The sequence below is a fragment of the Lycium ferocissimum genome, chromosome 2, assembly GCF_029784015.1.
Source record: "Lycium ferocissimum isolate CSIRO_LF1 chromosome 2, AGI_CSIRO_Lferr_CH_V1, whole genome shotgun sequence".
In the NCBI taxonomy this organism is placed as follows: domain Eukaryota; kingdom Viridiplantae; phylum Streptophyta; class Magnoliopsida; order Solanales; family Solanaceae; genus Lycium; species Lycium ferocissimum.
The window spans coordinates 37,046,943-37,119,031 of record NC_081343.1 but is presented as its reverse complement, the minus strand read 5'-3'; the positions used below and the strand labels follow the sequence as shown (position 1 = coordinate 37,119,031).

The window sequence follows — 72,089 nt, the reverse complement described above, 5'->3', positions numbered from 1 at the left end:
GAAAAGGTCGTCACGATGGAAAATTTTTAGCCGATTCAATGTCTACTATTATGAGATTTTTTAACATTTATAGAAAAACACTTTGTATTGCTTTAGATAATGCTTCTAATAATACAAAGGCAGTTGGTCTTTAAAAAGAAATAAACCCTCCTCTAAAAAATATTTTTCATGTAAGATGTAGTTGTCACATTTTAAATTTAATTGTTAAAGATGGTCTTGAGCATTTTGATGATTCTGTTCAAAAAGTTAGAAATGCTGTTGCGTTTCTTTTTTGTAATGCTAATAGGGGAAGAATTAGAGATTTTAAGAATGCTTGTGTGGAAAATAACCTTAGACCTAGGAAAATTCAAATAGAAATTGAGACTAGGTGGAACTACACTTACATTATGCTACAACAAGCATATGAGTATAGGATTCCCATACAACAAGTTCACAACAAATATAATACCGATAGTCGGATTGGTTAAATTTTATGCATCAAAGATGTTAAAGAATGTATTGAACTCTTAGAAAATTTTAATAATGCAACTCTTGCTTTTTCTAGACAATTTTATCCCACGGTAACCGGAATTTTAGCCTACTTAGCGGAAATAGCTAGAGTTTTACAAGAGTATAAACATAAACCCGATTATCAAGTGGCTATTTTTGAAATGATAATCAAATTTAAGAAGTATTTTTTTCCCATCCCAACTTTATTTATATTGGGTTCCCTTTTAAATCCTTGTTTAAAACTGTCTTATACTAAAAATTTGGTTAGTCAAATTTATACATTTTTAGAAATTGAAGCGGGAACTCAACCATCTTGTGTTCATATTTTTACTTTTATTAAGTTAGGAATATACCTAAAATATACTAAGAATATACTTATAAGTATATTAAGTTATATAGTATACTTAAACATATATAAGTATATATAGTATATACTATATATAAGTATATATATATATAAGTAAGTATATATAGTATATATATTAAGTTATATATATTTATATATATATTAAGTATATATAGTATATATATATATAGTATATATATTATATATATATATAAGTATATATATATATATATATATGTATATATATATATATATATATATATATTAAGTTATACATATATTTAGTATATATATTAAGTATATATAGTTATACACATATTTAGTATATATATTAAGTATATATAGTATATATAGTATATATAGTATATATGTATATATATTAAGTTATATATATATTTATATATATATTAAGTTATATATATATATAGTATATATATTAAGTTATACATATATATATATATATATATATATATATATATATATTAAGTTATACATATATATATAGTATATGTAAGTTATATATATATATATATAACTTAATATATATATAGTATATATATTAAGTTATACATATATTTAGTATATATATTAAGTATATATAGTATATATAGTATATATGTATATATAGTATATATATTAAGTTATATATATATATATATATATGTATATATATATATATATATTGTTATATACATATTTAGTATATATATTAAGTTATATATATATTTAGTATATATATTAATATATATAGTTATATACATATTTAGTATATATATTAAGTATATATAGTATATATAGTATATATAGTATATATGTATATATATTAAGTTATACATATATTTAGTATATATATTAAGTTATACATATATATAGTATATATATTAAGTTATACATATATATATATATATATAGTATATAAGTATATATATATTAAGTTATATATATATATAAGTATATGTAAGTTATATATATATATGTATAACTTAATATATATACTATATATATATTAAGTTATACATATATTTAGTATATATATTAAGTATATATAGTATATATATATATATGTATATATATATATATATTAAGTTATACCTATATATAAGTATATATAGTATATAGTACATATATATAGTATATATATTAAGTTATCCACATATTTAGTATATATATTATATATATAGTATATATGTATATATATTAAGTTATACATATATTTAGTATATATATTAAGTTATACATATATATAGTATATATATTAAGTTATACATATATATAAGTATATGTATATATAAGTATATATACTATATATATTAAGTTATACATATATATAAGTATATGTAAGTTATACATATATATGTATACGAAAAACACTATTTTGTATTGACTTTGTCGTTAGGTCAGTTAGTCAAGAAATATTTAAACTTTAATTATAAAGTTGTATAACATATGTAAATATACCTACAATATACAAATAAATACTATAATATATATATATAATACAAAAAACAAAAAAAAAACATATTTTAAACACTCCAACCGGACCGCCCCGGTTTGGAGTTTAAAAAATCGGTAAACCGAACGTTGAAGAACCGGAACTGGTTTGTTCCGGTTTTTTAACCTAACCTGGCCGTTCCTTAATCGTTCCATAACCGGTTCCGGTTGGAACCGGTTGACACCCTTAACCTATAGTAGTAAAAAATAGGGCCCCAAAATAAGATCTTTGCTCTATGAGCCTCACCCTAAAGCCGGCACTGCTGTTATGCTCTGTAACAGTAATCTAGGACTACTGGAAGCCCAAGAGGCCCCATAGCATGCAATTGCCTAACTGCTTTATTTTGTTATGTTTATGTATATAAATCATCTTTCGAACTCAAAAAAGACTCGAATGATTGGGGGTGCCATAGTTTATGATTGCCCATAGGGTGTTCACAAAAAATCGAATCAAATAAAATAAATAAAAAATAATTAAGTCGAGTTTTCAAATGTTGAAATCGAATCGCAATTTAAAGCACAAGTGCACCACTGTCATTCTGCAATTCCCATTCCACGAAAACAATCACTATTAAATTCGACTATAATCGGACACTGTACACTTTGTTGAATGCAAATCAGTAGTCTTGATAAAAATTCAGAACCTATTGTATTGTATGTGGAAACCAATGTTATGTACAATACAAATAAAAAGAATTGGACTAGACTAATCTAATCACTGAAGGGTAAACAATAAAAATAAGAAACCAGACCCCTAAAAGACACCGTCAAAAATCTGGAAAATCTGCTTCTGGCTCTGGCTTTTCTCTGTTCCACCTATTGTAATTAATTTGGCATCAACTTAAAATCACCTAACAGTAACCCAGCCATCACAAGACCATTCAAATTCAGGTCTAAATTCACTCACTAGCTCCCGTAGCCTATCCGTCGGCAAATTGCCCCCTGACCCACTGCTCCAATTCAGCTTTTCTTGATTTTCCGGCAAGGGTAAACAAGTAATTGAACATGTTACTGATAATTGACCACATTCATCGGATACCCAATCTGGGAAATCAAATGGGCATTTAGGAGATGTTGATGGAATTTCAGTGAATGTAACAGTGTCATCATGATCAGCCACAAAGGGATGTTTTAAAAGCATCTCAGCCGTCCATCTATTTCTTGGATCTTTCACAAAACACTTCCTTAAAAAATCTTTTCCCTCTTCTGATAATGTCTCAGGTATTTCAGGCAACTGATTTTTAACACCAATTGCCATTAACAGTTCAGTAACATCCGAGAATTTGTACACTGGAACTCCAGTAACCATCTCAGCCACAACACATCCAAGTGCCCATATATCTGCCAGAGTACCCTGATCGCCACGTGTGACCATCTCCGGTGACATGTACAATGGTGTACCCCTCAATTCACATCGCAAATTATCGTCTTTCTTGGTTCCAACTCTCTTTGCCAAGCCAAAATCAGCAATTTTCACTTTACCATCTTCACTTAAAAGAATATTTTGAAGCTTAATATCACAATGAACGTACCCAATTTCATGTACATATTGTAGACCTTTGAGTATACCCTTTGTGTATCCACTAACTTCAAATTCCAACAACTTATGATTTTTTGAATTCTTGATTTTTTCCGCTAAGGAACCTCCAGAAGCATATTCTAGTAACACATTGTACAATTTTTCGCCGTTTTCGAATGAATAGCTGTCACCATAGCATTGTACAATTTCTGGACAACCATTGAGTTCATCCAAGATTTTCTTCTCGTCAATGAGAGTAGCAGAGTGAGAAACACCACATGATTTTACTACCATGGATGGAAGAAATTGAGTATTCTGTTTTATGGGTATTGCAAGATTGACTTTTCCAAAACTTCCATGACCAACAACTTCACCACGAACCCAATCCATGGAGAATCTCTAAGAAATTTCGTAGTAGCAATTCTTAGGGATTTTTTTCTTTTTAGTAAAGAGAGAGAGAACAGAGGAGTAGACAGCAAGTCACAATTTTACAACGAACTCAGTTTAATACACGCTATCTATATAGGGGTTTTTGGGATAGTTTTCCTGTTTTTGTTTGGTTTTTGGTTTTTATTTTAGGCAAATTAATGTTCACATGAGTCGTGAGGAATATGTGGCTGTTGAGTGTGGGAGTGGGTTATACGAGTTTTAGTTAGGAGTAGTAATATGGAAGAAATAAAATATGATTAAAAAAAGGAGCACGTGTTTTTGCTGAGACAGAAACAGTGTAACAGAAAGAGTGTACCTAAGTTTATAGAAACGTGGTTGTTAAGGTTGGAAAACATTAAATAAAACAAAAAACGTGAAATAAGAAAGATCTTTTTACTAACTTGGAGGACCACACGGAGAACTTCTTAAATGACGCTACTATAGTAGTGTCACCATTTGTTTACTCTATTTCTTTTTTACCATATTTGAATTTTTTTACTTTTTCTTCAAGAAAGGGCAATGCACTTATCATATTTGATATTTCCTTTTTCTTGTAGAAAACTATAAATATCTAATATTTGGCTTATCTTTTCCTTGGAGGAAAAGGTATTAAATTCCCATAAATTGAAGTGTGTTCGTTCTTCTTTGGTAGCATATCTTCGATGTACCTTTCAAAAGTAAAGTTTGAAGAATAATTTGTACTTTAAATACAGTTTTAGCTTAGATATACGCGATAATATGAATTTGTATAAAAAATTAGCATATTATAGCTACTAGCTAGCAGGTTTTATCCCAAATTTTTTTAGGTAATTAGTTCTACTTATTAATAAGAGAAGTTACTTGTATTAGTCTTTCTATATAATCCGATACGTAAAAAGTTATTTTAAATTTCTTTATATAAAAAATTAAACTGGTATGAGTTTCATGTGGCAAGGTTAATTAGTCCAAATGTCGCAGCATTTGTTGCTCCTTCAATTTGGTACCTTGCAACAAAGTGGATCCGCAACTTTCTTCCCCTTTACTTTTACTCTCAAATCCATTTCACTGCAAATTGGGTTGGATTAATTCAAGTTAATTTATTTTTACTCACCATGTAAAGTAATTTTTTCACAATCAATATAATTCCAGTAGAAAATTACTATTCTTTTATTCGCCTTATCTATCAATGTCGCAATGATCGGTTACTCATAATTAATCTCGAAATAATTTCATTATATAAATCCTATAATTTAACGAATCAATGAAATGATTCAAGAAGTACCTCAATCAACTCTTCTACTCTTTCCCAATCGATATTCATATTTTTAAGCAATCCAGAGTCGACTCCTATTTATATTGGCTGTTTACTTCTTTATATAAACTATAGTCTTTTGTATTTTTCCTCTTAATTGCTGCTGGTCATTATGCAACCACCGGCTGCATTTACAAGTGATTACCATATAAGTGATACGGATATCACAATCTAAAAAAAAAAGGAAAGAAAAGAAAGAAGAGAAAAGATCGGGTAAATTTCACATATGATCACTTAACTATCACTTTTTTTCACAAAAGTCACTTAACCATAATTTCTAACACAAAAGTCACTTACCATCGTTTCTAACACAAAAGTCACTTACCATCGTTTCTAACACAAAAGTCACTTAACTTTGGGTATACTAACACAAAAGTCACCAAACCACTTTCCGGTGTCCCTAAACCACTTTCTGGGGCCCCTATAAACCACTTTATAGTGAAAAACTCATTTTTTACTCTATTTTTTTAAAACAAAATTGGATAAATAAAAAATTAACTAAAAGCTCAACCCGACGCGACCCGAACCCAAAACCCATATAAGGAAAATAAATATTAAAGGAACGGAAGTCCACACTTCCCCCAAGAATACGATATTATTTTCTACTCTTTAAAAAAAAAAAAAAATTTACTCCCTCCGTCCCAAAAAGATTGTCCTCTTTTGACTTAAAAGCATGTTTAAGAAATAAAGGAAGACTTTTGAAATGTGTGGTCCAAAACAAACCTTAAATTTTTGTGTACGTAAATCATCTCATAAAAAATCAAATTGTTTCTAAATATATAAAGAGGACAATCTTTTTACGTTGGGAAAGAAAAGGAGGACAATCTTTTTGGGACAGAGGGAGTAATTAAAAAGGTTTAACCCGACCCGATCCAAAACTCATATGAAGAAAGCATAAATTTAATCCAATTTTGGACTTGGAACGAAATTTTGGAGCTTTGAGCAGGTTAAAGATGCTTGTAGGAATTATGATATTAAGAGCAGGTTTCAACTTCGCTTTTCTACTAATGACCAGGATAGAGTGATTTGCAAATGCAAGCATGTTAGGTGTCCTTTTAGTAGGCGTTTGGACATGCGATTTCATCTCATGAGATGAAATCAGCGTTTGGACATGCGATTCCATCTCTGATTTCATCTCACGAGATGAAATCCCAAATCATCCAAAAAGGCATGATTTGGGATTTGAAATTATGATTTCAATAAATATAAATATAAAATTTGACCCATACGTTTATATTTTGTAAAAAAAAGACCCATAAGTTGGTAGATATATTTACCAATCATGTTTACCAACCATAAGTTGGTAGATATATTGTTCGTACCATTTGAGAGGATTATATTAAAGAGTAGTTACATTACTATTCATGTTAAATTTTCCTTTTTAGTGAACTAAAGTTTGATCAATTGATGTTGTATTTTTTAGAAATGCCTTCTAGTAGCGTATTAATTTTACTATGAACTATGATTTACACATTTGGTAAGATTGTATAAGAATTGGAAAAAATTTGATGATTTTCACAACTTGTGGAGTTTTTATGTTTATTAAAAAATTTGCAACTTAAGAAATCCAAATTGCATGTCCAAATGGCTCCTTAAAGTGTATGCTACTGCAGTGAGTAAGATTGACCCAACTATTCATATCAAGACTTGTTTTTTAGAGCATATATGTGGAAACGTTATATACTTTCTTCATATGGGTTTTGGATCGGGTCGGGTTGAATCTTTTTTATTAATTTTTTATTTATTAGTTTTTTTTTTTTTATTTAAAAAAAGAGTAAAAATAGTATCGTATTCTGGGGGGAAGTGTGGACTTCCATTCCTTTAATATTTATTTTACTTATATGGGTTTTGGGTTTGGTCAGGTCGGTTCAGCCTTTTAGTTAATTTTTTATTTATCCAATTTTGTTTTAAAAAAATAGAGTAATAAATGAGTTTTTCACTGAAAAGTGGTTTAGGGGCACTGGAAAGTGGTTTAGTGACTTTTAGTATACCCAAAGTTAAGTGACTTTTGTGTTAGAAACGATAGCTAAGTGACTTTTGTGTTAGAAACGATAGTTAAGTGACTTTTGTGGGGGAAAAAAATGATAGTTAAGTGACCATATGTGAAATGAAAAGATCTCATGGTCTTAAACTACTAAAATGTGCCAACAAAATCCTAAAATATATCGTTTAAAAAATTATTTAAATAATGCGATTTAGTCCATTATCTGTAGTTGTATTAAACAATTGATACCTGTCCAGTGAGGGACGTATTTGGATTTGATTCACACCTAAAGCTTATTATAAGAGTAGCTTCATTTAGAATTTAGATTAATAGACACTACGTCACTATCGGAGTTATGATCATCTAACTTTTAGCTTAAAAAACAGTCAAGAACTTTAAGAAGATTCTGTACGAATAAAATAGTCTTTTGACAATAAAACAAAGGCAAAGAAGACACAAATGCTGCAAAACTTATCTTTTCAAGCTCTTTTCTACTGGAATATGCTTAACGTACAATAGTTTCACAACGATTAATGATAAATCCATTATTTAATGGAGGTTATGATAGAGCTAGTCGTAATATATGGGCTAAGATTGAATCTATTGCAATCCTGAAAAGAATAAAGATTTCCATGAATCATGCAATGGGAAAAATTGTCAATATTATTTCCTTTCCCATAAGCTAATTGTTACTGTAATAGATATAATGTGCCGATATTTTGGCAAACGACTTGCATTTGCACTGTCCTTAAGAAAAGTTAATTGAGTGTTTATTTTTTTAAATTGTCTTTATTAACTATATTTTGAAAATTTAAATTTGATTAGTGGTACTCTAATAAGTTTGGAAAATAATTACTTTATAATAAGGGTAAAAAAAGAAAAATTAAAAAATTAAATCTCTATTTATTTGCTAAAATAAACAAGTAAAAATAATAGCCCTTCTGTCCCATAATAAGTGTCACCTTAGTCAAAAAAAAAAAAATCTCTCATAATAAGTGGATACCAATGCCTATATTGACTAGTTTTTTTCCATCTTTGCCCTTGGACAGAAAATGGCAAATGATGATGGTTAGATATATTCCCAATGTCAAAAGATGAACTACTTGTGCATACTCTAATCATCAAGAAGAAAAAATATTTTTTTTCACATAAAGGTAATTTGGTAAACTTTACACTTCATTATTGGTTTCTTAATATGCGTGTTTTTGGCTAAGGTAACACTTATGGGACGGAGGGAGTATCATATACTGAACAAGTAACAGAAAATGGAAAAATACTATTTTTATTATCATATACACAGATATTTGCATTTTTAATTATGAATTATTTTTATGCCAACACCATGTAGAAGGAAAGCAATAAAAGGAAGAACATGTGAAATAGTGTGAGTCAAAAGTAATTGGATGACGTTATGGATCTTCAATGAAAATAAAAGCAAGGAATCCACACAACTGGAGAAGAGAGGATGCATTAATCAAAGAGCTTTGATTTGGTGGGGGTGGGTTTGGTATTGAATACTGTAGTATTAGGATTTATTAACTCACTTTTGGAGTATGGACACATGATGATTCCCCAGCTACGTATCATGTGGAAATTTATCACTCCCTACAAATTAAGGACCCTATGCTATTGCTAGGTGCTCACATGGGAATCCAGCCTCTCCTTAGAGACTATAAATTCTTTTCTTTTATTTCCAATGTAATGGAAAATGTATTATCTAATGATGTTGATGTGAAAAATGTCACACATTGATACTCTTTTCGTGTCCTTCAAGTAATTGTCTTTATTTGTGTTAAAATTAATGGTTCTCAAATACTTGTTATTTAAAAAAATCAGTTTGTTTCTTTCACTTTTACTTTTAATATCAGTTGTTCTACAACACACTAAGAGGTACAGAGACAAAGTGTACTAATTTATTAAAAATAGATTAATGTGGTGAAAAGTTAACGAATTAATAAGAGTAAATTAGTCAAATTACTCTTCTTAATAGTAATATTATTTTAAAAGGCGTATAATTTTTTTTCCAGACAACTAAATGAAAACAGAAAAATACTAACTTATGTCTAGTGTAGCACAGAAACGAGTAAGTATATCCTTTTGCCAATAATGGTTATTTTCTGAACCATTTGGACTCATCATAACTATTCTGTAAAATATTACTTAGTTACTCATCATAACTAACTATATATATATATATATATATATATATATATATATATATATCAAACAATTCTGCTATCAAATCTTAGCTAAAGAAAAGGAAATCACTATTTAATACTATACTTTTTTAAAATTTTATTGGGTTGTGAACCCTAATCTATAATGATTTTTAATATCATTTTATTAGTTGTTAGATCATACATTTGGGTGTGAGCATTTATGGTTCAAGCACTATTATACTGTACGGAGGATGCAGGTTGATGCTTTCACCAGAACTCCCTCTTCCTGTTAATTCTTTTAATTTACGAGTAGAAAAAGATTTTCTAGATTTTTGGTTTACCTTGTTGTTTTTATGGTAGGAGAGAAAAGAAATTATTAACGGGCCGTTTGATATGAACCAGTATGAAGTATGAGCACTTTAATATATGTATAAAATTCTGTATTAAAATAATATATATTACTTGATTTTTATTTTCAATTTGTATAAAATTAAATATTTCCTACCCCATGTTTGCTTGCTTTTTTCCTTGACTAAATAATACTTGTACAAATTATGCAGAAATTTATGTATTATTTTATATGGGATAGAAGATGAAATAAGAATAAGAATAAGAATAAGAAAATTTATTAGACATTAATCAAAAATACTAAACAACCAAAGTAAACCTCATAATAATATGAAAATTTGTGTTTATTTAAAGACTAAACAAATACTTGAACTATTATATTGTATTATTAATATGTAGCATATATATTAAACTAAGCATTTTACACGAAATAATCTCTATATACTTAATTTGCATTTTTTTGACATAAGTTATCTCTAAACCAAGCAACCGCCAAGTGTCTTGATACACAATAGGTCATTTCAATTGGTTTCAAATGCAGGGATCAGATTTAAATCAGTCATATGCATTAAAGACTTTGTTTTAGTAAAAGATAATATTGTTTATTTGTAAAGTAGTGTGTATTTTACATTTTGTCTATTATTTCAAGTTCTAACTTAAACTAGAGAATTTAAAATTTAAAAAATTGGTTAAGAAGTATTAGGTGAAATACCGTAACTCATAAATTTTATTTAAAAAAATCAAGTGGAATTTTTGTCTAAACAAAATTATAGCTTACGGATACTCAACAACAGACCTAACTTAGAAGTTACAGGTTCAAAAGAACCTAATAATTTTGTCCAGATTATGTATATGTATTAAATTCAGTACATACCTATAGATTTGAGTTATTTGACAATAAACCTGCTTATTTGGGTACATTAACTTGAGATCATTATAGAATAATAGGAACCAATCAGCTTCAAATAATGAATTAACTATTCTCTTTTTTAATTTAGATTTTACATACTCGTTTTTCACCTTCAACCAAATATTGTCCCAAAGGAGTGTGCTTATTTTTTTTTCTCTTTTTCTTCTTCTTTTCCTTCATTTCAGACATGCTTCCATGGAAATTAAATAGGATGGGCAGGAAAATGAGACTGGGGCCAATGACCGGGGCCAACAACCATGCAAGTGAGATACATGCTACTTGTGACAGACCAAAAAATCAGGTATAAATATATCATATGGCCAATGCAATGCACCTGGGGCAATCACATGTGGACATGTTCCTCCACAAATTTTGCATGAGGTGCAACAGATAGGGGTTGCTTGCAGGTATGGGATTGCTCAACTTGCATTGGATCCTTTTCTAATTTGCATTTGTGAGGATTCTCATGATCCATCACTTTCTCTTTTTGAGTTTTAATTTGGTCGAGGCAGACGTTTTATTCCATCACAAAATCATATGACAGTGGTTATTGTTCTTTCTATCCGAATTGATGTGATGGTGTTTGATTGGATACGTAATTTATAATAAAGGAAGACTTTTTAAACATGTGGTCTAAAATAAGTCATAGATATTTGAGCGGCAATAAATCATCTCATTAAAGGTAAATGAGTATTTTGAAATTAACTGTTATTACTAAATATAGAAATCATGTGATTCCTTTTGGGACTAACTAAAAATGAAAGAATGTCATATAAATTGCGACATGAAAGTAATAAGGACTTTAAAATATAACTATACTATTCTATATTTATATTAGTATTTTGAAAAGACATATATCTTGGAGTAATAGTTAAAACTAATTTGATAAAAATATTATAAAACTACCTAATCTGATAAATGCATTTGATTTTTTTTTTTTTTGAGTTATGAAAATTACATATAATTAATTATAGAGATACACCATCTAACCCATTTTACATGAAGTGTTTGATTAGACACGTTATTTAAGAACTAAAGAAAGTCTTTTAAAATTTGCATTGATCTCCAAAACAGGTCATAATATTTGTCAAGCGTAATATGATAAGTAGAAGTAGAATTATTGTTTAAAATATATGTTATTTTTAGATAGAGTAAACAAAAGTATGTCACGTCACACGTGAGATGAATTACAACAAGTATACCGAAAGACCACCAGAGAATAACGATGATGGAAAATCCACCAAGAAGAGGGAACAAGAAGAGCGAAGAAGAGGAGATTTTGAGAGAGTAGATATTATCAGAAGTGGCAATAAGAGAACTCAAGTAGTCCCTGTCGAGCTGTGAGGAATAAAAATCCACGTGCTAAGCTGCGAGCATGCGGTAATACATTGTTGAATGACGCTGATATTAAATCAGGTAAAGGACACATTGGTAAAAAGAAAGGAAAGGGAAGCTTGAGTTGAGCAGGGGCGGCTCGACTATAAAGCAATTAAAGCAATTGCTTGGGGCTCCAATCTTTTGGGGGGCCCACTTTTTTCTTAAAGGTGTATTATAAATACATTTTTAATTTTATTTTTGTGTAATGTTACATTTGAAAGAGTTAAGAGTCAAAAATACACCTCAAGTGTAACTTTTTTTGGAGTTTCCTACCTAAACTATCATCAACTAGTTAACTAAACACACCTCAACTATCAATTGTTCACTTTTCCTACTCCTCACACACACACATGTGCTTAAGGTTTATTTTTTACCTGTTCTATGTGGAAAAATGGAGTGAAATAGTTGAAGGGTCAATGAAGGTAATGGAATATAGTCTTCACTTAGAGAAGGGGGTGTGGATACGGAGATGAGGAAGGTGGTGAAAAGATAGAGGAATGAACTACTACCTCATAGCATCCCTTGAATGGAGGGTTAGAGAGAGAGTGAAAGTCCAATATGTGTGTTGATAATGAGAAGCAATAGCCAAATAGTAAGAGTGAAATGAATGTTTTTATTTATTTATTGGAAAAAAAATGGGCTGACCTCTGACCAGTCATGGGGTACGTGGCAATTCTCATTACCATCGTATTCCTTTTTCCAACTACCTCTAAGTGATTGGGTCTATGTTGAATTCACGTATTAAGAATTATCTAGAATGTCACTCGTCAGCAATCCAATTTCTCTATTGCTCTTCTTTCTTTTCTTTTATTTTTGTTTTTGTTAACATCTTCAGGATATAAGCGGGAATGTGTGGAGATTAGGGTTAACGGGAATTGATAGAAATGCCCTCGAAATTCTTTTTTCCCTTTTTGGTTAGCTTGATACTCATTTCACCTCTTCGCACACACACATGTGCTTAAGGTTTATTTTGTTACATGTTCTATGTGATAAAAATGGAGTGAAATTGTGAAAGGGTCAATGAAGGTGGTGGAATATAATTTTCACTTAGAGAAGGGGGTGTGGATAAGGAGCTAAGGAAGGTTGTGAAAAGAGAGAGAAATGAACTACTACCTTAGAGCACCCCTTGAATGGAGGGGTAGAGAGAGAGAGAGTGAAAGTTCAATATGTGTGTTGATAATGGGAGGGAATAGCCAAATAGTAAGCGTGAAATGGTTTTTTTAATTTATTTATTTGAGACAAAATGGGCTGATCTCTGACCAGTAAACAGGGTACGTGGCAATTTCTATTATCATCGTATTCCTTTTTTCAAGCGCTTGGGTCAACGTTGAATTCACGAATTAAGAATTATCTAGAATGTCACTCATTAGCAATCAGATTTTTCAAATCCTCTTTTTAATTTTCTTTATTTTTGTTTTGTTAACTTCTTCGGGATATAAGCGGGAATGTGAGGAGCTTGGGGTTAATGAAAATTGACAGAAATGCCCTCAAAATTCTTTTTTTCCATTTTGGTTATTCTGATACTCATTTCACCCCCTCACACACACATGTGCTTAAGATTTATTTTTTTACCTGTTCTATGTGGAAAAATAGAGTGAAATTGTTGAAGGGTCAATGAAGGTGGTGGAATATAGTTTTCACTTAGAGAAGGGGGTGTGGATTCGAAGCTGAGGATGGTGGTGAAAAGAAAGAGAAATGAACTACTACCTCAGAGCACCCTTTGAATGGAGGGGTTAGAGAGAGAGTGAAAGTCCAATATGTGTGTTGATAATGAGAAGCACGATAATGGGAAGGAATCGCCAAATAGTAAGAGTGAAATGACTGCTTTTATTTATTGATTGGAGAAAAAAATGGGTTGACCTCTGACCAGTCATAGGGTACGTGGCAATTCCCATTATCATCGTATTCCTTTTGCCAACTACCTCTAAGCGCATGGGTCTACGTTGAATTCACACATTGAGAATTATCTAGAATGTCACTCGTCACCAATCCAAATTCTCCATACCTCTTTTTTTTTTTTTGTTTTTTTTTTGTTTTTGTTAACATCTTCAGGATATAAGTGGGAATGTGAGGAGCTTGGGGTTAACGGGAATTGACAGAAATGCCCTCGGAATTCGTTTTTCCCTTTTTGGTTAGCCCGATACTCATTTCACCTCCTCACGCACACACATGTGCTTAAGGTTTATTTTGTTACCTGTTCTATGTGGAAAAATGGAGTGAAATTGTGGAAGGGTCAATAAAGGTGGTGGAATATAGTTTTCACTTAGAGAAGAGGGTGTGGATACGGGCAGGTGGTGAAAAGAGAGAGAAATGAACTACTACCTCAGACCACTCCTAGAATCGAGGGTTAGAGAGAGAGAGAGAGTGAATATGTGTGTTGATTATGAGAAGTACGATAAAGGGAAGGAATAGCCAAATAGTAAGAGTGAAATGGTTGTTTTTATTTATTTATTGGAGAAAAAAATGGGCTGACCTCTATCCAGTCACGGGGTATGTGGCAATTCCCATTATCATTGTATTCCTTTTGCCAACTACCTCTAAGCGTTTGGGTCTACGTTGAATTCACGCATTCAGAATTATCTAGGACGCCACTCGTCAGCAATCCAATTTCTCTATTCCTTTTTTTTTTTTTTTTTTTTTTTTTAACATCTTCAGGATATAAGTGAGAATGTGAGAAGCTTGGGGTTAACAGGAATTGACAGAAATGTCCAAAGAATTTTGTTTTCCTATTTTGGTGTAACGACCCGCTAGGTCATTATGGAGGCTTTGACCATTTTACCCTTGTTAGTGCCTTCCCGAGAATAGAAATGAGCTTAATGAGAACTCAAAGTGTGTCTAAAAACTGAAACATGATTTGTTTGTTGTTGCGCATTGTTTGAAACTTGTTGTATGTAGGTCGTTATGGGGGTTTTGACCATTTTACCCTTGTTAGTGCCTTCCCGAGAATAGAAATGAGATTAATGAGAACTCAAAGAGTTAGAAGTCTAAAAACTGAAACATGATTTGTTTGTTGTTGCGCTTGAAAGTTGTTGTATGTTCATTTGGGGGGTGACTTGGTAAATTTGACCTCCGCTGGAAATTTCGAGGCCACGGGTGAGTCCGTAGAGTGCTTTTATGTATATGTGCATGTTTGGTTTGCGTCTTCAGGGCCTCGGATTGGTGTTGGGATTTTGGGTGAAAAATCAGAGATCACTGGTCGATTTGGACCACTGCCGCGGTGGTATTACCGTTGTAGCATGTCCGCCATAGCGGGGCGAGGGTCATCGCCACGAAAATGGGGGAAATAAATGAGGTTTGCCATAGCGGTACCATTCCCGCTATAACGGGACCGCCGCAGCGAGCATCGACCGCTACAGCGGTCAACGAGAGGCAAAACTATGCTTTATATTCCATATTTCGAACCCATTCCCCACATAACACCAAAAACATTTCCGAAGAAATAGTGAGGCGGTTTTTTTAAGGCTAGGGCACCACTCTTCATTAAGGTAAGTCTCAACCTTTATCTTCATTCATTCCATAATAGTCTTAAGTTCCTACATCATCTAAGGTTCTTTAATGGTGAATTGAAAGGTTAGAACCCTAGAATTTATGAAACCCTTGAATAATGAATGGGTTGTTGATTTTATTCTTGTTTAATCATCTAGTAGTATAGATTATCACTTCCTAGGATGAGAATTTGATTATTAATTGTGGAAATTGTTGATTGAAACTTAGGGTCCCAGTAAAAATGGAAGCTTTAGCCTAAAAAATTGATTAAAAGGGGTTGAATTGGATAGAGAACATATGAAATGATATAACATGATTATTGGGATTGATTTTAGGATGAATTCATTCCTAATGATAGTTCACCCATTGAAAAAGGGTAGAAGTAGTGGGGTTTTCTTCCCTGAGTTGTTGTTGTTGAGTAGATGATTCCTTACTCACTTAGCGTTATGATTTCTAGACTTTGAACGTTCTGAAGCTTTGCGAAAGGAGAAAGCTATTGCAGAATAATTCCATTGTTCCAGTTCGGCTTTGAGGTAGGTTACGGTTTAGTTGAGTTAGACTTTGGTTAGTTGATTTTATATGTAACAAAGTTGATAGGAGAAAGTATGATTTGGTTGGTATGAATTCTGATTATGTGGGCTTGTTGTCATTTCTTCATATACCGAAATTTGAGATGGAATTGTTGTGTTTTGAAAAGGAAGGAGTCAATATATACTCTTCTTGTTGATTGAGATGGTTGCATATTCATGCTGTGTTGAGTGAATTTATCTGAGTCTTGTGATGACTTGTGGCATGTGTCTTGTATTCATTAACATTGATATTATTGACTGATCATGCTCTTTATTGGCTGTTGGACTGGAAATACGTTGAGATTCATATTGTGATCAAATACAGAGATATAAATATATAAAGGCACATTTGACAAGGGGTGAGGATGTGGCCTAGTTATAGGCTCATGGACCCCACGGGTCCCCTGCAGGTCATGACCATTTGGGGAAACAATATCATTTACCATGTTTCTACATGGTTGCGATACTATCATTGTTGCATTGCATTTCATTGGACTTATATTATTCCTGTTGATGGTTATGGCTAGACTTATCTTATTCTTGTGTTGGCTGATTTCTATTAATGACATTATTTGGTTATGTGTTGTTGTGCCGATCTGCCTATCTTGTTGATTTTATGAAGTATGCATGATACTAATCTTAGTCGGCCTACGATATCTATCGATACATAGTGTTTGTATTAATACTACCTTGCTGCACTTTTTATTTGAGTGCAGATTGTATTCCAGAGATATCTTCCAGACCTCATATCTAGTGTGAGGCCAGTTCCCGATCAGATCCGAGGGTGAGCTGCTATCTATGCCATGCCTCCTGAAGATCTTTCCTTATTTGGATGTCTACTTTCATTCCAGACATTTATGATTATTTTAGAAATTTCTTTCATTCATTAGACCGCTTTATGTTTTAGAGTCCGTGTATGATGACTTTTGGATCTTTAAGGTTGTAATAGTTAAGACTTCCGCCGTTATTTTATTTATGGAAATGATTCAGACTTATTCATGAATTATTTCGGGTCATTGATTTATAATTTGTTCAAATGATTAAGAAAAAGGGCTAAGCGGATGGCTCGCCCACTAGGGGATTTGGGTGGGTGCCACTCATGGCTACTTGGGTCGTGACAAAGTTGGCATCAGACCACTAGGCCCGTCGATCTCGTTGTACACGGACATGTCTAGTAGAGTCTTGCAAATCGGTATGAAGACATATGTACTTATCTTCAAGAGGCTATGGGACATTAGGAAAATTCAAATTATTTCTTTCTTTCGTGCTACTTGATTCCAATTGGTATCTAGATGATTCAAATTGGTATCTGACTTTTCTTTCTATTCTCTCACAGATGATGAGGACTCATGCGACGATGAAATAAATGAGGTTCCCGCGCGCCGACCGGGGGCCGCGGCAGCGGTAGAGAGGGCAGGCCGCGCCGGGACGCGATTAGTGGTGGAGGCCGGGCCAAGGGCCATGGCGTAAGCGAGCGAGCGAGAGGGCGGGGGAGCAGCAGCACCAGCCAGGGGAGGGGCTCCTGTGGTTGGTCAAGCTGGTGCTGAGTTCTTTGAGCCCTAGGAAATTTTAGATAAGGCAGCAGAGTTTGCAGCAACACCAGCTCAGCCAGATATTATAGCTCCTCTAGTGTTGTCAAACGTCATGGTTCAACTGTTGAACCTGCTGAATGGATTGACAGAGGCAGGTGTGTTACCAACCGTTCCAGATGCTCAGGGTGTGAGAGTGGGTGATCCGGCTCCGGGCGGAGTTCGTGCTCTGGGGTTACAGCATGATGCAGCTGTGGCTCCTCGTTTGGATGAGGCTTCAGGACTGGAGGTATTTCCTAGGCCAGTGGGAGGTCCGGTGATGACCAGGGATGGGCATGATTTGTTTTGGAGGTTCACTAAGATGAAGCCTCTAGAGTTTTATGGAATTAAGGTCGAGGATGCTTATGAGTTCATCTTGGGACTGTCACGAAAGGCTCCATAAGATGGGAGCAGTGGAGAATATGGTGTTGAGTTTGTGACCTTCTCGCTCTTGGGTGATGACAAGTTATGGTGGAGGGCTTTTGTGAAGTGCAGGCCAGCGAGATTGCCTTCGTTGACATGGATTCAGTTCTATCAGGTGTTCTTTGACAAGTATGTTCCTCATACCTTGAGAGATCGGAGGCGTGATGAGTTTAGGAATATTGAAAGGGTAATCCGTCGGTGGCTGCTTATGAGGGTCGGTTCTATTCGTTGTCTCACTATGCCCTCCATTTTGTGCCTACTGAGGAAGAGAGAGTTAGGAGATTTGTGAAAGGGCTGAACACTGCTCTTCGGTTGTCAGCTCTTCAGCTTGCGGCCTCAGGTGCTTCCTTTCAGGAAGTGGTAGATCATGGTGGGACCGTCAAAGGTGTTAGGCAGGATGGTTATAATAAGTACGCTGAGAAGAAGGCCCGAAAGGGTGTTTCAGTGGCTCTTTCTCTAAGGGCTAGAGTTCCCAGGTCTATTCGGGACGCCCTGTTTAGTCAGCCATATAGGCTTCAGTTGGAGGCCCGTCGGGGGCCGATCGATGCTATTCCGATCAACCGGGGGTTCGCGGAGCCGAGCTCAGATTTTGGTCGTTATTCGGCTTGATGCGGTTGTATGTTCGGTCACAGGCATGCAGGCGGATTCTTTGAGTGTGGTGAGACGGGGCATTTCAAGAGAAATTACCCCAGACTTAGGTAAGGTGGCCAGGGTGCTCAGTTTTAAGCTCCTAGAGCTCCAGCATCAGGTAGAGGGGGAGGATCTTATGGTGGAAACCGTGCTTAGGCCCAGGCATGGCGGTCACGCCTTCTAGTAGAGGTGGCACCTAGCGACGAGGGCGGTTTCGATCAAATAGAGGTGGACATCGGCCGGGAGGGGGGGGGAAGGGGGGGGGTCGGGCGAGGGCGGGTTGATCGCGGTGGTTCGCGAGCTGCGCGAGAACAGTGTTATGCTTTTCCTGGTAGGTCGGAGGAGGGACATCCTAGTCTGTCACCAGATGGCTTCTGTATTATTTGACTCGAGTTCTATATTTTCTTATTTATTTACATATTTCTCTATGGGTCTTGATATGATCTGTGATTTGCTTGATGCCCCTATACATGTATCTACTCCAGTTGGAGACCCTGTGGTTGTAGTAGAGTTTATCGATCTTGTACTGTCATACTTATGGGGTATGGCACCTTGATTGACTTAGTGATTCTAAACATGGTAGATTTTGATGTCATCTTGGGTATGAGTTAGTTATATCCTTATCATGCAATTCTAGACTATCATGCCAAGACAGCTACCTTAGCTATACCTAGAGTGCCTAGACTTGAGTGAAAGGGTAACCGTAGTCCCTCTCCAAAGAAAATTATGTGTGTTGATAATGAGAAGCACGATAATGGGAAGGAATAGCCAAATAGTAAGTGTGAAAAGGCTGTTTCTATTTATTTATTAGAGAAAAAAGGGATGACCTATTACCATTCATGGGGTATGTGGCAATTCCCATTATCTTCGTATTCCTTTTGCCAACTACCTTTAAGCGCTTGGGTCTACGTTAAATTCAGGCATTTAGAATTATATAGAATGTCACTTGTCCGCAATCGAATTTCTCTATTCCTCTTCTTTCTTTTCTCTTACTTTTGTTTTGGTTAACATCTTCAAGATATAAGTAGAAATGGGAGGAGCTTAATGAGAATTGATTGAAATTCCCTCAGAATTCTTTTTTCCCTTTTTTGGTTAGCCTGATACTCATTTCACCTGTTCAGGCATACACATGTGCTTAAGGTTTATTTTGTTACCTGTTCTATATGGGAAAATGGAGTGAAATTGTGGAAGGGTCAATAAAGGTGGTGGAATATAGTTTTCACATAGAGAAGAGGGTGTGGATACCGGCAGGTGGTCAAAAGAGAGAGAAATGAACTACTACCTCAGACCACTCCTAGAATCGAGGGTTAGAGAGAGAGTGAAAGTCCAATATGTGTGTTGATTATAGAAGCATGATAATTTGAAGGAATAGCCAAATAGTAAGAGTGAAATGGTTGTTTTTATTTATTTATTGGAGGAAAAATGGGCTGACCTTTGTTCAGTCACGGAGTACGTGGCAATTCCCATTATCATCGCATTCCTTTTGCCAGCCACCTCTAATCACTTAGGTCTACGTTGAATTCACACATTAAGAATTATCTAGAACGTCACTCGTCAGCGATTCAATTTCTTTCCCTCTTCTTTCTTATATTTTATTTTTGTTTTGTTAACATCTTCAGGATATAAGCGGGAATGTGAGGAGCTTGGGGTTAATGAAAATTGACAGAAATGCCCAAGGAATTCTTTTTTCTTATTTTGGTTAGCCTGATACTCATTTCACCTCCTGTCACACAAACACACATTTGCTAATGGTTTCTTTTGTTGCCTGTTCTATGTGGGAAAAAGTACTGAAATTATGGAAGGGTCAATGAAGGTGGTGGAATATAGTTTTCACATAGAGAAGGGGGTGTGGATAAGGGACTGAGGAAGGTTGTGGAAAGAGAGAGAAATGAACTACTACCTCAGAGCACCCGTTGAATGGAAGGTTAGAGGGAGAGTGAAAGTTCAATATGTGTGTTGATAATGGGACGGAATAACCAAATAGTAAGAGAGAAATGGTTGTTTTTATTTATTTATTGGAGAAAAAAATGGGCTGACCTCTGACCAGTCACGGGGTACGTGGTAATTCCCATTATCATCATATTCTTTTTGCCAACCACCTCAAAGCTCTTGGGTCTACGTTGAATTCACAAATTAAGAATTATCTAGAACGTCACTCGTCAGCAATCCAATTTTTCTATTTCTCTTCATTCTTTTCTTTTATTTTTGTTTTGTTAACATCTTCAGTATATAAGCGGGAATGTGAGGAGCTTGGGGTTAACGGGAATTGACATAAATGCCCACGGAATTCTTTTTTACCTTTTTGGTTAGCCTAATACTCATTTCACCTCCTCACACACACACACACATGTGCTTAAGGTTTATTTTGCTACCTATTCTATGTGGAAAAATGGAGTGAAATTGTGGAAGGGTCAATATAGATTTCACTTAGAGAAGGGAGTGTGGATACGGAGCTGAGGAAGGTGGTGAGAAATGAACTACTACCTCGTCGCACCCCTTTAATTGAGGGTTAGAAAGAGAGAGAGAGAGAGAGAGAGAGAGAGATTCTGATATGTGTGTTAATAATAAGAAGCACGATAATGCAAAGGAATAGCCAAATAGTAAGAGTGAAAAGGTTGTTTCTATTTATTTATTGGAGAAAAAATGGGCTGACCTCTGACCAGTCATGGGGTACATGGAAATTCCCATTATCATCGTATTTCCTTATGCTAACTACCTCTAAGCGCTTGGGTCTACATTGAATTCACGCATTATGAATTATCTAGGACATCACTCGGCAACAATCCTGTTACATCCCGTCTTTTTGCAAAAATCGAAAAAATTCGAGATAGTGGTGAGTTGTGAGAAAGAAGGCTATGTTTGAAATTTTCTTAGTACGAGTATGTCGGTTATGGAAATTTGGACGTGAAAACACCGGATAAGGCTTAAGGGCAAAATTGGAATTTTGGAAATTTGTTTCGGAAATTACAAATTAAGATTCATGACTTATTGGGCTTGAAATAAATAAGGAATTAAGGCCCAAAATAAGGGGGGGGGGTGACCGGCCACACCAAGGCCCAACCCCAAACTTAATTAATTTTGCATGTGATTAATGTTATATAATGGAGCCAAGGTTCAAGAAACTTCAAGAGAAACAAAGGAAAAATCAAGAACAAGAGAGAGAAGGGGAGCCGTCGGGTTTGGAGAAAAAAAAAAGAGAAGAAAAATCTAAAGCCTTCAATCTTGTTTCCAAAAATTGTTCTCTTGTGGTTTCATACCAAGTGCAAGGTTCTCTACAACTTGGTGCAATTAGTTTGGCAAGGAAGAGCTTAAGTTGGCAAGGGGAGATTCTTTGGAAAAGGTAAGAATTCTTGTGTTTATGTTGGAAAAATTATGTATGTGTTGTAGCATATGTAGAGTGCATGAGAATTATGGAAGTGTTGTATGCATGTGTTAGCCGTGTGGTGTGTGTTTGTGTGTTGGCCGTAGGAAGTGATGGTATGAAGAAGAGAAAATTGTGGAAACTTGTAAGTGTATTGATCATGTTGTTATGGTTTTATGAAACAAATGAGAAGTATGAAGAAATGGTGTGTTGTGAATTGTAGAGTGTAAAGCCGTGTGTATGTGTGTATATATAGCCGTGCATGTGCATGGTTGTGTGTTGAATTTTATGTTGTGTTCTAGTTGTAATTATGATGGAATTCATGTTGGAAATGAAGTTGAATGAATTCGACGGAAGTTGGAGAAATTAAGGGTAGGCCGTGACCTATGGAAAAAGAATTGAAATGAAAATAAATTGTTTTGTTTGATATGTTAGTTGTGTCGTTATGATGTTTATGATCTCGATAAAGGTTTAATGGTTTGAGTTGGTATTGATTTGAAAGTATGAAGTTGAAATGAGAATTATGGAATTATGTTGGAAAGTAAGCAAATTGTGTTGATAATTGTTGTTGTTGATGTTGTTGTTGGCTTGTTGTTGAATTAATTTGGTAAGAGTTGATTCTCGGGGTGTCATATTTATAAGGGAGGTGCTGCGGAATTTCGGTAGCCAAATACGCAACCAAAGTTGAAATGTTAGCCTTCGTGAATAGTAATGGTAAGAGTGACCATTTGCAGATTTCTGACGAGATTGGAAGTGAAGCCAAGCGAGCTTAAGGCGTAATCGAGGTATGTAAAGCCTTGCCCTTTCCTTCTTTGGCATGTTCTGAGTATAATAGGCTTGAAAACGAGCCTCAATCACATTTCTGCTTCTCACACTTCGAGATTGAAAATCGCGCAAAACCATTCGAAGAAGATTGAATCGTTACTTTACCTTTTGTCGCCAAAGTTGCCTATATGGCCTAACTTCTCCATAAACGGAGTCGAAACATTCTAAAAATGATTTTGGACGACTCCCCTAAGGTTTATTATCTATAATTTACGCCTTTATTATGGTTGGGTCCGAGTGGGCCCACGATACCCCGATACTCCGGATGGTTCAAAACGGTGTTTTTGTCTTGCTTTTCATACTAACTCTTGATTATGTTTCGTCTTGCTAACTAATAAGCATTACGACCGTCTCTACGGTCCGACTCATTATCCCGACCTCTCGGTTCCATTCCGGATATTCCGTTCCGATACGATCCGCCTTATTCCGATTTGATTGCTCTCCGAGCTATCTCGTATTTATTCCCCGTACGTATGTCGGTCCGTATGTGTACGGTTTCTCATTTGTACGGTCTCGCGGATGTCTCAATGCTTCCTTCACCGCTGCCGCCGGCCAGGTTCGTGATTCGTGCACCTCACCGCATTGTTCACCGCGTCCCCTGGTTGTACGGGGCGGGATACGTACGTATCCGATCTCGATCCGACAAGATACGATTATGTGATATTATGGGGATGGCGTCCGGACAGGCATTTGATCGATTACTCCTCGTTCGTCCACCGCGTCCCGTACTACGAGGGGTCGGTTGTTGCCGTCCCTTAATAAAGGGCCGGATCGTATTTCGATTATGATGCGATATTTGATATGTACGTACGCGTATGTTATTACGACTCGCATGCGCTGATTACGTACGCTCACGATTACGTATGTCCGATTTCGCTGGGACTCTCGATTCTCGTTCGCTCGCGCTCGTACGTCCGACCTCGTATTCGATTCAAGCATACGTTTGAGATGGGTTACCGTACGAGAGGTACCGTCCGTACGCTGCGTAAGTCCGATTCTCGCGGCGATTCTCAGCCACTTTCGGCAAGTACGACCTCGCTACGAATGGGTCTCACCGCTCTATTTACGTATTTTTGTGTTACGATTTTACATATACGATTCTCGGGTATTTTAATTATGTATCTTGTGTTTCCGCTTACATACTCGACATTTTCGCATCGACCCCCTTCTCGAGGGGCCGTGTTACATACCCGCGTACGAACGCGCGCAAAGACGGTCGCGCGGTTTAGGTTATCGGTCTCTCGTTTGGAGCTCCTTTGATTCGGAGCTCGATACTTTTTGGCATATATATCTTTTGTTGTACGTTTTGTTACGTATATATATGATCATTTGGGGTATGGCGGGGCCTGTCCCGTCTTACGGTCCCCATTTCGTATGTTAGAGGTACGCGGACATGTTTGTGGGTTTGTGGGTTGTCACTTGTCCCAGGTGAGTACGTGCGAGTTTGCGACTTTGTCCGATATAACGATACCCGCTTCTTACGAGGTTTCGGTATGTATATATGTATATGTATGCTCGAGCGTGCACACTCTTATATACGTAATGGATTTATGTATGTTTAATCGGAATTAGCAATTTGGTACATCTTTGGATACGTCAGGTAGGTACGTATGGGTGTCCAAGTAGGACACCAGTCACGGCCCACGGGGTTGGGTCGTGACAAATCCAATTTCTGTATTCCTTTTCTTTATTATTTTTTTGTTAACATATTCAAGATATAAGCGGGAATGTAAGGAGCTTAATAGGTACTCACAGAAATGCCCTCGGAATTCGTTTTTCCTTTTTGAGATTTAGATACTCATTTCATTTCACCTCTCACGCACACATGTGCTTAAGGTTTATTTTGTTACACCGTTCTATGTGGGAAAATGGAGTGAAATTATGGAAGGGTCAATAAAGGTGGTGGAATATAGTTTTCACTTTGAGAAGGGGGTGTGGATACGAAGGCGTGGTGAAAAGAGAGAGAAATGAACTACTACCTAAGAGTACCCCTTGAATGGAGGGTTAGAGAGAGAGTGAAAGTCCAACATATGTGTTGATAATGAGAAGCACGATAATTGGGAAGGAATAGCCAAATATATAGTACGAGTGAAATGGTTATTTTTATTTATTTATTAGAGACAAAAATGGGCTGACCTCTGACCAGTCACAGGGTATGTGGCAATTCCCATTATAATCGTATTCCTTTTGACAACTACCTCTAAGAGGTTGGGTCTACGTTAAATTCACGCATTAAGAATTATCTAGAACGTCACTCCTCATTCAATCCAATTTCTCTTTTCCTCTTCTTTCTTTTATTTTATTTTTGTTTTGTTAACATCTTCAGGATATAAGTGGGAATGTGAGGAGTAAGGGGTTAATGGGAATTGACAGAAATGTCATCGGAATTCTTTTTACCTTTTTGGTTAGCCTGATACTCATTTCACCTCCTCACAGGCACACATGTGCCTAAGGTTTATTTTAATACCTGTTCTATGTGGAAAAATGGAGTGAAATTATGAAAGGGTCAATGAAGGTGGTGGAATATAGTTTTCACTTAGAGAAAAGGGTATGGATACGGACCTGAGGCAAGTGGTGAAAAGAGAGAAAAATGAACTACTACCTTCGACCACCCCTTGAATTGAGGGTTAGATAGAGAGTGAAAGTGCAATATGTGTGTTGATTATGACAAGCACAACAATGGGAAGGAATAGCCAAATAGTAAAAGCGAAATGGTTGTTTTTATTTATTTATTGGAGAAAAAAATGGGCTGACTTCTGACCAGTCACGGGGTACGTGGCAATTCCCATTATCATCGTATTCCTTTTGCTAACTACCTACAACCGCTTGCGTCTACGTTGAATTCCCGCTTTAGAACGTCACTCGTCTGCAATCCAATTTCTCTATTCCTCTTCTTTCTTTTCTTTTGTTTTTGTTAACATCTTCAGGATACAAGCGGGAATGTGAGGGGCTTATGTTAACAGGAATTGATAGAAATGCCCTCGAAATTCTTAGTTCTCTTTTTTATTAGCCTGATACTCATTTCACCTCCTCACACACACACATGTGCTTAAGGTTTATTTTGTCACCTGTTCTATGTGGAAAAATGGAGTGAAATTTTGGAAGGGTCAATGAAGATGTTGTAATATAGTTTTCACTTAGCGAAGGGGGTGTGGATACAGAGCCAAGGAATTCCGAGGGCGTTTCTACCCACACATCCCATTAACGCCCGTACATCCTACATATGGAAAAGCCTCGCGCAAGGATCTTAATTAGTTAGCCAAGGGACCAAAGCAAACCGAAACGGGCAAATATATCAATGCTTGGCATGACATTTGGCTTCCTAACAACAAGACTCCACGCAGCCTTATCCATGGTCCCCTACAGTTTTTGGAATCACAATTCACACTCAATTGACTTCTGGCCAATAATGTTTAGGTCGCTTCGTCTCTCTCCTTCGACTTACCTTCCAGTCTCTTACGCTTAATTTTATCCACCCATACAACCACTACTACCCAACAATGTGACACACCTGCATGTTACCCCACTTCCACCTGTCTTTTCTCCACTCAATCGGCTTATTCGTTATATATTGACACACTTTGTTCTCGGAATCCATCCCGCATACCCTGGACTGGCTTTGGCGCCTCAATTTGCCTAATAAAATAAATATGTTTCTCTGGCTCTTTTGTCTTCACAGACTACCCACAACCTCCTGTTTACACCATAAAACCATTACTCCGAAACCTAATCGTCACTCCTGGCGTGCTGTGTTGAGACTCTCCTTTGTTCTTCGCTTAGTAACATTTGCAACGTACGGCTAACTTTAATATTGCGGCCCGACACATCTATCATAAATCTTTTACTTGTTTACATCACCACTGTAAACCTTCTCAGGGCATGTACCCTTATACGGGTATTGATGTTCCTGCTATCTGCTAGTTAAACTTTCCTTGTTTTAGTGGCAAAATAAATGGTAACAACTGACAAATTAACCATCTTGCGACCATCTATCCTTTAACGTGTATGTAAGTCACTGCATGTGAATATAAACCACATCTCAAATCCTTTCAGCCTCGTAAATCACTAACCTCTTCGCAGCTAACGTATATTAAATAGCATCCCTCTGGCATCGGTTACCTGGAAATTAAATATGGATGGAGCCTTTGATCACGACCTTTCCATGCGTGCGGGTGGAGTGTTAGGGACCCGTCATGAGTCATTGGATCTTGGGTTATTTATCTCCGACTTTGTTGCGAATCGTCATTGAAGCTAAACTCGCCCTTACTTCTCTGTGGGCTTTGTATAATGAAAATCTAGCTTATTCCTACTCGACTAGGCGGTTTGTGGAGTACGGCTGCCTTATGATCCAAAATGGACATCCAATTTACTCACATACTATTATTTTTTACTGTAGGAGCTTGCTCGGGAAGATGGACCTTCAGGATTCGCCGCAAGTCTTGGGGAGGGCATTGTATGGTTCTTTGACTCGCTTGGCAAATCATGGGCCCTGCACTTAGCTCTTCTCGAGACCGGTTTGCGCGAAAATTCTACTTTCGTTCGCTCTTAGTCCCCTCTTTATTTTAGCTGCTTTCAATAACGATTGTGCTGCCACACCGACAGCAAGAGCAATCCCTGTTTGTACAACACTACTACCTACTTGTACTTACGTTGTAGTTTCTTTTTAGTATCAATAAAATTGCATGTTCAGAAAAAAAATTACAACATGCATTTTAATATAAATTAAAATCAATAAAATATCACAGTAACCAAAAATTATCTTAAATGCCTATTTACCTTTTTTTTATTATTAATTTTCTTTCCATTCCTAATTACCTTGACTTTGGTCCTCAAAGCCTGGACAAGCGGTATCTTGCTGTTGAAAAAAGAGTCCGTATAGACAGTCAATTGATTTCACATTTTAAAGATGAACCCGCCCATAGAGCCCCAACTTTTCCTCCGCACTGCGACTTTCTTTTCCTCCTCCCAAGCAATATACAAGAGTATTTAGAGGATATAACAAGAATAATCTCTTATGTTTTGAGTAAGTTAATTATTAATTTTGTAGGCATCTCTACATGCTAGTTTAACATTATCGGCTATAGTTTACATATTTAGTTGTTAATCATGCGCTATTGTTCATATGCATTATAATTTAAATATATGATTTTACACCTGACACGTGAATTGCATGTGATTTGCGATATACGTATGAGTAGCCCATGTTTGGTTTTAGAGCCTAGGCTTGAGATATGACATACAGATATGGATCTATCCCTTTAAGAGTCAATGTACAATTGGGACTCTTAATTAGTGTGTGCACAACTGTTTGGCTCAAAGAGTGTTGGTTTTGAGTAAAGCTTAGGGATTTATCATGCATATTTAATTTCTGACCCATGATTCATGTATTTCATATAAATGTTGTGACCAGTGTTTTCGGGGGGAAGGCGTTTTCGGGGGCGTGTCCCAAGGCGGAGCGATACTGGCAAAAACGCTCGGAGAGTAGATGAGCGTAGATCCGCATGGGCGTGCGCCTGGGAATTTGGGCGTAAGTCCTGAGCGCAAAAGCGTAATCCCCGGGCATAAAGGCGTATGCCCCGAGCGTTAAATTTGATTTTTATTGTTTAAAAAGTATTTTTGCTATAAATTATACTCTTTATTATTGGTATAATGATATTTATACTTTATGTTATCATGTTTTCATGTTTTATTGAGTTTTCCTAAAATATATAAATAAAAAAAGCAACTCGCATTGGCTCATGCCATAAATAGTTCTTTTAGATGATTATGTCTGAAATTGATATGATAGAGATTTCATACTACTATGTTCCTAAAGCAACTTTATTTAGTTTTTGTCATTGCTCTTACACTTTTTGCCCTTCTCCTATAAATAAAAGTCAATGCAAATATTAGGAGCCATTTGGACATGGTTTGAAACCATGGTTGAACATGCAATTTGGATATCTTAAGTTGTGCTTTCTCTTATAGACATAAAAACACCACAAGTTGTGAAAATTATCAAAATATTTTTATTTTCTTATACAATCTTACCAAATGAGCAAGTCATAGTTCGTAACAAAATTAATACGCTACTAGAAGGTCTTTCTAAAAAATACAACATCAATTAATCAAACTTTAGTTCAATAAAAATGAAAACTTAACATGAACAGTAATGAGGTTGGTAGACATAAATAACGGATGGTGGAAGTTAATGCGGTTGATAAATGATTGGTGGGAGTAATTGTTAAAGATATCTACCAACTTATGGGTCTTCTTCTACAAAATATAAACTTATGGGTCAAAATTTTTATTTAAAATTTTTGAAACCATGATCTGAAACCCCAAATCATGCCTTTTTGGATGATTTGGGGTTTCAAACTATGGTTTGAAATCATGAGATGAAATGCATGTCCAAACGCCTACTTAGTTGAGAATGGGAAGGACTAATAGATCTGGAGAATGATGATGAAATAAGATTATCTAGGCTATTATCATTTTTTATGTTGTTACCTCTCTTGAATAATATTTATAATAATTCTTTTTAAATTAATGGTTATTTATTTGAATTTATTTGCAGAATTTTAATGAAAACTTTACTTTTGTTTATCTTTTAGTAATAAAATTATAAATTAAAGATACATGAGACATACGCCCCGTAGATCCATGGGACTTACGCCTCGCCTCGTGTTACGTGAAGCGCCTCGCCTCACGCCTCCGCCTCTTAAAACACTGGTTGTGACTGTGCATAAATTATTATGTTGTATATATACATATATTATTATATATGTTGCTTTTGTGCTTCATAATTCCTATCAAGATTATATACTTATTCTGCAAGTTATCAGAGTATGTGTTGAATTACCTTCGTACATTGTGACGTGTGGTAACTTCGGTGGCAAGCTCGATTTGAGCAACGATGGTGAAAAGGATCAAATTTGATAAATGGTTTCATAGAGAAATATTGTGTAGAAATGCGGGAATTGTAAACTAACTTCATTTCATCCTTTAATGATCAATATATACAAGGTAGGATCGAGTGTGGGAGATGATCAAATATCACAATCTTGTGTAGAAGTAATTCTGAAATAACTAACCAACTAATCTAAGCTACTTTGATTAATGTAAGTAAACTAATAGCTCAACTAACTAATTGATCTCTTATAATCTAGTGCAATACATTAGGTACAAAATTTAATTTGTAATCTTAATAACCCCCTCAAGTTGGAGGTGTGGAAAACACAGCCAACTTGCCCATGGTACTGGAATGTTGAGTGCCACTGAGAGCTTTAGTCAAAACATCTGTAGTACAGTGCAAGTGGAGAGATGATGCGGTGATATTAATCTTTCACATGGTTAACTCCGCACAAAGTGACGAGTCTAGCTCAATATGCTTTGTTCTAAGCGAAAAACGAGGGTTCATAACTATGTGGAGAAGCCGTGTAAGTCCTGAAAATACTGCTTCATGGGCCATGAAAAGACGATTCTTAGGTAAGTAACCTTTTAAGCCAAACCAGCTCCCCCAACACTTTTACATATTATAACACTGCGAGGATAAGGAAAGTGTTTCTTCTTCCTTTGATTTCCAACTTATGGGGCCCATTACCTAGAAGGACGATGTAACCGATCACGGACTTATTTATGTCGGAAAAGTGGCCCAATCTGAGTCACAATAGTTAGTGATGTCACAACTTGAGTTATTTGAGAGGAAAATTCCTAAGTCTGGATTTCTTTGCAAGTATCTGAGAATATGGAAAGCAGCCTTCAAGTGAGGTTCTCTTGGATCTTGAATGAACTGGCTTAGATGCTAAACACTAAAGGCTATATCCATCCTTGTGTTGGTGAGAAAATTCAATTTCCCAATTAGTTTCCTATAGTAGGTTGGATCTGTATGTTGTTTCTTCTTTTGCACCCGTAACAGCCAATGGAGGATCAATGGAGAGGAAAGACTACGCGATCCGTAGCAGCAAATTCTTCGGCATGTCTAACAAAAACTTTCTTTGTGAGATGACTATGCCTTCTTCCTTGTACAATACCTCCAGTCCCAAAAAGTAGTGCAAAATACCCAAATCTTTGATTCTGAATGTCTCGTACAGAAAATTCTTTAAGTCTGAAATTTCAGTTGTGTTTGTGCCAGTGATGATAATATCATCTACATAGACTACCACAAATACTGTGAGGTGAGAATTCTTTTTATAGAACAAAGAGTAGTCATTAAGTGAGGGACTATAGCCTGCAGGAATAGGAGGCACCGATAAGTTTGGCATACCCGGCTGCTGCTGCTTGTTTCGACCCGTAAAGAGACTTATTTAACTTTACTTGCCGCCATACTAGGTACAGTCGTAGGCACAGTGGGCTTGAGACATAGACTTCCTCGTAACTCCCCCGAAATTACGAAATGCATTATTTACGTCTATTTGAAAAACACTCCGTCGGCACTAACTGGGTAAAAGCAAGGCTCTTACAGTGGTCATTTTGACCACAGGTGAAAAAGTCTCTGTATATATTATTCACCTTTCTTTGTGTGTATCCTTTTACCACTAACGCTTGCATATATCTCTCTACGGTCCATCTGGTTTGTGTGACCTAAAAACCGTTTCGCCCCGGTGCCTTTTCGGTGGGTAATGGAACTAAGGTCAGTATTATTTGAATGTAAGGCATAATTACGACCTAAACGCGGTGCGAAACGGGATACAAAACTTCTTCTTCATATGAAGAAGGTTCAACATCATTGCAAACATTCATGACAAAAATCTAACTCTCAATACTCAAGGTAGAATGGGCTGGATGGTAAAGAAAGGTCTTCAGGGACAAATTTGCGAATTGGCTTGGGATTGGGGAATTTCGCCAATAGTGATCTATGGAATGTAGGTGTTTTGGAAATTCTAGATTTTCTAGGTTCGATGTGTGGTATGTGAGTTTGGGAGTTAAGCTCAGAATTGTTGTTAGAAGCGTTGGATGTTGGATTTGTGGAAGAATGAAGATGCATCTTGTGCCAGGTGGTGCGGGGTTGGTTGGTGTATGTGTGGTGTGTGTAGGTGGGCGGGGTGTTATGTGGGGTGCGCTAACACGTACGTACGGTACCACTAGCGGACCTATTATCATGCAACGACATGAGGTGGTGAGTGTGCCTTTATCAGTATGTCTGTGAATGGTAGTGAATACGGACTAGAATTGTAGGGACTAGAATTAGAAGAGACGAAGTACATGAAAGGAAAAGGGAAACACGGTTCATTGAATATCTCTTGATGCGAGAGATTTTCTTTGTTTTACAGCTAGAACTTTGTAACCTTTGGTTCCCGACGGATATCTGACAAATACATGAGGTGTGGTTAAAGAGTTTGGAATTTATCTATGTGAAGTTTTGGTAATGTGGGATAGAAAGGGCAAAACTTCTCGTATAGTACCACAGTGTTTAGTTATAAAGTAGCTCGTATAGGCATTTTCCTTTACATAGGATGTTGTGATGTTAATGATGTATGTGGCCACATGGTAATGCATTTTACTGATATTTATTTTAAATGCTTTGATTGGAAAAGAAGAGCTCTTGAAGTTTCTAATAAGTATTTGTGTTTCTTTAATATACCATTTTGTTGTGGTATATATGAATGAGTTTTCTCGTAAAAGTACGCTTTACTTTGGAGAAAATTTGTTGTTTACGTATTCATAAACTACGGAACCGATGCTCTGTCTAATAGTTTTTACTTTGGTGTTGAGTTGGTTTTCGATTAAAGGTAATAATTTAGGAAATTCGGGCGTGCTTTTGCGGATAAGAGTTTGAATCGAGTAGATCTACTATAGTCATCCACTATGGTGATAAAATATTTGAAGTTATCATGGGTTGTGGTGTGATAGGGGCCCACATGCGATCGATATGTAATAGTTGAAGAAACAGTGGTTGTAGAGGAACTATGGGGAAATGGCGATCCTAGGCGCACGCATGGGACGGATGGAACGGGTAAAAGGTTGTGTCATGAGAAACATGCATGTAATGTAGAATTTTCCTTCATTCCCGAAGGTACATACGAGTCCGTGTGCCCTGATGCGTTGCATCGCACGTATTAGATTTTGAAGAAAAAGAAACATAAGACTTTGATAACAAACTGCGAGTTTTATTAAAAAGGAGAACAGGCATTTGCGACACCGTGATCGGTACACTTATTAGTTGCTATTAATTTATGAACATTGGAATGAAAATGGCAGCATGTCTTTATGAGAACAATGCTCGGAGACTTGTGACACTGCGCTGGTGACTTGTGATGAGCATTTGTTGAAGACGCTTGGAGCCTGAAAGTAGATCCATCCTTTGCTACTTGATTTCTGAGGCCCCTCTTCATTGAAGGGCACAGCAGAAAAATTGGATGCGGTGGTGAAGGCAACAATGCGCATTAGAAAAAGCATTAAAGCGATGAATGGACACTAGATTGTACTTGAATGAAGATACAAAAAAACACCTTATGCAAAATGATATTAGGAGCTAATTTTACCTGCAATCTGTGTTACTTTTCGCTTTGTATCCATTAGGTAAGATGATTAACAATGGGTAAAGGTGAGTTTATATCCCACGATCTAGGAGGGATTTGTTAAAATTAAGTGTGGTTGGATACTCCTTGATCAAGTATCGAGAATTGTTTGGTCTTTGAAACATTCACAAGATATCTTACTAAAATAAATGGAAGAAGTACAGATAATTGTGCCTGCAAAGTTCACTGACCCATTTGCATTTACTGAACCATTAGCATTGTTGTTGGCTTGTGTCACCGTATTCTGTTCGAAAATGCATCGTAGCATATTCATAATCTTCCCATATTGCTCTTTGGTCAAAAGCACATTGTCCCTCAAATCACTCTGTTCATCTCCTCTAGTTGATATACCATCAACAGACATTTGCCATTTACCACTTCTGCTCTCATCGTTATTGTACTCCGTAACTTGAGAGTTGTTCTGGTAAAAATTCTGATGTGTAGGACGGTTAGGAGCAGTGAAGTTGTTGTTTTGATTTGGATAGCCATGTAGTTTATAACACTTTTCTTTGGTATGTCCTGGCTTCCTACAATACTCACATATCACTCTAGTCCTACTGCCACTCCCTTGATTTTCAAAATTTGGTGAATAGTGTTACCGTAACCACCACGGTTTACTACCGAAGTGACACCGATTTTATCCCCGTTTTCCCAAAATACTTATTCACGTTTACGGCATTTTCGACGAATTTAAAAAATTTTATTTATATTAGCTTTTATTAATACCGGCATTTCAGTGTTCTATTGCAGTTACTAGATATCGTTATTTTATTACCATTACCACTACCACTATTTCAATTATTATTGCTATTATTTAGTAGCGTAATCAACTACTCACTATTTTATAGCATAAAAGAATTATTTTGATTCATTTAGAAACTCAAAGAAGCATTTAAATAGGGACTGGGCCGTCCAACTTGCTACCAAAGCCCAAAAATAATCACCAAATATCCTAACCGCCCACTAATCCATTAAATCCCCAAACCACTGTCATTCCTCTTCAAAAAAAAAAAAAATGCAAAAACCAAACGAACCCTCAAATTACACTTCTCCTTCTTCTTCCTCCATTTTTGGCCAACCACAGCCTTTAGCCACGGACGAAGAAAGTCTCATCATTTCGAGCAAGTACGAAATATCTCGTGCTAAGGTACTTTTGACTACAAATCGAATTAGGATTGGGTGGTTCAACCGAGATTTCTTTTATCATTTTTTGTTGTTGTACAAAGCTTTAATTGCTTTTGTTTTCTTCCTCCTCTGTTCTGATTTTGTTACGGGCATCTTTAACGTTCGGATTTGAGCAAGAGCGTTTGAAAAGAATTAAAAATCCCGCCCAAATTTTGAGTACCAGCAGAACCCTAGAGGCTTCCTATAAATGGTTGCTTATGAGCCAGAGATAGGAGAAGGTTTCGGATTGGAGAAACCCCTCCTAAAAAATGAAGTCTTCTTTTTAGTCAAGAAATTCCTCTAAAAATTGAAACAAGTTCTTTTTTTTAGCCGCAAAGATAAAGCATAAGTTTCAGCCACCCAAAATTCCCTAAAAAATATTAGTTTGTTTTGGTAGTCGCAATAGTTCCGAATATCAAGTTAAGAACACTAAATCAATTTTTTCGGCTTTCGTTTACATTGGTATTGCTTTGAATCCGAGCATCGCAAGCTCGGATTCGAGAGTGTTCGTGTGTGAATCGGAGACCCATACCCTGTTCGCTGCACTCGCAAAAGGTCAGTGCAATCCCTCTCTTTCTCCTTTTAGTTCGATTTGATTTTTTATGTATGTTCGTGATTCTTCGTTTGAGAGTGTAAAATGCTTTCGGCTTATTATGTGATCTTATCACTTTGTATTGTTTGTCCTGTTTATTTTCGTTTTTTTTGTTTTGCTTTGGTAGTTTGTTTAAATCCCAATTCTTATCCCGATTTAGTCTTTAGCCTCCATTTTGGGTTCTGTTGTTATCCTCTTTGTGTGATACTCATAATCTTCATTTTTGATCACGTATTTAAATCACAGACATCGTATAGTTTAAGGTTTAGTTTATTTTATTTCGGCATGAGTGAGACGATTCGATTTCGAGTTTGTCTTAGCCTTATTGTGGTTATGGTATGTGTGCAAAGTCCAAATCGTTATATAGTTTTCTGAATGTTTTATTATCCTCAATATGAATTTAGTTTAAGTATACAAGTTTATTCCAAGTTTTGGGCTGCTAGATTAGGTGGATTGCATATATAGCACGTTGTTTCCTTAACGATTTTTCCTACTAAGTAGGCATTTAGTTCTAAAATTCAGCATTCTTCTTACTGCGTGTTTACAATCCTTGGCACAGTATAAGAGTTTCTTGATGCCTTTAGGCTCGTTTTGTTGCTTAAATAGCATATCTAATCCATTCTATGGTTGGACTGATTTGAGTTAAGTCTTGGCTTATCAGTTGTAGCTAAAAGCCTACATAAGGTTAAAGTCGAACCTGGATCTTTGGTCATGGTTCAAAACCTTTCCTAACTTGATTTTTTTTATATTGAATCTTGATTTAGCCATTTAATCTGTTAGGAAATACTATGACTTGTTACTTTGACTAAAGTTTAGATCTTAAAAAGAGTTATCCGTATTTAAATAGTTAGAAATAACTAGTATAGATTCAAAATCCCTCATAAATAGTTAAATCCTCATCCTTCACCCCTCCTCTTCTTGCATGATATGGGAAATTATCAAATCCCCAATGTCTTTCCGAGACGCCATTGTCATTAGAGTATTTCATGGTCGCTGTCATATTGATCTTATGGTCGTTAATGGTTGTGGCTGTTTAAGTGCTAATGCCATGTTTTTGTTTCGATCTCGGTCGTTGATATAAGTGCTATACTTAAGGGCAACCTCTCGTTGCGTCATTGAGAGTGCATTCGAATTGAAATATTGTCGTTTACTTTGAGCTGTTTGATGAAAATGGCTTGATTTGTTGCCGGTTTAAGGACATCTTTGTGCCTTCGCGATGCTTTGTTGGAAACGTATTGCATTTTGGCTGAGACACTTTGCCGATACATAGATGTTACCGCCGTATTATGGCCAAACCGTTGCGCACTATGTGATAGATTGTTGTTACATTTAGATGAGGTCTTCTATCCGTTGTATATCTACTTTAATGCTCACGCCCGTTAGCTACGAGATCGCCAATTTATTCTCGTCCCTTTGTTTATTAATGTTGAATATGATTCTCGAATTGGAAGCCCATCTGTTTGCATTATAAGAGTCCGTCCGTGCCTTACGTGCCCATCACTATGCCTTATCACTTGTTAATAATATATACGTGCTCCATGACTTACCACATGATTGTCTGTAGTTGTCAAAGCATATAATACCCATCTAGTAACTTCATATCCAACTGTATGTATCTGAATTATTGCGTTGGTGACATGACATGATTCTGTGCTTCTCAACTGAACTCATATGTGACCCATATAGATTTTGGACTTCTCTTTCTGTCATTCTTTGGGCCTTAACTGTTCCTCTTAAATACTATGCCTTCGTTTAGTGACTCACTTGTTCAGCCCGTGTGATTGCTTATGTCAAACGTAAATTGTTTATGCCTTAGTATAAATATTTAGACGTATACTAATCCTTTTCCTTTTCATTTTTTATGCATGACCACCGCGTGCGAGTCCGAGGGACTCGTCTCCTCCGCATTCGATGTTGGGCCGAAGCCCAACGAAACATTTTCATTGAGTCAGCCCCATCAATTGTGCAAAATCGCGGGCCAAGGCCCATGACAAAGATATATTACCCTCGCGAAGATGTCAGGCCCAAAAGCCCAACAAAGAAGACCTATTGCAAAGAATCTTAAAAGGGGGCTGAGCCCATTTAAAGTTGCTACCTCTCTATTTATTTTGTGTATTTAATTATGCAACTAACCTTTTGTTCGTTTTATTTTCTCAGTTTAGATAAATCCTAATGAATTAGTGGGTTTAGCTTAGTAATGGGTAGTTAGTTTAAGGAAGATTAACAATCATTCCATAAGTCTTACTCTCTTCTTTTGAAATTATTGGTAAAATCTAATTTTTATTTTATTTAGAGTAATTGATTGATAAAATAACATTGACTATATATTTTAAGTAAAATGAATCATATTTTATCCTTACCATCTTAATTGCAAAACATCATTAATACGCAACTACGAAGTCAAGTATATTCTATAAATCACTCACCAAGTTTTGAATCAATCACGCATATTTCTAGCCAAGTTAATAAAAATAACTTCCTTTTGAATCTTACTTATAATAGGCCTAAAGTTTTTCCACATTGATATATTCATATAACATAATTTAGCCAAAGTTCAAAATTGATAAATCTCTTCTTAAAACTATTATTCATAGGCAAATTATTTATTTTCCACAAAATTTTATTTCTGAATAGCATTACTATATTTTTCATTTAAGGCCTTAGCAATATCTTTAAGTTCTATTTAGTCTTTAAATTTTTCTTTTACGCAAGTTATCATATTTTCTACAAGTATTATTTTAAATAGCATTGTTATACTTTCATTTAAAATTTTAATGTTTATAAGCATTATTTTCAAAGCATTTAAAGTTTTTTCCTTTATGCAGATTACTGTATTTTCTACGAGTTAGTTTAGATGGCATATTTATACTTTCCTTTAAAACCTCATTAACATTTATAAGTCATTTTCTTAAAATTTAAGCATTGTCTTTAATCTTAATTAATTAACCTAAGTTTGGCTGGTAAATCGTAGTTAACGGATCCTAAAGGATGCCTAACCCCTTCCCTTTAGGATAATTAGAACCCTTACCTAGAATTGAAATTAAGCAGACCATTAACGGAGGTATAGTTAGGTTTTTACCTTAGTTAATAAAATAGGTGTCCTAATTCACCATTAAAATTAATTAGGTGGCGGCTCCTAAAATAAAGCAAAAATAGGAATCTCCAATATGTTGTACCTAATTTAGCCCGTTTAAATGGGGTATAACAACTACTACTAGCATGATTGTGACCATGGCATTGACTAGTGCTAGCATGATTATTGTTCCTATAACCACTTTGACCCTGTACATTCACACTTCATGCTGCAGATTCTGCAAACATGTGACTGCTAGGCTTAATTTCCCTTTGTTTTTCATCTTGCACCAAAAGAGAAAAGCTTGAGCCAACAAGGGAAATGGATTCATCATGAGGATGCTACCTCGAATCACAATATACACTTCATTTAATCCCATAAGGAATTGTATTAATCTTCTATCTTGTTCTGCTTTGTAAAGATTATCCTTAGCACCACAGGTACAGTTACAGGTACATTGAGTCTTAGCATGTAAGGTATTGAGTTCTTCTTACAATTTTTTCATTTTTGTATAATATGTTGTGATATCGAGGTTACCTTGAGAGAGTTCGTTAATCTCTCTCTGAATTTGATACAACTTCACACCGCTAGTTTGGTCATACCTATCATCCAATTCCTTCCACAATTCAGTTGCATCATTCACATATTCAACACTATCGGCAATCTCCTTCTCAAGTGAGTTCAGAATCCATGATGTCACTACATCATCGCATCTTTCCCATTGTCTAAACGATAGTGAGTTGGAATCGGGCCTCTTACACTTGCCATTAACTAATCCTAGCTTATTTTTCACCGACAATGCACGTAGAACTGCTCTTCTCCAAGTTCGATATCCAGTTCCATTGAAGAGAACTCGAACCAGCATAATACCTGCGTTTTTCGATGGATGCATGTACATCGGAGAACTGATATCCACCGTCACCTCCACCGTGCTTTGGTTATTAACAGTAGTAGATTGATTTCCCTCTTCAACCGCCATTGTTAATTGAAACAATCAAGGTGATTTGGAGCCTAATCAATCGAGTTCGAGCAAAAGAAAAAAAAAAACTTGAACAGAAATTGAAATGAGTTTGAGGTATATGAACCATAAAAATCAAGCGGAAACAAATACCGAAGACACGAGCATGAATGGCTCTGATACCATGTTGAATTCTGCCATTGCAATGCAGTGGTAACAGTGGCAAAGCTCAATTCGAGCAACAATGGTGAAAAGGATCAAATTTGATAAATGGTTTCATAGAGAGAGAAATATTGTGTAGAGAGTAGAATTTGGGAATTGTAAACTAACTTCATTTCATCCTTCAATGATCAATATATACAAGGTAGGATCAGGTGTGGGAGATGATCAAAATATCTAATCCTATGTTGCAAAGTAGTTACAACTAACTAATCGACTGATCTAAGCTACTTTGACTAATGCCAACTAAGCAAAAGCTCAACTAACTAATTGATCTCTTCTAATCTAGTGCAATACATTAGGTACAAAATTTAATTTGTAATCTTAATAGTGTGTGTTTTCGATTCAACCCTTGTTGCTAAATTTGTTAGGGGCGATTGATATTGCTTATTGAGTACGTGATGTTGTGCACATACTACACTTGTTGCACGGTGTATAAATACTAATTCTGGTAACGAAGTCCAGGAGTGAGCTAGGAACTGTCGGGAAACTATCGTGGTGAGCAGCTTGAACAACATTGCAACACCTTGGGGTATCCTGCTATCGTCCATTACTGTTATTCAGTTCAGACAATATCTATACTTTGAGACAATTATTTTCTTTTATCTTCTTAGACGCTCATTACTTGTTACATCAGGTCCCTGGGTTATATTAGATATTTCGATAGTGTATTTTTTTAGACTTTTATTCTTATGATATATTTACCTGTTTTATAAGATTTATTGATGTGTTTTGGAATATATTAAATGTTACATGTTATTGAGTTTGCTGACGGGTTTGGATTAGAAATCATTACGGCTTAAGACAATTGACTTGTGCACCTATAATAATGAATTCAGTAATCATACATAAAATTATTCGAGCTTACTTCAAACATCAAATTATCTGTTAATTTACAATTACATATTAATTTGCTTGTTTTTATTCATAATTGCAAAACTGCAAGCAAACCTGATCTTGTTTTTATTTGATTTGGATTTGAAATTGGGCAATCACGTTTTATCTTATTCTTTTCTAATTGAATTAAGCACGTGAAACATAACTCTCGCCGACCCGAAACATAACTCTCGCCGACCCTAATAAAATTGTGTTAATAGCCTCATTTGAATTCTTAATTTGTGTGAGAGAGAACTAAGAAACTATTTTGGATTACAAACACGACAATCACATGTGAGCTTAATTTTTCTCGAGTTAAACATAAAACTTTTTATTAGTAGGTGACATAAAAACTTGATTCGAGTAACTCTCACATGCTCTAATGAAATTGTGTTTAACAGCCTCCCCTGCAATTTCATATGGTCAGAATTTATTTCTCTTGCCATGTGATCGACAATGAAGTTTAAAATAGTCTAACGTGGCAGAATATGAACAAACAAAAAGTTTTAGCTGCTTTATTTTTTTCAAAACATTTTTTTCGATGGTAATGGGATAAAGTGTAACAAAGTGGAATTTGATAATAATTTGAAGTAAAACTTTATATGAAATTGTTAAAGAAAATACCACTTGACCATCCAAACCAATTATTTAAGAAAAAAAAAAAAAAAAAGGCCTATGACAGAGCTTCCGTGTCTGATTACGACTTCGGTTGATGCTGGTAATACTGGTCAAATAGTAGAGTCCACATGTGGAGTCCGGAACCAAAATGCCCCCAAAAAAATCACTTTGAACCAAAATATCCCAACAAAAAAAAAGTTACAAAAGTACTTTTAGCGCAGTAAATGCAATTCACGGAGACGGAGCCGTTAACTGCTTTAGCGCAATACTTTACTGCGTTATAGAAGCAGTTAAAAAAAAAAATCTATAACGCAAAGAAAATATCTGCGTTATAGAAACAAATATCAAAAAAAATTGGCCAACTTTATTTTTTGCAACACTTAGTGTTTTTTTCCATACTTTGACCAATGATTAGTCGTGTGTCAAGACTCCGAAACGTCAATATTTTATATAGAACCTGATATTTTTTTCTGTGTACAATAATGTAGGCTCAATACATCAAGGATACGTAAACGTTCGGATCGTGATTTTAGGGGTTGAAAAGGTGCCCAAAGTAAGTTTTGTTTGTAAACTTTAGGTTTAAGTGTTCTATATACATAGACGTCCATTTTTGTTTGAAGACTTGTTGTCAGTAGCTTATGTGTGTTATTTTTTAAAGCGTAACTTTATTTCAAATATACGCGATTTTTTGCGCTTGGACGTCCGATTTACGTGATTTTTTTTTTTATGCAACATATTCGAAATAAAGTTACGCATTAAAAAATAACACACTTAAGGAACACTTAGTGTTTTTTTCCATAAAAAGATCGCAACATCTTATTTTAATAAATCTTTTCTTTGCAGCGCTTAGTGTTTTTTCCATACTTTGACCAACGATTAGTCGTGTGTCAAGACTCCGAAACGTCAATATTTTATATAGAACCTGATATTTTTTTCTGTGTACTATAATGTAGGCTCAATACATCAAGGATACGTAAACGTCCGGATCGTCGTTTTAGGGGTTGAAAAGGTACTGAAGTAAGTTTTGTTTAAGGTTTAAGTGTTTTATTTTTTTAAGGTTTTGATTTAAGCGTGTTATTTTTTAATCAAGACATAACTTTATTTTGAATATAAATATAATTCTAAAAAATATAGGGAGAAAAACTAGTTGTAAAGTGGTCAAACTTTATATGGTCATAACTTTACGCTCGGACGTCCGTTTTACGCATTTTTTTTTTTAACCTGCATATTTTTTAGAGATCTATGCGGACAAACCGCCGTTTTTAAAAAAAACATCTTTTATCCCATTCAATTTCAATTTTCTCTCAAATTGGCGTGAAATTTTCAGTTTTATTTACTTATAAGATGATGATACGCAATAGATTTCAACGTCAAAATCCCGGTAATGTAATTTATGAATGTTAATTTCACTACAACGGTTTTAATTTTTAAAAATAAAGTGACTAATTTTCTTGACATATAAAGTTGACTAAAATAACCTTACGGTCAAACACTAAGTTTTTTTTAAACAAAACTTACTTGCACCTTTTTCAACCCCTAAAATCACTATCCGAACGTATACGTATCCTTGATGTATTGAAGCACATTATTGTACGCAGAAAAAATATCGGGTTCTATATAAAATATTGACGTTTGGAGTCTTGACACACGACTAATCATTGGTCAAAGTATGAAAAAAAACACTAAGTGTTGCAAAAAATAAAGTTAGTCAATTTTTTTTTTTTTTTTTTATCGTTATCTTGCGTTATAGATTTTTTTTTTTTTTAAATCGCTTCTATAACGCATTAAAATGCTTTGCTAAAGCGACTAGCACCCGCTCCGTCTCCGTGAATCGCTTTAGCGCAAAGAGAAATTAACATAAAGGTACTTTTGTAACATTTTTTTTTGTTGGGGTATTTTGGTTCAAAGTGATTTTTTTTTTTGGAGGCATTTTGGTTCCGGACTTTCCACATGTGATCCTTTGTATTTGATGTGTTGACAAAGATGCATGGACGATCCTGATACAATGCTAAATTGGATAAAAAAATATATAAAAAAAAAAACAAATTCATTCCAAAGGCTCTGTCAATGATCAACTATCAGGGCCAGAATTCTTTCGCTTTCTTCTATGGAAAATCTGGAATAATAGGAACAATATTATATTTCGTGGAAACAAAAAAGCACTGCTAAGTAATTAACAAAGCTTTGGAATACAAGTTCATCGCTAGCAAGAACAGTTTTAACAGAACAAGAAGTACCATTTACATTAAATGGGATCCACCCGACGCAGACTATTTCAAGCTCAACATAGATGGTTCATGTTGCTCAAATATGAGGAAGGGTGGAATCGGAGGAGTCTTTAGGGACAGTAATAAAAAATGGGTGCTAGGCTTTAACATGGAATCCATTATGCAACCAACATCTACATAGAAGCTCTTGCACTAGTACATGGTCTAAAAATTGCTATTCAAAAGGACCTACTTCCTCTAGTTGTCGAGACCGATTGCAAAGAACTCATTAACATGCTTTCTAACAAATCTTGTTCCTATCAAAACTTAATTGATGATTGCAGGTACCTATTCCATATTGAAGCAAGAAGGGCATCAACCAAGCACATTTTTAGAAAAGCTAATGGAGTAGCGGACCAATTAGCAAAGAAAGGATGCGAGCTAGATATTTTTGGTAGCTTGATGATGCATCTCAATCCCCCCGCTTTTGTTATTTGTAATTTTCAAAGAGACATTATAGGCACTATGTTGCCTAGACTAGTCTCTCTATGTAATGACTCTTAAGTTTATGTTTAATGAATAAATCTCCTATTTACCGAAAAAAGAAAAAAAAAATGATGCATGCCTCCTTTAGGACCAGTTTCACATGTTTCATTGTTTAAATAAGGACATATAGTTAGGCCATACATACGAAAAGATTATATGTTACTGACGGTGGTGCAAAAAAAAAATAATACATTCAAGTCATGTATAAGTGAAAAATATATTTTTATATTAAATTTTGATTGCTAACTTAGTAAGAGTGTAAAAGTGCATATAACTTAAAATGCTAAGAGAAATAAATATACTCACGGGTAAATTGGAAGAAATAGTTGGGTTCTATCTTTGAAAATAATTATTGTCACGTAGTTTTAAATTTCACAGCAAAACTTCATGATTTGTCTACACTTATGGAATTTAATACTGTAGCTATTTTTCAATCATAAGAATTAATAAATGGCTATTTGCGAATTTTAAGCCCCTGAATTTGGCAAGTTACATCAACAGACCGAGGTAAGGACCCATTGAAACATTTACTTCAAACTCCCAATTAGCCAACGCTGCTAAGTACCGTGTACATGGTCAAAACTCAAAACCTATCTCAATCAGGACACGTCCGACAAAACGGACCAAAACTATTCCAAACCAAATAGCCACCAACCATTAGGCAGCATTAAAGTACTCAAGCCGAAGCTGTTAATAATCAAGGCAAATTTAGAATTTCTAAAAGATGAGTACACTATTAAAGAAAGGAGAAATAAATAAATCAAGTGGGAATTGATTTTTGAACCTAAGTAAATAACTTAGTTTTCAATCAAGTGCACGATTAAGCCTTTTGTAGCATGGGTGCCAAAAAAAGTGGCGGAGCTAGAATTTTCACTAAGGGGATTCAAATATAAAAAAATAAACATATGAAGAAGTCAAAGTTCAACATCTACTATCTATAAATAAAAAATTATTTTAACCATATATCAACAGTGTAATTTTTCTACCTGGCTCCGCCCTGGCCAAGAAGTAATTCACATATCTTAAGAATTATACAAATAATATATCGAATTTAATCGTGTGATCATGGGTTCACGTGACCCGTCTTTTACACATAAATTCGCCACCGGCTGTAATGAGGCTTAATTTGAACATGTTTACTGAATAAATTATTGGCTAGTTTTGTCCTCTATATGATCTCTATATACAGTCAAACCTCTCTATAATGATAGAGTTTGTCACAAAATTCCATGGCTGCTATAGTGAAGTGTTGCTATGTATGTATACTGGCATTTCATGTTTAGATCTCATTTAGCTATTATAAACAAAAATACGCAAAAAATTATTTTTCTGTACTTTTTATGTGATAAACGAAAACAAATACTTGTTAATTGTAAAATCTAAATTGATTTTCATATTTCATTAATTAAAAATTGAAAAGACTATTAAATTACTCATAAATCCATAACTAGTTGAACCGTACCGATAAAAAATTAAAATCTAGAAAACATATGCATTTAAAACTAATTTAAAGTTTTAGTATTTCAAGTTTGACTTAAGAATTCTACAATTGTAGGTTGGTTCATAAATTTCTGTATCTTAGTGATAATATAACACTTGAATTGACGAAGACTTTTGTCCAAACTTTCAGTAAGAGGGAATTCAATAGCTCTCTCTTGAATATTTTAATATATTACATACATAATATATTTCTTGCAAAATATTATTACACAATATTTGAGTATACTGTTATAGAAAGGTAATTTTATAAAGAGTGTACCTATAATGAATAAATAAAGAACGTAGTAGACTCTTACTACAACTAAAGTACTAGACTCATACTAAGATTAAAAAATTGAATATTCTACTAAATCAATTATTAGACTCCTCCTATAACGAAACAATTAATTATTCTAGAAAACGATAGCAGTAACGGGTGCAAAATTCAACACTCCACCTTGCTTCTGTTGCTGCAATCTAAAAAAGTTGCTCTTCCTTAATTTCGACTCTAGCAATTTGTGCTTGTGTATTTCTTTTTTTGAGTATTTTTGAACTTGCACACATCGGTAACATGAGTTTTTCTTCATCTTCTTCTTGAACTCAATTTTCTTGAATTTTTTCATCACATGCATCAAGTATTTCCCCATGACAATTTTTATATTCCGTCGATTGAAAATAATTGTGCAACTTTTATTTTGAAACGGAAGAGAATTATTCTTACACATTTTAAAATTGCTTAACTTCATCTTCACTGACCAAATATGATAGTTTTCACCAGTGAAGGTTTGTGAGACATTCAAAGAGAGATTATTGCTTGTCATGGTTGAAAAAATAAGGTTAAAAAGTAGTATGGATTGAAAATTGGTATTGGTTGAAAATAGCCCTGAGCGTTAAAAATAAGCACGGGTTAAAATTGGTTGAAAATAGCCCTGAGCGTTAAAAATAAGCAGGGGTTAAAATTGGTTGAAAATAGCCCTGAGCGTTAAAAATAAGCACGCGTTAAAATGTATTGAAATTAGGTATGGCTTAAAAGTGGTTATTAGGTATGGGTTAAAAGCGGTTGAAAGTATTCTCTTTCATAGACCCATTAAGATCAATGAAGACGTAGATACCACTGTTATGATTTTTCTAGAAAGATGCAAAAACAAGGTAGAAAATATTAATGAAAACAATCTCAAATTGCTGGTCTTTAATTTTTACTTTTCGGCTAAAAAAGTGACCGAAAATATCCTGACATTCTGGGTTCGAACCCCAGCAGAGTCAAAAAAAAAAAAAAAAAAATCGCAAAGCAAAATTTCATAGCAAATTATGTCTATTCGGAGTAAAGTTATGTCGTAGTTATGTAGAAATTAAGTTATCTTACAGAACTATACGTTAATGCATAGTTTCCATATAGAAGTTATGCCTCCTTGTCCGGCATAGTTCTGTAGGATACTGCAGAGGTTATGCCTTAAGGCATAACTTTACCCCGAATAGCCATAATTTCCATGAAATCCTGCCTTACGATTTTTTTTTTTTTTACTCTGTTAGGTTTCGAACTCGAATCTCTGGTTTCGTAGACGCGTGAATAAGGGTACTTTGGCCCATAAATTGTCATTAAATGAGAAATAGGACAAAAATTAAAGACCGCCGCAATTTGAGGGCCAAAAATTAAAGACCAGCCCATATGAAGGACAATCCGCGCAATTATTATTTTTTTGTAAATTTGTTCCATGAGAACAGAAGAATACTAATGGGTTGAGGACTTGAGGTTATATAACAAAAAATAAAATAGAAGCCACTTACTAATAATAAAGTAAAGACTCTTTTTTAAGAAAAATAAAACAGTACTTCAAATCTACATATCATGCGTTTAATTTCCGTTGGAAAGATATACGATAACAATAGTAACTGCATGGCGAAAGGAGAATAATTTCTTGGGGAAAAAAAGGCAACTTACACAAATGATTATACTTTGGGAGGTTTTTTTTTTTTTTTTTTAGGCATAGCTACACTTTTGCTAATTACATTTCGTAGCTATAGTAACGTGTATTCGAATTCGGCCGTATTTCGCTGTATTCAATTCTGATGTATTCATTTCTAACTAATTTTACACTGTATTCAACTTATTATATTTTAAATTCGGTTGTATTCAAACAACATAAGTGCAAGAAAATATAGGATTATTCAGCTGTATTCAAAATTCACTGTATTCATTTGTACAAAAAAAAAAAATCTCCTTCGAAATACAGGCGAAAAATACATAAAGAAACACTCTATTTTACACTAAAAAAATAACGAATACACTCAAATATGAGATACAAGAAATAAAATCACTATATTTTACACTAAAAAAAATAACAATACACTTAAATCTGAGATACAAGAAATAAAATACGCTCAGATCTGAGCTACAAGAAATAAAATACGCTCAGATCTGAGATACAAGAAATAAAATACGCTCAGATATGAGATACAAGAAATAAAATAACTCAGATCTGAGATACAACAAATAAATTACACTCAGATCTTAGAAAAATTCGGTGATTTGCCATGGATTCCGGCCATAGAAGACGATGTCGGTGGAGGAGAAATGAGAGGCCAGAGAAATCTCCTTCAAAATACGCTCAGATCTCTGACTGTGCCAGCTGTGCATCAAGATAAAGATCTGGGCGGTAGGGGTGGCGGCAATGGCGGCGTTGCTTTCTTCCTCTAGCGAATCGAGAATACCACGACTTGTTAACGGCTATGACTGCCGCCTTAGCTACGGCGGTGCAACGGACAGAGAGGGGTGAGAAAGAGAGAGAGAGAGAGTGACGGCAGAGAGATAGAGGGGATGGAGGAGAGGGAAAATGGAGGCAAGAACTCATCTCCATGTGATAAGGTTTACAGAAAATGGAAGTAAGAGATGGGTTTATTTTCTTTTTACTGTATTTTACCTTAATAGTTAATAAGTGTTATTAAGATACAACTTTTAGCTATGGGAAGTAATTAATTCAAACGATAGTTACTAAATATAATTACTACTAATACTTAGCTAAGCCATGTAGATTTCCCAAAAAAAAAAAAAAAAAATCATACAAAACAGAAGCACACGCCCAGTGGGACTCAAACCCACAATCGCTTGATTAGAAGTCAAGCGCCTTATCCATTAGGCCATGGGCGCTTTTGTTGGCTGTACTATATTTCTTTGTCATTTTATAAAATAACCACACATTTCATATAGCCAGTATAAGGCGTTTATAACATTGCATTGCAAAAATATTTTTCGGGTGAAAATCATTTACACCTCCCAACTTTACTTTAAAAATCAAACTCCCCTCTCAATTTTGAACAATAGACATTCTCTTCCTGTTATCCCAATTGACCTTTTTAAATGCCTATTTTATCCTTACATTGTCAACTTTTATCTTGCTCTTTTACTTCTTCAAAATCATGACATTTTCATTTTTTATATATGTAACAAATTATCTATAAAAAATAAATATTATCTTGTGGGCGAAAAAAAGGAAGAAATACTAATTGAGTATATAAGTTAATGATGTTCTATAATGAAATAAATTAGAAGAAGAAAATTATTTTTATTAATAATAATCAAAACTCTTATATCTATTTATACATGTGAAAATAACAGGTAACAGTAGCTTTATAAATACATTTCAATGCAGGTAGTACAAAAATGAATTTTAAAAATATTTATTTATATTATAAATGAATTTTAAATTATTGTTTAAGAAATACTCCATTAATGATAATCAAAACTTGTTTATTTATATAGAAAATAAAAAATAAGAGAGGAGTGAAATTTAAATACAGACACACCCATGTACATACATATATACATACTTAATGCATATAATATTAAAATAAAAATCATAAAAAATAGATTAGATTTTGTTCAAATTCATAAAAGTATGACTCTACTTATAATGTTAATGAACTCAAATAAAAATCTATAAATACCTAGGTTAAAAAATATTATGTGTAATATAAAAATGTATAAATAAATGTAAGATTGAGAATAACAAGGGTAAAATAGACATTGCATAGGATAAAATGGGGAGAATGTATATTGTTCAAAGTTGAGGGGGAAGTTTGATTTTTAAAGCAAAGTTGGGTCGTGAAAATGATTTTCAGCCGATATTTTTGTGAAAAAACTTTTACTACTAATCCTATAGTTCTTCATAATGCCGTAGTTTAAGTTCAGCCTACATTCTGGCTGGTTATATTGCTAATTCAATTTGTTATTACTCGTGCTATAATCCCCTAGAGGCCACCAATTGCTAGTGCATCATCTCCTTAGTCTTCTGCATTACTTGAAATACATCTCCTAATCTTTTCTAATTTCTCTTGTTCTCTCCCTCGCATTGCTATTTCTCTTTAACGACCCTTTAATGCTTCTATGTTGCTTTTGTTTAGCTTATATAGTAAGTAAACAATTCAATAGCTGTGGACCTGGGCTATGGATGCAAGAACTCAGTTCAGTAAATAAATAAAAAGAACATTTAAGTTGAAAAAAAGAATATAACATTGGGGTTGGGTGGAAAGGGACTATCAGAAACAACCTCTACCAGCCAAGGTAGGGGTAAAGTCTGCGTATTTCCTACCTTCCCCAGACCCCACTTATGAAATTACACTAGATACGTTGTTGTCGTTGGGTTGGTTGGGAAGGGTTGGGGGTTAAGGTGGTGGTGGGGGGGGGGGGGGGGTTATGGATTGAATGGAGCAAGAGCCTCAGGAGCTGATATGCTATCCACAAAAGTAATGTTTCAGAAGTCTTTTCCATATGAAGATTTAAAAGTATTCAGACTATAAATCATGTGTCCCTTAATATGCTGCTAGTTATATAGTGGAACAATACCTCAATTATGACCTTTTTGGGTATGTACTCATAGAGTGCGGTTCCTCAGCGGTATATCTTTTATAACCATATACAAAAAATAGTTTTACAAAATTCTGCAGAGACGGTGTTTCTGTTTGAATATAGCAACATGATGGCCAAATCTGAAACTTAATCAGTCTGCAGCTGCTATGACATATCTAACTCCTTCGATCACCAAGAATGAAATATACCCAATCTTGGACGAGATTCATATATTGATCCGAGCTATGCTTTCTGTAAGCAATGAACCAGAAAGGATATCTTGCCAAACTAACGGACATGGCAGTTAAAGCAACTGCTGAAATACTTGTGAAAATGAAAGAGCTTTTTTGAAGTGGTTGGGTGACCTTCTGAGAGTGCACCTCTCATCTTTTGAGCCTTCAACTGAGAAAGTTTAAGCTTGCGCAGAATCTTATCCATAGATGCTGACCTCTTCTTTGCTAGTTTCATCTGACATTCCAAAAACAATAAGTTGAGTCAGTTTCGTAATATTCCAAGACAGATAGAAATATGTGGAAATATTATGCATCAGATATATTCAGCGAGACCTCGAGCTTTTGGATTTCTGCTTCAGCTTTAGCCTTCTGTAAGTTCTCCCAAGCAGTGATTCTGGCTGCCTCTCTTTGCAGCCTAAAAAAGGGAAGAAAGAAAAATCAGCACCCTGCTTCCAGAGGCAGCTCCACAATTTAAACTTCATCTGTTCAAGGTTTTGAATTCTTTGTGAACATGGGTTCAAAACTAGAATTTTCACATGTATATTTATATATAGCGTAAGACAAAAATGGTGGATTCAATTGAACATGTATCCGTCATTATATGCACACCCCTGACTGCTGCCCTACATAACCAAACTTCTTCCTTTGTTATAATAATGCATAAACTAATTAGAGTAGTAAGAATAGGGTTATTCTATCTTATATGTGGAAATAAAGAGTGTTCCCATCTCTAGTGGCGAGGTCAAGGCTAGCTAAATAGGCCAACTCTCTAAATTGTTCAATCGACAAACTTGCAGAAAAGGTTAACATTAAGCTAAGGATGTGCTGGTTGTCTTTTCTTCAGGACAGTATGGATGCTTATTACACTATTATAAGAATCAAAAACATGAAATGACAAACATACTTTGGCATGCTCCTTCCTGTATCCGCAACATCCCACCGTAAATTTGAGTCGCTTGCATCTTGTAAGTCTTTCCTTGCTTTCCTTACCCCGTTTTTCTGAGATTCTCCTGATATAGGAGGTCCTCTGTCTACCTGTACATCTCTAATCTCAACTTTAGCAGAATGTGTATTATTTGGCTCCTCTATAGAACGGATTGAAGGGGACCTTCCTTGGGGAGAGGAATGTGTACTGTCGTCAGGGCTCATCTGTGTTGCCATGTCTCGACGTGAAACTACACAGGAAATAGAATCTTGTTCTTTGGTGTCATCAACCTTATCATCTGCCCATTGTATTCATCAGCAACAAGAAATTAAGCCAAGAAAACATTTTTCTTCCAAAAGTTTGGTTTAGGTGATTGCACAAAATAGATTGGGAAGAATAACGGAAGCTTACTTGTCAAAAGAAGAATGGTTAACATGTATCATTCAAGAAATCAGGAGGGCTGTGTGTGCAGAGTTAAGAAGCATGATCAACTACTATAAGGCCATATTTCGACAGAAGGTTGACGACTACTAGCCATGTAATTGTGCCTAAATTAACTTGGTTTGACATCTCAGAAGATAGACTTAGAACATGGCCTATAGGCTGACAACTGACACAAGCTGTTTCACACTCCGACAAGTGTTCCTTTTACTAACCTGGTGCAACAGATAAATTTCATATCAAAGCAAGGGAGGTTACAAGATCCACACGTCACTGATTGGTTAGTCCTTAATCAAAATTCTTAGTCTAGAGACATCTAACAATCATACACCCTCAAATACTTAGTATTTAACTAAGGTTGATGTATACACTTTTATGCTCGTACAGAGACCATAGGACCGTCGAGGCCTTTTATGCTAATAATACTGAGAGAAGATATTGATAGTGCAGGTTGATAAACAATTGAAGATCAAAGAGTGTAAATGGTAAAATCATGGTATACAACTGACACATTAACATATAATTGACAACGAATCCAGTTGCATACACTTAATATGCAACAACTGGGCTATGAAACCAGAGGAAAGTGAGAAAAACTATCTACAAAGATCGAAGGAAACTTAATTATACCTTGGGAGCTTGGTAATGAAGATTCAGCGAAAAAATCTGAAAGAGCAGGAGCAGTGCTTGCTCGACCCATGCTATTCTCAGCATATAAGCCCCTAGATCTTGTGCCAGGACCAGCACCATAATGAATGGATAATCCATCAGGCACCAATACACCTGTTGTAAATGGTGAATTCGATATAAAATTACTTGTACTTCCACAAGGATTCGGTATGTGCATAACGAGAGGATTATCGAGGGGTCCACTTTTTGACTTAGTCTGCTTCTGCAATTGCAAACTTGAAGCCTTGGGAGTGCCATGACCTGATAATGGACTTGTAATCCACCTTTCCGCATCGTCCCATTTCGAAGGCAATGCCCTTCCACTATTAAACGGCATCAATGCAGTAGCCGTAATATGCCTCCTGCTGTTGTTGGTTGGCAATGGAACTCGTTCGGAACACCAGCCTCTCTGAAATCCTTCGAAATTGTTATCACCATATTCTGGTGTCGATGGGCTAGTATATGTACCTGAATTCCTCAATAAAGTAGTGTGTTTCCTCATGATGTTTAGTTATGGCAAAGTGCAGCCAACATTAGACTGGTGTTCCTATACAGATGGATGAGATATTTCAAATATGAGATACTAACCATCACCTAAAAATATTTTGAAAATGTCTTACAATGTCATAAAATATTCAGATAATAAACTACTAAACCTAATTAGTTTGAAAAAATTCAAACTTTCTAACGTCCAACATTAAGGCATAGGCGCATAGCCATATAATTCATAGTTACACCTATATGCCCAAAATTTAAATTTTTTTGGCCTACAGGCCTAGCCCCTTTTTTAATCTTATAGCAAATTAAAGCACTAATAATGTCTACTATGGTAAGCTCATGTAATCTTGAAGATGTGGTCATTTTTCTGTACTCTAAAGTCAGGACCACTGAAAGGGTAGTGAAGACCAATTATTGCTAGTACTTGATCAAATTTATCATTACATTCCCCTGAAAACCACAAAACTTTGTTCAAATTCATGCGCCCCTTAAACCCCCTCCTCCAAAAAGCACAAAAGGTAAATAGATTCAGTCAGAAAGATAGATGGCTAAATTTTTCTATATATAACTCAGAGGCGGTCAACTGACCCACTACTTTTTATGCAGAATAATTGTCTATATATATGTAAGAATTTACCAAAATTACAAGAAGTACTAACGAACCAATGATTGCAAAAGTGTAAGTAAATCATTGGTTAACATAATTTTGAACCAATCAAATTTAAATCGAGAGAAAAAAGGGGGTCCAGAACAGGAAAAGCACAAAACCGTCATATACTTTAAGCAAAAGCGAAGCTTACCTTTTGGTCAATGGAAAGAGTTGATCTACTCTTTTGAGTTTCACAAAAGCAACTTAGTCAGGTGAATCTTTGGTTACAAAGCGAGTAAATGAATACTGAAACAATTGTGAAAGAGCACACAAATAAAGAAATGGAAGAAAGGGTCTCCAGGTGTGAAAGAAATCAAGAATTGAAAAATGTGTAGATTGTAATGGCAGGCCCGTTCAATAATGATAGTGAATGTTTTGACAAAAAGGGCAGTGTTTTTCTTTTTAAACAGTAATTGTCAGTCAGCTTAGAAACGTAGTAGTACAGTAATTACGGCGAGATGACAAAGAATGGGAAGAGACAAGAAGGGGGTGAAGTTTGTCCGAAACGAATGGGCAAACCCACGTGATTAAGCTGCTCAAAGTACGGCCTACTCTTTCTTTTTTGGAGCATTCCTTGTATTTTCCCTCCTTAACTAATTTCCCCTTTTTATTTTTTTATTAATTAAATATTTATGTTCATTCGATATTTATATCAAACTAAATAATTTAATTTTAATAATTAAAAATTTGTTAAATATATATATATATATATATATGTATTGGTAAAAATATGCAGCAAGCAATATTGACTAATTGACCAAACACGTCGTTAGCGTAGAGAAAACCTCACGTCAATTAAAGCTAGCGATTATCAAATCATCCAAGGAGTGACCAGTCGGGCATACCTCATTAACCCAGAACAACAAGAATCCGAAACGATTCGTCTTGGAATGTTCAGAGCACGTGAACAAGTGATAACTCAGATAATGGCTAGATAACTATCTTATAAAATCCCCACTTTCTCATAATTGTATTTATATGTTTTTTCACCTGATTATTCGTAATTTTGTAATTGCTCTCTATAAACACGAATGTTCATCTCTGCTCTTCAGCAATATTCATCATCTGATCAAGAAGAATCAATAAGAATCTCTGTGTGTATGCGTGTGTGTTATTTTATTTACTTTTAAGCATCCATCATTATCCTTATTACTATACTTTGTTCTCGTATTATTCACCACATTATCAAAGGATTGACATAATTTGAATTAGTTATATTGCTTACTACCTCATCTAAATAAATTCAACGGATAGACCTAATAATCAAAAGTTAGGTTAAATAATACATATTAAGTAATTATACTTAAACTACAGATATGTATCTGAAAGACACGTGTTTTATCCTCATTGATTTGAAATATATATGAATGCATGTAAATTTTTATCATATGCAATCGAATTAACTACAACAACATCAACGTAGTGGAGAAAATATTTATGTACGCCTTTTCCAAAAACAAAGTGTTCTAATAATTTAAGAGTATCCTACAGATAAACAATTTCACATTTCACAAATCTTCAAAAAGAGTCACAAATATTGAAACCTTTTAAATGACCAGATGAAGTAAATGCATTTTATATGTCAGCATTTATAACTTCAGTTTTTTTTTTTTTTAAATTAACTAGAAAGGAAGGAGAAAATGACGAAAATGGTCCTTGAATAGTCTTCGTTAAAAGTGTAACTGAATAATTTTGATCTTTTAAATTTATTAAAAGTAGGCAATTTTAAATCTCAATTAAATATTTACAAACTTTAATTATTAGATTTAATGAAAATTGTGGAAAAAATATTTATTTGGAACTTACATTTGGAGGTGCAATTATGTTAGTTTGTGTTATTTGACTAGAAAGAAAGGAGAAAATGACGAAAATGTTCCTTTAATAGTCTATTAAATATTACTTGAATAAATTTAATCTTTTAAATTTATTAAAAGTAGGCATTTTTAATCTTCGTTAAGTATTTACAAACTTTAGTTATTAGATCTAATGGAAGTTGTGAAGAAAAAAGATTTATCTGAAACTTACATTTGGAGGTGCAATTTTGTAGTTTATATTATCTTTGGTGTTTGTTGAGATTTTATTAATGTTACATGTTACGTGATCTGATGGGACATTTCTAGTGTGTCTTCTTAAATTTTTTCATAGTTCCCCTTAATTTTATCAATCACAATTTATTAAATATTGGATCTTTTACAAATATAAATAATTGCTCTGGACAATATTTCATGAACAACTATCTAGCCCCTGCCTCAAAATATGAGGAACCAATTCTATCGTGTTCCCCCAAAACAAATTGCTATATCATTTTGATTTAGAATAAGTTGGAGATATTTTATTTCCGAAAGTAATTTGGTGGCCCATAAAAGATTAGGTCTTATAATTTACGTTGTGTTTTACAGCCGATTGCTGGAATAGCTCAGTTGGTTAGAGCGTGTGGCTGTTAACCACAAGGTCGGAGGTTCAAGCCCTCCTTCTAGCGTGATGTCTTTTTTGTTTCGAGCCACATAATTAGTGCATCTTTAGCTCAAGGTAGGATACCGTTTCGGGTTAGCCCTCTTACTAAAGAGAATTTCTACATCAATATCAGCAGGAAAAATGTTTAACAAATCGTCTTAGACGTTTTTGGAGGAGCAGCTGGCCAAAATAGTGCCACGAATGCAAAACGTGCCACGAATACAAAATGTGGAGAAATTATGAAAATCCCAATTTTCTTGCTACTCTGGCCTAATTATATTTTAAGGCCTATATAAAGGTATTTTAGACATATTCAGCTAATTGTCATGACCCAATTTGTGAATCATGATGGCACCTACACTGTTCCTCTCAAGTAGGCAAATCATTCCCAAATCATTTTAGTCATTTATAAGAATTATGCGGAAATGAATAATAATTAAGCTAACAAGTTCAAAATATATATAAATGATAAGTGCGGAAGTATTAATAACTCTAAAATCTGGTTTGGACTAGTACATGAGCCACTATTACATAAATGCAAGTCTGATAGAAAGTAAATACAAATTTCAAATATCAATTACGCTCTCGGGAATACAAAGAAGACAAGCCAGTTAATTACAAGGAAGAGTCTTCGGGTTGCGGATCTAGTCTAAAAAGCTCACCACTGAATCTCTGTCATGTAGACTCGATCACCTCGATGACGAGGCCCGGAACTAGTAACAAACTCGCACTCGAAAAGAAGAACAATAACAGAGTAGCATCGAGACAAACAACACGTACTGAGTGAGCATCATAGGCCAACTAAGATTAGTTCACGCATATAAGCATAAAATCAACAAGATAAGCAAGGTAAGCTCATAATACTCAAAGCAAATCACAGAATAGCCCATAACCAAATCACCACCTAAGATGAAGCTTCTAAACCATAAGTCTGTCTTATTATAATAATCTTAATCGATAATCACAACTGAAGTTCGACTGGCGTAGTCACCAACATCTAACCCGACATAATCCGATCCATGCCACCATAATAATACGAACCAAGGCATACCAAATCGAAATAAAGTCGTATAATGATGCATGATAATATGTAATGATGTAACGCAATGCATCGTCAAATACCTCGAAACTGTATACACCACATGCTAATGGTATTGTTTACCCAATAGTCATGACCCATGAGGGACCCGCGAAGTCCATGTACCCCTCGCTCCGAAATAGACCTCAGATCACGAGTTCACAAAAGGGTCACACCCTCACCCCCTGTCAAATGTGTCTTTAGTATATATCAAGATAGGCCACATCTCCACCTCCTGTCAGATGTGCCTTTTAAACATATAATGTATGCAAGATGAGTATTCAAGATATGGTTCAAGTCTAAAACCCCAAGATTAAACATCAACTTAACAGTAGCACAATAAATCAATGAAATCAAATGCCAATGAAAATGCAAGTCAAAATGTCATAAGCCATATCAGGACTTAGCTAAATCAGCTCAACCATGGAATAAATCATACAGTCTATCTCGATCGTCAGAAAGAGTCTTTGACACCTTTTACTTCCAAATATAGCACGTACACCTCACAACTAAGTCTTGTGTCACCAAGTGCTCTATTTTCTCATGTATCATCATCAGTACCAAGTCAGAATTCGATATCAACATACATGTGAAATGAGAATGTATGTCATGCATGATGTCATCAGATTCAGGCCAAATCTCATTATCTTTCGTTTCTCCGATGATAAATGACATAGCAAGAGAAAAATGAGTGCAACACGTATCATAACACAACAAATTAAGTAACAAGCCTAATCACAATAACAGGGCAACAAGCAACAATCGACAACACGAGTATATATTAACTCCTTCCACCTCATATCACAACAAATACACCTCCTATTCAATACATAAAGTAATGGCGACAAGCCTACATAATCAGAAGTCATACCAACCTAGGTAATATCTAACCAAACATCTTGTCCGAAGACCTATTCATGATTTATCCCGTCAATCCTCCACAATATATATGTTTCGCTAATGAAAGTCTAACTAAAGTAAGCTGTAACTTACCTCGATGCCGAACAGGTGCCACAAACTAATCCACTTGAGCCTTGCCTTTCTTCTTCAGAGAGCCTTGGAACAATTAACGTCTATCAAGTACGAAATCTACGTTAGAATATGAATCTAAGGATACCTATACTGCCATAGTTTTATCCAAAACCCAAAAATGAACCCAAAATAGCCAAATCCGAGCCACAAGGGCAAAAAGCGTAATTTCATTACAAAATGCGTTCAATATAGTCAAAATATATCCAACGAGTTTAAACAAGTCCAATGATACCCATATTGCTATACTCTAATTCGAAACGCCAAAACGAACCCAAATCGGTAACCCCGAGCCCGCAAGGGCAAAACTGAAAATTTATCACAAATTAGTTTACCCATAGCTTAATTAGTCTAGATCCAGAAAACCCATTCAAAAAGTCATCATCTTGATCTTCAAAACCATGATTTACCATTTTTTAACTTTTGGGTTTAAAACCCCAATTTTCCCCAATCAAACTCGGATAAAATCGGTAATCAACGAAAACAAACTTGAGGAAACATCAAAATAAAGGCTAGATACTTACCCCCTCGTTGGAACTAGAATAACGTCGCGAAAATCACTTCAAACGGAGCTCTAAAACTCAAGATATGCCCAAAATACAAAATTAACGCAATCTGATTTTTTTATACACAGATACTTTCGCTATAGTGGACCAGAAGTTCGCTACAGCGGTCCAATGTTCGCTACAGCGGACCCACCGGGTACAACAATAACTGTCCGCGCTAAAATGATCATAACTTCCTCATACGAAGGCGAAATGCTTCGATTCTTTTTGCTATAGCTTCGTAATTACGATACAGATCTAATGGTTCAATTGAAACACAAAATAAAGGTCATTTGATCAATATGGTGCCTTTTATCGCCAAAGAACTACTGTGAAAACATCGAATACGAGCGCAACACAACCCAAATCCATCTGAAACTCTTCGGAATCTCACCAAAACTTGTGGACAAGTCCAAAACCATCATACGAAGTTGTTGGAACTTTCAAAATATACACACGGGGTCATCTTAACCCGATGTTGACCGTGGTCAACTCTACCTCTTTAACTTAACTAGTTCCTTCACCAATGACTCAAATCACACTCAAACATTTCGGGAACTAAACCAATGACTTCACTAAGTCATAAATCACCAACCGGACCTAATGAAACTATCGAAATTCGATTACGACCACTTTTACCCAAAAGTCAATTATTGGTCAAAGGTTTTCAATTTAAGACTTTAGATTCCATAAATCCTACTGAAACTCGCCCGATGACCTCGGGAACTATGTCGCCCGTCCCCGCCGGTCAAAATCATACTAACGGAACTCGGGGAAGAGTCAACAAGGGTAAATGGGTCAAAAACGCTATTAACGACCAAACAAGTCATTACACTGATAATCAACCCTCGAATAAACAATGTCCTACTTTTCCTATTTAGTAGGTTAGCTTGCTTTGAACAAAGACTTGGTCTCTCTTTTAGCATGTATTTTTCTTTGAGTATATTTACATTTGAGCATTGAATTTTCATTTTGTACTGATATTTCAATATCAGTGAGTGAATTCCTCGGTAAGTTCCTGATCGCTGAATACTTTGGAGTTTGCAAGAGTATTCATCTCCTGAGGATTCTAATAGTTTAGTTACGTTGTTTTATTTGATTCTACTAGGGTGATTAGGATTTTTAGGAATCTAATTATTGATAGTTCTTTATCAAATTTTGTGTCTAACTTCCATTTTTAGTTTCCTTGTTACTTCAAATTCCTTCTTTCCTATATTGATCCGTATCAATATCACTCTGTCATCCATAGAAACATAATGAAAATGGAAAACAGAAGCTGTCATAAGGCATTGAGATGTTTTAACTGGCTTATAATCACTACCTACAACTTTATTTATGGAAACCAGCTTGAACATTCAATTAGTGAAATTAGTTGATGACCATCAAGATATGTGATTGGGATTAATGAACCATTTCATCTTTAATTAAATGTCTTGAGTTAGAGTTATGAAAATGAATAAACTTTTAATAATGCTCGCTTACCCCTTTCCTTGATTTATGCAATGCGAATCTAAATTAGTCGTCGGACCCATGAATAACAAATGCTAGATAATTATAAAAAGGAAAAAAGAGTTTACTGAGAAAACGCATGGTGGAAAACGGGTTTCCATTGAAAAGGCGGAAAACTTTCTAATTTTTCCGTGTAAAAACACAACTATTTATGTTTTTTCGACCGACATTCAGTGGAAGATAGCCACCGAACATTTTTCGGTGAAAAATCAGTGGCAAAAAAAGATTTTTTAGTAGTGGTTCTTTTCACTTGGACCGGAGAAGCCCCTAATGCAGACATATCTACAGACTACTCGTATCTACAAACAAATTCCTTTGTCATTTTCCTTTCGCAAGTCGCAACCATAAGTTGTTGCCGATACGACAACTCAGCCATCTTTTCTTTTGATTCAATTTCTTTGGCCATACCCTTATTTCTTTCTTTTCTGCCATTCCTTGTTTTATCTAGTGTCGTTTGACCGAACGTGCTATTGGAATGGCCATTCTTGGTCTTGAGGAAAATAGTCATTTTTTTTCCAGTTTTAGACTGTTATTTGCGTTTTGAATTCTGTGGATCCAAATAGTGACCCGACATAAAAGGAAGTTCTGAGGCAATGAGTCTTGAGACTGCCACTTTGCGGGCACTATGGCGGTGAAATAGTTCTGTCGCTATGGCACAAATGCACGTCATAGTTTTGTCAGATTTTTTTTATACTTCCTTTGTCCCAATTTATATGATATTTTCCGCTTTATAAGATTCAAACTGCATGAACTTTAAGATTTATTTTTTCATCAAATTGATATGAGAAAAGTTACAATTTATAATGTTTTTTATGTATTTTTTAAATATATAAATTTTAATCTTAAAATATTGAGTTAATCTAATCCAATTTAACTTTAAAATTTAGTCAAATTAACTTTTAAAAAAACGAAAAACATCACATAAATTGAGACAAAGGGAGTACAGTGTATTTTTTAGGCCCATTAACTTTGTTGGTTGGAGAACACTTAGCACACAGAGGAGTGGTAATTGGGGATTACTCGTAATGTTCTTCTACTCCCTCTGTTCCAGTTTGTGTAATACACTTTCTTTTTTAATTTGTTAAAAAAATAATATATTTCTATATTTAGAAATAATTTGACTTAAAACTTCTTCTTTTACCCTTAATAGATGATTTAGAGTCACTCATATATCTATGACTTATTTTAGACCACAAGTTTCAAGAGTCTTCCTTTTTTTTTTTAAACTCTATGCCTAGTCAAACTGTATCACATAAATTGGAATAGAAGAAGTAATGGAAAACTCTCTCTGCTTATGCTCTCGAGAACGTAGACTCGGCCAAACCTCATTAAATATTTGTGTTACTTCCTCTTCTATATATTTGTGTGTGTAAATGTGTGCTAGTTAATCCGCACAACAAGAACAATGAACAAGTGATTCTCATAATTTTATGTCCCAAACATTCGATTTCAATTAATCAATTAGGCCTTAATTTCAAACTATTTATTCCGCCCCTCCCATCTAAGGATACTTATGTTTCAAAAATCACACGTCAAACACTTTCTCTTTGCAGCCAATGCAAGAATTGGACCTCCAAATCCACCACGTGCCACAAGAATGTTCACACTTTCTCTTTGCAACCAATGCAAGAACTGGACCTCCAAATCCACCACTTGCCACAATGTTCAATCAGCTCAGAGACCTCGAGTTAGAGGGATCCATGATTTGAATCTTTATGTTCTTATCATAATACTCCGATTGAGCTTTTAACAATAGGGTTAAGTTCAAAGACAGAGTTAGGGGTATAAGGGGTTTTGTTGAAAATTGTATTCAGGGTCATCCAAGTGGGTCAACTCTGAAAATAAAATAAATAAAATCAAAAGTAGAAAATAAGAAGAGACAACTATTAGTAATAGGTGTGACATTTAAAAAAGAAGTGTCTTGTTTAAATAGTACTCCTCTTTTAATTTAACTGAAATTTTTTCCTTTGGAAGAACAAAATATAAAACTCTCGTCTTCCTCCCTAAAGTTCTCCGCGGAAGAACCAAAGGACGGTGCGATCTTCTACAAATATTGAAAGTTTGAAACATCTTCTGTAGCTAAGCTACAATTATAAACTGTGGTTATTTTGATACAGTTCATGTCTTTATATATGTGTGATTGTATTTTTGACTAGTGAAACAAATATATGAATCTTGAGAGAATTGTGTAATTGTTTTCTTTTGGTTTGATGAGCTCTAGAGTAGCAGTAGTCACAACATTTTGGAACAGTCTCTTCCTGAGGGAAGATGTGAAGGAAAGGTCAAGTCATTTGAAGTCATGGAAGATGAAGAGTCGTAGTACCTACATTCTTCTTAAAGCATCAAGCAAAGGGTATCTTGAGAGAAACCAACTGGAACTGAAATTGTCCAAAATCACTTACAAATCCTCAATGGTCAGCTTTGATTGATAATGGGTGTCCTTACATAACCACATCAGGACAATACAAATGTTAAAGACATTGCATTCTCTCTGAGACTTCTCTACGCCAAAACAATCTTAAAAGCAAGGGACACGGTCTCTCGCTTGCTCGGAGTCGATAGCCTTTTCGAGTATTTACATACATCATTAATGTCGTTGAATGCAGTGTTAGTCCTTTCTCCCGCCTTTCTAAAAATTCATCTCATCGATTCACATTCTTCAAGTCCAATCCGCATTGATCCAATAACCCTCTCTCGACCAATCAAAAAGGGGCTTCTCATTTAATCTTTAAACCAAAGTGCTTTCTCTCTCCTCATCTCACAAATTCTTCGTCGATCAAAACCCTTTTCTATTCCTTCAACATCACTTCTTCATACTCAATTCTTGCCATGTCTAACCAAGTGTTAACTCCCTCAAATGCTACTGAAGCCATCCCCACACTTCCATCCTCTCAAGTCCCTCTTTCAACCGACCATCCGTCCTCTGTTTTCGAGCTAGAAACCCAAAATTTCCATGAACAAAACCAAATAAGCTCTGCTTCTAAATCAACTGTTCCTAGTCCCTCTGACACTCAAAAGGAGAAACAATCACAAGATTGTGCCCTTGAATCCATACAAACCCTTCTCGGTCGATAAACCCATCCCCGATAATAGTGTCAATTTTGTCACTACCTCCAAACTCTTCGAGAACTTGCGAGGAAGGAACTGAAAAGGATGATGGAGTGGAGACAATTAGCAAAGATGCAACCAAAGGAGGTGAGAGAGGTTCAGAAATATTGAATGAGGCAGCAGTAAACTCATGTAATCAAAATCTCTTGAACTTACAAGTAAATGTAGATAAGTTCATTAATCAGGATATTTGCCTGCTGGAGTGAACTAGAAATTGAGGGAAAATGTGAAAATTCGGATGATTTCTTTGAAAACACTAAGTGTAAGGAAAGACTGAGTGTATCCCAAATTGCTGATAATGTTGATGAAAGCACTAAAAATGTGGAAACTAAGGATAAGGTTACACCTAAAGTCTCTGTAGAAGGTGGTAACTTGAACAGACCCTCGGGTAGCGGAAATCTTGTTGGGTATGTTATAAATATTGTAAGTGGATGTGCCAATATAGGAGAGGAGTGTGAGTCTTTGGAAATGCAAGAAATACAAAGAAACGATGAAGAAGCGAGTTCTCCAGTACAAGGGAAGGTACGTGGTCCTAATCAGGAGACTTTGGATGCTACGATTCTATCCACCATTATCGTTCCTTGGAAAAAATAATCAGCAAAGGGATCTGGTTCCGCTAAAGGGTCTGCTAAAAGACATGGTACTGCAAAAACATTCAAGAAATGAAAGTTGGGAAAAGGTAAGTCTACTGCACAGAAGAAGACTTCTTTTCAACACCTTGAAAGCCCACCACCTTCCAGACCAAGGATTAGAGGACAACTTGCCTCGCAGTTCAAGAGTAAGCATAATACAAGGAAGAAAAGGCAAGTGATAAAAACTACTGGTTTGAGTCAACTAAGGGACAAAGAAGCCATGACAATTGTGGATGAAACTCAAGAAGAGGAAAAGGAGGAGATCTCTCTAACAAAAAGAAGCTCTAGGAGTAAAGAAAAACCTACTGCTGACACAGAAAAAGCAAGAGTGGAAGTTGATGAAGGAGAGAAAGATGGCATTGAAAGGGGAAAGGTACAAAAGACTCCTAAGAAAAGAAAAGCAAATGAAAAGAAAGATGTTGGATCCTCAAAAAGAAGAAAGTCATGCATGGATAAGGACCTTGGTTCCTCCAAACTGAGAAGTTCAAAAAGAGAGAAAGAGTTGCTTAGATTAGAAAATCTAAGGGGACTGAGCGTATTACTAGGCAGGGTGTTTGATTCAGAGGTGGAAGGACACCAAGGAATGGCTGAGCTATTGGAAATTCTGAGAGTTCAAGGATGGGATCATTTTCTTGAAGGTCCTGCTCTAGCATATAAGGAAGAGGTCGCTGATTACTTTGTGAACCTGCAGTACAGTGATGATAACACTCTGGTGTGCAAAGTTGAAAAAGTTGATTTTACTTTAGATGAGACTCAACTCGGTAAGATCTTGGGAGTACCCACTGAAGGTGTGACGAAACTTGGTGAGGACAAGGTCTCTGATGAATTCAAAAGTCTGATAGTCAGATTTGGTAAAGAGATAGCCACTGATACTCTCTACAAAAAATAGTTGAAACCTACCTATCAGCTTTTTTTTAAACTCGTCAACAAAGTACTATTACCTCGAAAAGAGAAAAGATGCATTGCTTCTAAGAAGGACCTGGTCCTTATGGAAATCTTGGATGCTAGAAACAGAGTCAGTCTGCCTTCTCTTATGATAGAACATATGGTGAAGGTGGTTAATACTAAAGACGGTGTACATGGACTCCTCTATGGATACTTGATGACAAAAGTGTTTAAAGACTTCAAGGTTGCTCTGGGAAATGCCACTAAAGGAATCAAGAAAGAGATGTTTTCTCTGGATACGTTAGAAGAATGTGAAATCGTACCTAAGAAAGAAGGAGTCGGATGTACTTCCACCATTTCACGATTGATTGAGGCAAATGATAAAGCACTAGCAGATATAGAAATGCTGAAGGTTGAAAATGCTCTGGTAAAGACTGAAAATGTAAATCTCAAAATAGACGAAAATGGTCCTAGTACAGTGCTGAAGGCCGAGAATAATGAGCTAAGAGAAGACAATGCTAGACTAAGGAGAAAGGTTGAGGAGCTCCAAGAAAAACTATTGGTTGCACATCACGCAGCAGATGCTAGAGTGGACATACTGATTACAGCTCTCAACTCCAACAAATCAGCTACCCATTGACTCTATCTTCGCTATATCAAGTCCTTAATCACCTTGTTATTTTTCTTATTCTATTCCTAATCTTTTTGGGGAATGTAATACTGAATATGTTTTTGGGGACTTTATTATACATGTTTCTGCCTATATTGACTGCTATGATCTCTATATATGTTTTTTTTCTTTGATCCGTGTATTGTTGCTTCTGACGATCTCTGCTTGTGAAGTTGATAATTCTTTTTTTTTTCGATGATGCCAAAAGGGGAAAATGTACATGTGTTATAAAAGAATACTAGTCAAAAAGAAAAACTGTTCGTAGTCCAATAAGAAAAGGAAGTCAGGGGAAACCTGGTTTCCAAATGGAAGATTGGTAATAGATTGGTAACTATGGTGACTGAATTGGCAATTGTTCTTAAAAGTAAAAATGGTCAAGTGATGTTAAAGGTCAAATCAACAGGGGGAACCTGGTCTCCAAATGGAAGATTGACTGATATAGTTTAACATTCTCCTTCATGGAATCGGGTTTATTTGATTGCCAAACGATTTTTTCATGAAGATGAAGAATGTGACCCTACTGCTCAACTTTTTCGAGCCGGAAGACATGCAAGGGTAATCGTCTTGATACGGGGAACATGTTGACATGTTCTCAGGGGGAAGTTGTTCATTGCTGTGAAATGGTTCAACATGAAGATTGAAGGTCTAGTATGAAAAAGCTACATCGTTCATCCTAGTTGAAGCCGACTATGCAGAAGAAACCTTGGTCCTCGGGGATATATCATGCACAAGTTTGTCATCATCAAAAAGGGGAAAATTGATGAGTTATAAGATTTCATAGTTTTGATAATTGATAAACAAGTCAAGGACCAGGTCCTCTACTGGGTCCATGAGAGAAATTTGCACGGTACAATAACAGTTGTAAAGCAAGTTGCCTGACCGTTCACGATGCAAAGAAGCGGCGCTTGTATGTATGATGTCAAACTAAGGGCCCATGAGAAGTCACTATTCATGATCACATGTTTCTCACATGCTCTCTACATTGGTCTTATATATATACAACATGTGGGGATTAGTTTGACCTAACACTTGCAAATCAAAAAGATATATTTTTCTTAAGTGCAGACGCCACCCCTGTCAAGGTGCTCTCAAGAACAAGCCTCAACAAACCAATGGACCAGATCCCTGAATTGAAGATGTTTTAAGTCCTTAGGTTATTGAGTCTTTGTTTCTTTGTTTTATAAATTGTAAACCTACATTCCTTTGAGAAGGGCTGTTTGTAGGTATTTTCTTGATTCTTGTTCTCAAACAATGTGTTAACACTTTGGCTAGAGTTAGTTGTTGTGGTTTGAATTCTCAAGGGGTGCCCTTGAGTGGTACACTATGATTGTACTATATTCTATGTGTATTAGTTTCTCAGCCTAGAGGAGTAAAAGGGGTGAAGCTTGCGAAGTTGTTTGTGAGGGGAGATTAGTGGTCTAGATTCACCTACAATAGACGGTTTGTGAGGGGTAGAATTAGGAACTAATTTCGAGGACAAAAAACTTGTAATCTTACACTTTGCTCAGTCTAAGTGAAGTTAGAAATCCTACTGAGGTAGATCGTGATTTTTTAATCCCTTGAGCCAGAGGCGGATCCAGGATTTAAATTTTATGGGTTCAATTTATAGATTTTTAGCATTGAATCCATTATATTTTTAAAGTTAGGGGTTCATATCTACTATTTATTACAATTTTAATAATTTTTTATACATAAATTTAGGCTCCACGTCCAAAGTTTGGGGCTAAGTTGAGCCCCAACCTTATAGGCTACATACGCCTCTGCCTTGAGCAAGGAGTTTTTCACGTAAATATCTTGCCTCATTTATCTTTCATAATTATCTGTGAGAACAGTTCAGAGACCGGATCTTCTAGACTGTTTGAGTAAAACTCTCAGGCTATGAACTAGGCAACGGTGAACCCGTAGGTTCTTAGAGGGTTCATTCGAATTCCGTTTGTGAGAAAATTGATCTGCCACTTTCTTGACGGCTTTGAAATTGGAAGATTAGCCTGGTAGTGTGGTGATTTTTGACAGGGACATGATCAGCGCTTTTAGGGAGTAAATACTAATTATACAGAGGTCAATTTCAGACACAAGCAATTAATTAATGCATTGGCTGCTTTGGAGGCTATTGATAATGATATTGATGTTGCGGAAGAGATCAGGAATGCTGGTTACATCACAGTTGATCGGATTAACGTTCAGTCTATGGTATTTTGCCACTTAATGGTAGATTCCAATTATTGTGTTAGGTCCGTTCAATCAAATATATATACTTCTTCTGTCCCAATTTATGTAACACAGTTCAGATTTTTAGGGTCAAATAATTTAATTTTGATCGTAAATTCGGATATGAAATCTTCAAGTTTTTGAAAAATTTACATATTTGGAAAACTAAGTAAAAAATACTATAAGTCACAATGATTGACAATTTAAAATATTTAAAAGACATATGAAAAAATTACGAAAATACGTCTTTGAATCTCGAAATCCGAAAAGTATCACATAAATTGAGACAGAGAGAGTATCAATTATCAGAGGCAAAACCAGGATTTTAAGACAGCGGGGGCACCATTATTTTTATCATAAACGCCAACAAAAATTTTAATGACGACTGAGGGATAATACTGTATCGAACCGGTCACTAATAGCGTAGCAGTAGCAAAAATACAAGTATATAGATCAAATATGTGTAATAAATAAAATTTAACACAGTGAAGCAAATGAAAGATCTGAACGAGCTCATTTAACGCTTATTGTTTTCCTAAAAATAGGCTCAAAAAAATAATTAAAAGTGACATTCGGGTTCCATCCGGGTGACATGTAAGGGAAAGCGGCCCGATTTACAACCAACGTGCTCTGTGAACACACTTTCGTTTGTTAGAATGCACGATTAAATATATCTAATTTATCGAGTATATACACATATATATACATAATTTTTTTCGAAGGGTGAGAGTACACGTGCACTCCGGCCCTTCCATTTGGGTCTGCCTCTGTCAATTACGCCTTAATTTCGAAATGCATATGTCTATATCCATTCCATTCATTTTGTTCAACTATTAGCTAATTTTGTTTGTTACTTAAATTCGTCTTACTACACTAGAGACCTTGTTACTGAAATGCTCACCAACCCAAATGGAAAGAATCAACCTTTATTTCGTGAAGACAAGATTACTAACTTCTGTTTGAAGGAGAGCCCCCACATATTCCCGCACGATGAAGCAAAGCCCCTGCGGGCATCACAATTCTCTTAATCATATGAACATGTTGGGACAAAACTTTAAGATGATAGAGTATTATCTTTCTTAGATCTATCACGTCAAATCATCAGGAAAATAAAATTAGATGCAGAAACATACCTAAATCGCCATTGAAATCATTAAGTAGTTATTGGTCTTCCAAACTAAGACATGAGCCGCTATCACTTTTCTAATGATGAGATATTAGATAGAAAAAACTTTGCATCTATATATGATATGGGGAACATATATATATATAAGGGTAAAAATCATTTACACATCCAGAATTTGTTTGAAAAATCTAACTCCCCTCAATTTTGAACAACAGAGCGGAGGCGGTCAGGCAAGGTTATCGTTACACAATATCGTGCAAGTGACGGGTAGCGCTTGCCGTATGCGTTCTCTCCCTCTTATCATAAGTAATGTCTATTTTCCCCTTCATTTTCAATACTCCAACTATGCAATACCTTTTTTAAATTATATATATACTACTCTATTTTTCGATTTAGGTATTTTACTATAGTTTAAATAATTTTATATATATTTTTTGTGCGTGAACGTGTGTGTATATTTAAGTTCCATTTCTTTCCTATTATCTTTCATCTATATCTATAGATAAACGAGTTTTTATTGTCAATAATGGAATATTTATAAAATTTCAATTCAAGATTATTTACTTTTTAGATAGATAATCTTTTAGGAATTTATTATAAAAGATACCTCTACTTTTTATTAATTAGTTTTTGTGCTAACTGCATTGAAATATATTTACAAAATGCTCACTCTCTTTTGTTTTGACTTGTGTAAATAGATATTAGGATTTTGATTGTAATTAATAAAATTAGATTTTTCTTATTCCGCTCATTTATTTCATTATAGAATGTCATTAACTTACATACTTAATTACTATTTCTCACTTTTCATTTTTCGTCACGGTATTATTATTTATTTTTTGTATAGGTAAGTCCGTTATATAGATTAAAAAGAATATCACAATTTTGCAGAAGTAAAAGAAAAGGCAAAGATTGATAAAGTAAGGATAAAAAAGGCAATTAAAAAAAGATCAATCTACATATGAGAAGGAGAATGTCTATTGCCCAAATTTGAGGGGGAGTTCGATTTTTAAAACAAATAGCCTGTTTGGCCAGGCTTCTAAAAATAACTTATTTTAAAAAGTACTTTTTTGAAAAGTATTTTTAATTTAAGGTTGTGTTTGGCCAATTAATTTTAAAAAGTACTTTTGAACGAGATTAGTGTTTGGCCAAGCTTTTAAAAAGTTTCTAAGTGTATTTTTCTCAAAAGTACTTTTCAAAAAAAGTGCTTTTGGGCAAAAACTATTTTTTTCTTGAAAAAGCTCGCAATGCTACTCCAAAAACACTTATTTTCTCTCAAAAGCTTGGCCAAACACTTCACTTTTTTTAAAATAAGCACTTATTAAAAAAATAAATACTTTTGGGGAAAAAATAAGCTTAGCCAAACAGGCTAAAAGTTAGGGGTGTAAATGATTTTCACTCATATTTAAATGAACATCTAGCCTCTTTTGAGGGTTTTAGATATGGGAAAAGGGATGGGGCTCCTCTCCATTTCCACTTTCTCCATTTTTCCCAAATTCCTATTTGGATGAAAGACACATGTCATAATTAATATTTAATAGTTGAGATCTAATTTCCCAAATCAAGGTCCTAATCATAGTTAGAATAATAAATATTTTCTTTATTTACTCTAAAAAGCTTTGACAATCCCAAAATTCTAGCTAAAACTTTATCTCGCCTATAAATTAATCCTAAAATTTTCTTTCTTTCCTATTTATTACGTGTCATATAAATGACTTATAAATTTTCTTTTCTTGAATTAAAATTAAAGCACGAAGTATACAAAAAAATAATATGGGAACATATCCAGATGGATGTAGGGGGGAAAATTAAGAAGAACTATAAAAAAAAAAAATTGTTCAAAAGAAGCAAAAAAAAAAAAAAAAAAAAAAAAAAAGGAAGAGCACGTAATAAATAGGAAAAGAAAAAAAAATTAGGATTAATTTATAGGTGAGATAATGTTTTAGTTAGAATTTTGGGATTGTCAAAGTTTTTTAGAGTAAATAAAGAAAATATTTGTTATTCTAACTATGGTTAGGACCTTGATTTGGGCAATTAGATCTCAATCATTAATTATTAACTATGACATGTATCTTTCATCCAAGTAGGAACTTGGGGAAAATGGAGAGAGCGGAAATGGAGAGGATCCCCATCTTGGGAAAAGGGTCAGAAATACCACTTTACTGTGGAAAAATGGTTAAAAATATCATCCGTTAATAATTTGGGTAAAAAATACCCCTCCTGTCATTAAAATTTTCAAATATACCCCCCATAACGGAAATTCTCAAATCCCCAAAAAAACCGATTTCATTTTTTAAACCCCACCCAACTAAATAACCCGATCCAACTAAATAATAACCTATACGATCCCCTTATTCCCCAATTTCTCTCAAACGTATTCCACTTCTTCCCTTCTCTCTATTCATATATTATGCTGAACTTCTGGAATTGTTATAAATGTGCTGCTGCTCCAGTTTTCTGGTAAACTTTTGTGACTAACCCGCCTTGATTTCAATGGCCGGAAAGATAATGCTAAAACTTTTCAAGATCAATTTATACGTAGTGTTCCAGTGCTTTATCCCATGCAGCGCTATTACTTATTTCATGATACTTATTTAAGCGGTTTTGCAACAGATTGGAGAGCTTTGTTTTTTGATATAAATCTTTTTGTTTCAGGTTGATTACAACTTGACCACTTCTTCGTACTCTTTAAAAAAGATTCACCTTAAATGTCCACCCAGTTTTCCATTTGGCTTTCTCAGCATTGGAAAGAAACAGTTATAATTCACTGCTTGCCTACAAAAGGGATTGTATGGGTTATTATTTAGTTGGATCGTGTTTAAAAAATAAAATCGGTTATTTGGGGGATTTCTATTGAGAAAGGAATATATTTGAAAGCTTTAATGATGGGAGGAGTATTTTTGACCCAAATTAGTAACGGAAGATATTTTTTGCCATTTTTTTCCAAAGTAGAGGGGTATTTGTTTGAGTCAATTCGTATTTTACCCAAATAGTTGAATTTGTTCTAAGGTTAACCACAGTCGGAAGTAATTTGAGATAGATGCTAGAATTAACACATGCAAGTTATTTAAAGGTTAACAAAGAATACATAAATAAAAGAAAAAAGTAAACTTATGCCAATTGCAGATGAACAACAATTATGCCAATTGCA

General features: G+C 35.1%; 2 protein-coding genes and 2 non-coding genes across 4 annotated transcripts; 1 reads left to right on the top strand and 3 right to left on the bottom strand.

Annotated features, from left to right (window-relative positions):
* Positions 1 to 2,877: 2,877 nt before the first annotated feature.
* On the bottom strand, positions 2,878 to 4,442 carry LOC132048012 (mitogen-activated protein kinase kinase kinase 20-like). The gene is made up of 2 exons (XM_059438960.1): positions 3,011 to 4,442; positions 2,878 to 2,970 (listed from the first exon to the last, which is right to left on the bottom strand). Exon 1 carries the CDS (start codon positions 4,233 to 4,235, stop codon positions 3,174 to 3,176), a length of 1,062 nt encoding a protein of 353 aa, XP_059294943.1. The 5' UTR covers positions 4,236 to 4,442; the 3' UTR covers positions 2,878 to 2,970; positions 3,011 to 3,173.
* A 44,066-nt stretch (positions 4,443 to 48,508) lies between these two features.
* TRNAR-UCU (transfer RNA arginine (anticodon UCU)) lies at positions 48,509 to 48,581 on the bottom strand. The gene has a single exon. It is a non-coding gene; the product is annotated as a tRNA-Arg (tRNA).
* Positions 48,582 to 50,234: 1,653 nt separating this feature from the next.
* LOC132036094 (uncharacterized) lies at positions 50,235 to 54,187 on the bottom strand. Its single transcript, XM_059426330.1, has 5 exons — positions 53,846 to 54,187; positions 52,509 to 53,094; positions 51,417 to 51,735; positions 50,846 to 50,927; positions 50,235 to 50,747 (listed from the first exon to the last, which is right to left on the bottom strand). Exons 2-5 carry the CDS (start codon positions 53,047 to 53,049, stop codon positions 50,568 to 50,570), a joined length of 1,122 nt encoding a protein of 373 aa, XP_059282313.1. The 5' UTR covers positions 53,050 to 53,094; positions 53,846 to 54,187; the 3' UTR covers positions 50,235 to 50,567.
* Positions 54,188 to 56,099: 1,912 nt separating this feature from the next.
* Positions 56,100 to 56,173, top strand: TRNAN-GUU (transfer RNA asparagine (anticodon GUU)). Its single transcript has one exon. It is a non-coding gene; the product is annotated as a tRNA-Asn (tRNA).
* Positions 56,174 to 72,089: the final 15,916 nt, after the last annotated feature.

What these genes read in the sequence shown, in the direction of transcription:
- LOC132048012 (XM_059438960.1), bottom strand. Translation starts at nt 4,235, where the DNA reads ATGGATTGGGTTCGTGGTGAAGTTGTTGGTCATGGAAGTTTTGGAAAA.
- LOC132036094 (XM_059426330.1), bottom strand. Translation starts at nt 53,049, where the DNA reads ATGAGGAAACACACTACTTTATTGAGGAATTCAGGTACATATACTAGC. An exon ending in ACAGGAAGGAGCATGCCAAA is followed by an intron (nt 50,928 to 51,416) that starts GTATGTTTGTCA and finishes TCCCTTTTTTAG; the next exon opens with GCTGCAAAGAGAGGCAGCCA. An exon ending in CAGAAATCCAAAAGCTCGAG is followed by an intron (nt 50,748 to 50,845) that starts GTCTCGCTGAAT and finishes TTGGAATGTCAG; the next exon opens with ATGAAACTAGCAAAGAAGAG.